This window comes from Pteropus medius, unplaced genomic scaffold (genome assembly GCF_902729225.1).
Source record: "Pteropus medius unplaced genomic scaffold, Ma_sr-lr_union100, whole genome shotgun sequence".
Taxonomy (NCBI): Eukaryota; Metazoa; Chordata; class Mammalia; order Chiroptera; family Pteropodidae; genus Pteropus; species Pteropus medius.
In genome coordinates, this window is record NW_024343732.1 from 1,419,034 (window position 1) to 1,486,951 (window position 67,918).

A 67,918-nucleotide genomic window follows, 5' to 3' on the forward strand; every position below is an offset into this window, starting at 1 on the left:
CGAATAAGGAAGCTGATGTAGCCCAGAGGTTGGCAGGCCTTTTCTGTAAAGGTTGGGTAGTAAATATTTTGTTCTTTGTAGGCCCCTGCGGTCTGTTGCAACTTTAAATTCTACCACTGTCACGCATAGCAGCTCTAGACAATATGTAAATGAATTTACGTTTCTGGGTTCCAATAAAATGCTATTTATGGATGCTGAATTTGAACTTCATAGAATTTTCATGTGTCATGAAACATTAGTCTTTTGACTTTTTTCAACCATGCAAAAATGTGGGAACCATTCTTAGCTTGTGGTGAGCCAGATTTGGCCTGTGAGCTGTGGTTTGCAGACTCTTGTTCTAGCCTATTGGATGAGAGTTCACATGGAGAACCAGCCAACATACAGCCCCATCTTCCACACATGTCATCCTCCTGCTCAGCCACCCACAGAATGTCACAGAGTGAACGAGTCAGGTGAGATCAGCAGAGAGACTGATTACCCAGGCAACCCATGGGATCCTGAGAAATAGTTGATCACTGCTGTATGAAGCAACTGAGTTTGGAGTAATTTGTTATGCAGAGTAGCTAACCAGAACACCTGGTCTAGAGAATTTTTCAGAGTCTAGGAAAATATGAAAGACTCTAAAAAGAACTTAGTATTGGCTTTAAACAATGAAAAGAAAACCGCAAATTCCTCATTCCCAAGAGTATAATTCATGTTGCCAAGGCTTCATGAACAGGTCCATTTCGGATGAGTCCCTGTTTCACTCCATTTAGAAATAATTTCACGGTCAGATTTTTCTCACTTTGCTGGAATCCTGGGAAGTCCAGGTTGTTATGAAGTCAAGAAGTCACTGAGAGTAAAATCATCTCAATGGTGGAGGACCTATTCTACGATATTGATGAAGTGTCATGTAATTTTATCTCACTTTACAGGTGAAGCACAGAGCCTTGGAGAAGCTGACTCACCTGGCCAAATCACCTAGTGAATGATGTGTGTCGGGCTGTAGAGTCAATTCCAACCTGACTGAGGCTGTTATTTACCCCAGAACCTCCAAACTGCAGCACCCTTGCCATTTGGGGCCAGAACATTCTTTGTGTGTGAGCTGTCCTGTACATTGTAGGATGTTTAGCATCACTCCTGGCCTCAACCTATTAGATGCTAGTAGCATACTCTCCCTTTCTCCAGTTGTGACAATTAAAATGTCTACAAATGTTGTCAAGTGTCTGCAGGGGGCAGTTGAGAACCATTGCTCTAACCCTTTATCCATCTGTAGAGGGTTGAATGGTGGCCCCCAAAGAAATATGACCAAGTCCTAACCCACAGAACCTGTGACTGTGACCTTATTTGGAAAAAGGGCCTTTGAAGATGTAATTAAATTAAGGATCTCAAGATGGGATCATCTCGGATTATCTAGATAGGCACTAAATTCAGTGACAACATGTTAAGGTTGGAAAATTTTCAAGTGAGCCAACTAGCTAAGTCAGCTACAGGGAAGAAATATCTTTAGATACCAGAAGTTGTCTTACTTGTCTGCTTCTGTAATCCATTTACTTGTTAATGAAGGGTGCTGTTCTGAGCAAAGATATGCTAAAAGCCAACTTCCACTTCTGTAATCTGCTTGCTGGTTCAGGAGACCACCAGGATATGGCCTTAAGCTTTATCAGCTGCCTCCTCTGAAAGCTAGGGGCTGATCTTCTCTAGCCCTGCGTGGTAGAGAGTCAGTCGCCGGCCGGCTAATAAAGGCTCATAATTAATCTCAATTGGCTCCGTGGGTCTCAGAATCGTTCGCGCCATAACAAACAGAAGAGAAGACAGGCACGAAGGGAGAAGGCCAAGTGAAGACAGAGGCAGGAAGGATCCTCTCCTAGAACTTCCAGAGGGAGTGCCGCTGTTGACACTTTGATTTTGGACTTCCAGCCTCCAGAACTGTGAGAGGAGAAATTCGTGTTGGTTTAAGCCACCCAGTTTGTGGTACTTTGTTATGGCAGCCCCAGGAAGCTCACACCCCTACTGTGGTGGGCATTTGACTATGGCAGAGAAATTGCTCATTCTCACATGATGCTCATGTTCTACTTATAGTGAAATTTCCATGCTACGATCTTTTGGTATTTTATTTCAATGTATGTTTAATTTCTCTCCTTCTGGAAAGTTTGAGGAATTCTCTTTGCTGAGGCCTACTGGCCTCTGGGGTCATACCAGGGAAGGAGATGCCCATCAGGCTGTGGCCCACACTTACTGTGCACCTGGCCCCTTTATTCTCCAGATGAGAAGCCCCTTGTCTGTCAGCCTTTGTGCAGTGGGTGAGCAATAAATATTTGATACACAGCGCCCTGAGAGGTGGGTGTTATCACCCAGAGGGCAGGCAAGGTAGAGGGGACAGGTGACTCGCCCAACGCCACCCAGCTGGAGTGGGGCGGAACCTGGTTTATCTCTGAAGCCTGTGTTCTGTCCCCTTGTCCAGGTCTCAGTTTCCCCCTCTGTGAAGTAAGTATAGTGTCGTTCCTTAATTGTTCATCTGGAATCCCTGGGGACAGTTGTGTATGAAAATCTGTAAAGGGAAACCTCACTAAAATGGAGTAGGGAGATTACTCAGCCATTAACAAAAACAAAAGCCTACCATTTGCAATGACATGGATGGAGCTAGAGGTTATTATGCTGAGTGAAATAAGTCAGACAGAGAAAGATAAATACCATATGATTTCACTTATGTGCAGAATCTAAGGAACAAAAAGAACAAACTAATCAAAAACAGATTCACAAATATAGAGGACAATCTGGTGATGGACAGAGGGGAGGGGAGTTGAGGGGCTGGGAGAATGTGGTGAAGGGTTAAAGAAGCACAGATTAGTAGTTGATAGATGATCACGGGGCTGGGGAGCACAACATAGAGAATTCAGTTGGTATTAATGTAAGGGCTAGGTGCAGAGCCAGAGGAGAGAAAGAGTAATTAGGGGGATCGTTTTGTAAACTACTTAAATGTCTAACCAATGTACTGTATGAAACTAATAATTAAAAAAAAGACACAGAGAAAATAATAAGTGTTGGCAAAAATGTGGAAAATTTGTCTTCCTGAACTCCTTGCTACAAGGCTGTGGGTCAGAATTCTATTTTTATATATGGTCTGATGACTTTATGTATATCAGTTTCTCACAATGTGTGCATGTTTGTATGTGTACTGTTATAAACACTGAGATGAAAAAAAATGGAGTGGAGAGGAGTGGGGAAGCCATAAGGGGCGCTCTCACACAACTCAATGTCAATTACAGGTGTTAATGTTAATTACAGACCCCCAACAGGAAAAGATGAACATTGCATTTCTCACAAGAAATCCACAGTAACCCAGGGAATGAGAAACTGTCATCTCCCTGAATTCTCACTTTTCTCCAGTGGACTTTCAAAACAACCCTTCATAACGTCCTTTTTCTTCATAAAATGAAGTTCCTTTTCTTTGTTTATGGGACCTGCCTATGGCTTTTGCTAAAACTTGCTTGTCCCACATTGCAATTCTTTGCTGTTGCCAAATAAACCAATTTTCACTAGTAAAATAGCTGTTTTATTTTTAAAGTCGACATGTGTTTTGTAATAGGGAATGTTTCGAATCTCAAGAAGTAACTGAGGACAAAAGCTGCCATGTGTTGTGTGATGGCCTTGGGGGTGTGGGGGTAGCCCTTATATAAAGGGATAAATAAAGGATAAACAGGGATAAAAAGGGACAAATGCTCACTGGAAACAGCCTGGGTCAGCGCAAGGTACGTGGTCCGTTCACTGGAGTTCTGACACCACCTTAAGTAAAAGCTGGGTTTCCAGAGCCTTTTGGATTTTGGAATCTCGTATGGAGGACTCACATCTCCAGTGGGGAGAGTTGGAAGAGATTGTAGTGTACTATTCAGTTGAGCTCAGTGAACTTAATGAGATAAGGGAAAGGAGGAGAGAGAAGAAAGGGGGAGGGGAGGAAGAAACAGGAAGAGGGAGAGGTGGATGGAGAAGGAGAGAGGGAGGAAGTAGAGGAAGAGGGGAAAATCAGTGCAAGAGGGAGGAGGGGGAGGAGTAGTTTAGGGAATCAGGAAAGGGGAGGAGGAGGGAGGGCAAGCTCTCAGACACACATTTGTGAATGAATGATTTTCAATTCAGAGCTGGAGTGACAGCTCCAGTCCTCAGTTTTTTTTACCTGTAAAATGGGGGTAATAGTGCTACTTGGCAGGATGAGTCCAGCTATAGTTATTAGTCATTGCTGACTCCACTGACTTGTGGCCAAGAAAGTGTGGGCCAGTGGCTGGTTCTAGGCCTGTCCTGCAGATCTGCCTCCTCAGCCCAGAGAGTCGGCCCACCCTGGGCGGCCAACAGGAACCAATGACAGCGTGGGGGGGTGAGCGCCTGCCCAGCTCTGTTCTCCAAATGGCGCTGGAAGCAGGCCCAGGACGCCTCCCAAGGAGAGAACAGGGAAGGTCGGCCAAACAAGGCAGAAAACAAGCTGGGGTGGGGTGGGTAGCGGGGCAGAGGAGGAGGCCCTTGGAAAGAGATATCCAAGGTAGAGGCCCTCAAGGGCATTGCACAGGCACGGCAGGGCCCAGGAGTCTGCAGAAACAGAAATCTTGGAGGGCCCACCTGTTGGGTCTAGATTTGAGGTTTTCTGGCTTGGCCTGGTCATCCCCGCCTTTTGGGAGCTCTGGGAGCCTGTGAGGGAGCGGCCAAGACTGAGAGTCTGTGAGCTCCAGGTCAGTCAGGGAACAGGATGGTGGGCAGCCAGGTCAGCACTGGCCTCATCTGTTTGGTGGGGCCGGGGGCCTTTGGGTCTCTGAGTGAACATTTAGTAACTTAGGGTGCAAATAAAGGACTCTGGTGTGGATTTTGTTTTCCCTAGGCTCCTAGGATGTTACTTTGAGACTTAAATTACAAGATTTTGGGATATTGTTTGGGGTTAGATGGGTCCTTGAAATATATCTTTCAGACTAAGGTTAGCTTTGGATTTAGACACTTCTGGGACCCTAGGCTGTGAGTTTGGGACTCCCCAGGTCCCTGGAATGTGTTTAAGATCGAAGAGACTTTGAGGCTTGGATTTCGGACAAGCTGGGGAAAGAATCCATTACTGGAAGGCCCCTGATCGTGAACTGGGATTTCCCAGTGTCCCAGGGTAGGAATCCTGGATGCCATCTAGGGCTGGGCCGCGAGCGCCTGTGAGCCACACCTCTCGGCTGCGAGACGCATGTGTTTTCTAAACGCACAGCTTGGGGCTGGAGAAGCTTCGTAGTCATGGAGACAGCGGCTGTCTTCGCCGAGCCATTCTAGCTTTCAGGTCTCGGTAGCCGTTGTCTCTCTGGCCCAGGGGCCCTCTCTGTGGTCGTGGCCTCCAGTAGGGGGCTGGCCTCGACTATGTGGTTGAGGGGTTCGGAGCCATACCTGTCGGAAGAGGGTCTTGGGGCGGGCCTGAGCGGGAAGGTGGGGCGGGGCCTACGGCGCTAGGTGGGCAGGAGTAAGGCCGAGAGTGTGGTGACCCGGCCAAAGCTTGGGGGCAGTCCCAGCGGCCTAGGACGGAACCTGGGACTGGGAAGGCTGTCTAGGCCTAGGATTAGGGGCGGAGTCTGGTTCAGAGTGGGAGGGGCGTGTGCTTATGGGCGTGGCCAGAAGCCTAACCAGAGGGCGGGGTCCAATGAATGGAGGGGTGGTAGAGACGGAACCTGCAGGAAAACCCAGGACTTATGGTTGGACAGGATTGGGGACAGGCGGATCCTTGGGGACAGCGGCTAGGTCATGGCATGGAGGCGGGGCCTAGTCGAGTGACTGGAAAGGTTCTGGATCTGTGGTGGGGACAAGTTGGATGGCCCAGATTTGAGGGCCAAGTCATGAAGGTGAAGCTTGGGTCCGGAGTCCCACAGCTGTCAAAGCTTGACAGTGACTGACAGGGTGGAAGAGCTTTGTTTGGGGGCGTGGCCGCAAATGATTGGCAGAGAAGCGTGAGCCCGACTAGGATCAAAGAAGCTTGTGTCCAGCACGAGATGGGGCGGAGCCCTGGTCCAGGGGCGGAGTCCAGCCAGGACGTGGCCAATCTCAGGCATGGGGCGGGTTCTGGTTAGGAGCAGGTGGGCCTGAGGAAGGGGAGGGGCCGGCTCCAATCGGGCGGCCTGGGTTAGCCCTTGAGGGCGGAAATTACCCTGGGGGCGGGGCCGGGACCTGGGGGCGGAGTCGGTTTGGCCGTGGGGCGGAGCCCGAGCGACCCGCCGGCTCAGCTGTTTACCTCCCCAGTATGCGGGCTCCCGGTGCGGGCTCGGCTTCCCTGGCCTCGCTGGTGCTGCTGTGGCTGCTGGGGCTGCCGTGGACTTGGAGCGCAGCGGTGGCGCTCGGAGTGTACGTAGGCAGCGGTGGCTGGCGTTTCCTGCGCATCGTTTGCAAGACCGCGAGACGCGACCTCTTGTGAGTGCAACCCTGGCCTTGTCCGCGGCGGTGCGCCCTGGGAGCGAACTGAAGGAGTTTGCAAGAGCGGCATGGGGGCCCTGGGGGCCTAAGGGGAGGGTTTGGAGACTGGGGGCGTGGCTACGGACTGGGCCCGCGCCTGAAAGTGACCCGTTGGGGGGATTCCGAGAGAACCTGCAGGAGACGTCCTGAAAGTCTCTGGAGGGAGATAAGTAGGTTTCAGGGTTCTTGAAGTTGTGGCAACAGGGGGCTGGAAGGCAACTTGGGGGTGTGTGGGGAGCTGATAGGAGTTTCAGAGAATGGACTGATTGTGAGGCCGTGGGTGTTTGGAGGTATGTGTGGAGACTTGGTCATGTAGGAGGCCTCTGTGGGCTCTTCAGGGACTCGAAGACTTCACGGGGTCAACCCAGTGGTCTCTGGGGGCTGCCCAGACACTTTTGGTCTATTTAGGGCATTTGGGGAGATGAAAGGGCTTCTTGGGTGTCTGTAAAGGACTTTTAAGGTTTTTGAAGTTTGTGTGCCTCCTCTGGGCCATTTACATGTTTCTCTGTGGCCAGGCACTCTTTGAGAGTTTGGGGTCTATGCGGAACTTGGAGGTCGTTCAGGGTCTTGGAGAAGTTGCTATGTACTCCAAGACTCGTTTGGTGGTCTCTGGAGACTGGGATCTATGGGAAGGGGATTCTGGCGTTGTGTTCAAGCATCCTTGGAAGTTCTCTGGGGTGTCTCTGACGTGCTTGCTCAAAGAAGCTGTTGGGGATCCTCCTGGGGTGAAATAGGTGTTTCTGGAGGCCCCCATAGGAGCAAATCTCAGTAGCAGTCCCCATGTGAGGGGAGTATGTGAGCACCTGTTGTGGGTCTGCCAGGCTTGGTGCCTTTGCAGACCCCCTCTCCTCTTAGGGACAGAGAGGGACTAAGCCATTGTAAGCGGGGAAAAACAGGTTCTGTGAGTGTCAGAGATGGGGCGAATCTAGAAAAAGTTCCACTGCAAATTGACTGGTTCTGAACCTTTCAGAACCCGTCCTTTTCTCTCCGTGCTCTGGCCCATGTCCCTGCAGATTTAACTGTCTCTTCTGCTCACAGATCTTCCATGACTCTCATCTTCTGCAGGAGAAAGACTCAACCTCCAGCTGGGCACTTGAGGTCTTGCTGCCCTATCTCCTGCCCTCTCACCACTCCCCATAGATTCACCCGGTCCCCAGATCACCTTGCCTTGTCAGACTCAGACTGCTCCATCTTCTTGGAACACACTGGGCCTCCTGTCTGGTGCCACTTTATGATGTTGCCTCCTTTGCTGAATTTTCCTGCTTGGCACCCTTGCATGGATCCCTGATGCCTTAGAATCTAGACCACGCAAGGTTCCCGATCACGTCCCTAGCCTCCTCACTTTTGTCACTCTTCCAGCTACAATGGCCTCCTTGCTATTTCTAAATATGCTCAGCCTTGTTCTAGCCCCAGGGCCATTGCACTTGCTGTTCCCTCTGCCTGGATCATTCTTCCCCTGTTCTTCATTTTCATCATGCCATGGCTTAAATGTCACATTCTGAGAGCCCTTCCCTGACACTGTGTCTCTGTAGACCTCCCAATCCCAACCTTGTTGTTCTTAGGCAGAATGGCTAACATTTACAGAGTGCTTCCCCCATGCCAGGTGCTGCGCTAAGCATGACTTCTTCAAGCTCTCCCAATAACCCCATGAGGTGGGTACTCTCTTCTCATCTTACAGATGAGCAAACTGAGGTACAGTGTGGTTTTGTCACTTGCCCAAGGTCACACAAGTAGTGGGGACAAGATTTGCACCCAGGCAGTGCAGCTCCAAAGCTTGACTTGAAACACTAGTAACTATCTAATGTGACTGCTTTCTTGCCTTTTAATTCTTGAGTCTCTCTCCCCCTACTAGACTGTGGGCCCTATGGGGGCTCAGACGGAGACTGTGTTGTTCTTTGTGGCGCTGTGGCCCTGGCTTCCACTCAGGTTCACACACAACAGGAGCATGGCTGGCAGGCCCTCCCTACCTCCTTGGGCTTGCCCAGGCCCCAGGTTTGCCCCATGGAGTCTGGGGTATCCATGCCTGGCCCTGTCTGCCCTGGCAACAGGGCAGGAGTGGGGTCTGCTCCGAATCTTTGACACAGGGCTTGACACACCTTCCTGTAGGAGGCAGCCTTGCAGATGGCCCTACCTTCTGGTCTTCACCTGATCACCTCTTTTTGAGTGTGGACTAGACCTAGTAACTCACTTCTAATGAATAAAACACAGCAGAAGTGATGGGATATTACTTATGAGATTAGGTAATAAAAAGGGTTGAGGCTCCTATCTTGGGTGTCCTCTCTTGGGTCACTTCTGGGAGAAGCTGGCTGCCACCATGTGAGGTAGCTCTGAGAGAGGCCCACTTGGAAGTGAATTCTCTCCCAGTGAAACCTTGAAATGACTACAGCCTCAACTGACATTTTGATTGTAGCCTCAAAAGAGACCCTGAGCCAAAACCATCCCACTAAGCTGCTCCCAGATTCCTGACCCACAGGAACTGTGAGATAATAAGTGTTCTTTACAGTGGTAGTTTGGGTGGTAATTTGTTATATGGCAATAGCTAACTAATGCAGCTTGTATAGCCCTCTCCGTGTGCCAGGCCTTGTTCTAATGTAATGCTCTCCCAGCTCTATGAGGAAGGAATGTTTATGAACCCCATTTTACAGGTTGGTGAACCAAGGCACAGAGAGGTGAGGTCATTTGCCTGGGAACACACAGCTAGGGCTTCAGAGTTTGTGTTCTTAGCTGCTGTGCTGTGCTGGGGTGGTGGTGGGGGCTGCCTTTGGACCCTGTGTTCAGATGTTCAGAAAATATTTAAGCACCTTGCTCCAGGTCTCCCAATTCATCCTGTAATCGTAGTATGAAATTTGACCACATTTAACCTTGTTGGTTTCTTCTTGCCCTGAGTGAAAATAGGAGGAGACAGAGTGACTAGAAGAGGCCTTGGGAAAGGCCCAGAAATAGAGAGTAGCCTCTTTGTCCCCAGGGTGGGGATGGCTTGGGCTGCTGCCCGGGCATGTGGCTGGAGCTGAGTACTTGTGTCCACTGCCTGCCTGTGTGGGTGTGCTTCCTCTGATTTCCAGCCTCACTGATGGCCCTCTCCCCATGGCTGTCACACTAGTACCCCCTCATGGGCTTCTTGGGCTGCTCTATCGAGGAAGCTCTAAGAGGAGAGCTGGGCCCACAGTAGGCACTCAGATGCATTAGTGCTGATTGCCATCAGCCAGCAATGGGTGCCTTGGTGGCTAGGTAAGCTGGTGATTAGGAGTTTGGTAGCCAGAGACGGTGTGTCTAGCTGTGGACCTTGGTTCTCCTTCATCTGTAAAGACAATCCTTGTATAACGCCTCTCCTTTAAGAAGCATGAATTGAGCATCTGCTGTGTGCACTGTGGGCACTTGGCCTACCTTTGTGACCAGCCTGAGGAGGAGCAGAAGAACCCTGCTAAGAGGCCTGGTTCTGGGTTGTTCTGTCCCCAACTCTCTGTGTGACTTTGTGTGTGTTAATTTACTTCTCTGAGCTCCCAACTCATCCATCATCTGACAAATGGGGATCTTAGGACCCTACTTTGGAGGTTAGCCCTAAGGTTAGCACAGTGCCTAGCACATAGTAGGTGCTCAATAAATACAGAGGCTGCTCATCTTAGCTACTTTATTTACTAGTTGAATGAATGAGCCGTGGGGATCTGACCAGGGAGGTGGATGTATAAACAGCTAGCTTTTAATATTTTACGTCTTTACTTATTTTTTGTAGTAGTTAGTACATAATGCATGGTACAAAATTCAAATGTTCTAGAGGGGTGTGCTGTCAAAGTTGTCCCCTCTCTTAGCTGCCCCCAGCTCTGCAGTTTCCCTCCTCAGAGTCTCTTTCACAAGATATGGTTATGGAAATCTATACAGACCTCATTTTGTTCTCTGTGCCCACAAATGTGCACATTCTTCATCTTATTCCTCACCTGGTGCTTTCTTCTTTCCACTTTCACTTGTAATGTTTACTTTTTTATGAGTCACACAAGCTTTGAGATGAAAGACTCTAAGCCCTCTACCTCAAGCAACAAATGCCTGCCCCACCCTCCACCCGCTTCCCTTCCCTGCTGGGAATGACTCTCACCTCTAGTGTGAGTCTGACTCAGTCTGGTCCCATTTGGGGGAATCTATGCTGTGATGGGCCACCCCTGGAAGGCTTCCTGGGTGAGGTAGCGAGGATGCTGGGAGGAACCCAGTGAAAGGGTAGGCATATGCATCTGTGCATAGCTTAGTGTGCTGGTGGGTAGCATGCGTTTGGGTGCTGGGTTCAGTAGAGTCACCAGGACCACATAACCCTGGTCCTTTACAGGAACAGCTGGAGGGACTCCCAGGGGCCCCCAGGGTAAGCAGTGTGACCCAAGCAGGAAGTCTCATAAATGAACCTTTGTTTTTAAAAACTGCAGATACTGGCAGGCCTGTACATCCTCTCCTCTGACAGACCCACCTACCCACTGAGCACCTTGTCTCCCTCCACCTTCCTCTCACCCAATTCTGGCCATACTGACCTCTGCTCTGGTTCTCAAATGTGCCTCATTTCCACCCCAGGGTCTGTGCACTGGCTGGCTGTACCCCCATCTTTACTCATGGCTATTTCTTTTTGTTTTGCCAGGCACTGCTCAGATGTCACCTGCCTGCCTCTTTCTAGGGCCACTCCCACCCCTGCCCCTGTCCACATCACTCTGACTGCATCACCTATCAGGGTCTTGTCACCAGTCAACGCTCTCCTCGTGCTCATTCATGTATAAGGAGGTGGTCTCTCCTGGGAGAACTGTGAGCCCCTGAGGGTCAGATCTGTTCGTCTCTGAGCTGAAAACTGCCTAGCACACAATAGGTGTTGGTACATATCAGCCGCCTGCGTAAATGGAGGAGGGAGAGTGAATGAATGAATGTCAGTGCTGAGGTCCACTGTGGACATGTTGAGTCCAGAGATGTAAGGAAGCCATCGCACCCATTGCAGGCATGGGGGAGGCAGCTGGGTACAAAAAATGGATTTGATAATGAATTTGACACTGAAGCTAGTGGGACACATTGACCAGATGAGGCCTAAGCGGGGGCAGAGTCTAGACCACACCTGTATTGGTCAGGGGAGAGCAAGCTGCTGTAACAAAGCAGCCCCCACTGTCAGTGGCTTAACTCGAGCTCAAGGTTGCCTCTCAGAGCCAGAGAATCTGGGAGGTGCCACATAAAGCCAGGGTAACCATTTGTTTCTTGAGCTGTTGTACCAAGAAATTCTAGATTTCTTGGTTCTCTGATCTAAAGCAATTTTTCTTTACTTAACAACAAACGGTTCATTTCTCACTCATCTGACAGCCTGGTATCTGTGGGCTGCTCAACTCCGCATGGTCACTGAGAGACCCGGCTAGATCTGTTGGGGGTCCTGTTCTCTGCGGCTTCTGATCACCTCATATCCACTAGCAAGTGGGGAAGGAAGAGTGAGACACACCCACCTCAAATGCTCATTGAGTTGCATCCCCTCTATCTTGCCAGGAGGTCTTCTGACCCCACCTGGGATAGAAACCATCTGGGCTTAGTGCCTTTGAGTGTCATGGGGGTGAAGCAGCTGCCCAGCTCAGGGTTGGACCCTGGGACCTGTTTGGTGCAGGTGGAGCACGAGGAGTCCCAGCTGGAGGTGGTAGGGGTTTATCTTGGGGTACTTGGGATGTCCCAGGGGAGAGAAATGAAGACAGGACTAGGCTCTGGCTCCCTCAGAGTCACTGAGCAAGCTGGGTGGAAGAGGACAGGGTGACTCTGATTTGCACTGCATGGCCCGGCCAGCTTTGAGAATCCATCTCCTCCTGGGCTGGTTGGTAAATGGCCCTTGGTCTCCCAAGAGACGCAGCAACCAAAGGGTCCTCCTTGAACCCTCTTTGAACCCTTGGGGGTACAGGGACCTTTTTCTCCACTTTCTCCATATGGGGATACTGAGGCTTTGGGGAGGGGTCTCCAGGGGCCCTGCTGGGCACCCAGTGATGCCGTTCCCTCCATCCCCCTTCCCAGTGGCCTCTCCGTGCTGATCCGTGTGCGCCTGGAGCTGTGGCGGCACCAGCGCGCCCACCACACCATCCCGCAGATCTTCCAGGTGGTGGCGCAGCAGCAGCCTGCCCGCCTGGCCCTGGTGGATGCAGGCAGCGGCGTGTGCTGGACCTTCGCGAAGCTAGATGCCTACTCCAATGCTGTGGCCAACGTCTTCCACCAGCTGGGCCTTGTGTCAGGCGACGTGGTGGCCATTTTCCTGGAGGGCCGGCCCGAGTTCGTGGGGCTGTGGCTGGGCCTGGCCAAGATGGGCGTGGAGGCTGCTCTGCTCAATGTCAACCTGCGGCATGAGCCCTTGGCCTTCTGCCTGGGCACCTCAGGCGCCAAGGCCCTCATCTTCGGAGGGGAGCTAGCAGCGGGTGAGGCTGGGTGCGGGCATCATCTCGGGCAGGGTCCTAGGGCTGCCCGGGGCAGTCAGACCGTGCATCCCAGGCCTTGGGAAGGGCCTACCCATCCTTGATCGTGACACATCTGTTTGGGGCTGCAGCGGTGGCTGAGGTGAGTGGACAGCTGGGGAAGAGTCTGCTCAAGTTCTGCTCTGGAGATTTGAGTTCTGAGGGCGTCTGGCCAGATACCCAGCTCCTGGACCCCATGCTGAAGGAGGCGTCCACAGCTCCCCTAGCCCAGTCCCCTGGCAAGGGCATGGACGGTGAGTCCAGGGTGGGGCCCCCCTCATCCCACCCATCCAGCACCCAGTCCCCAACACTTGCATCTCCTGCAGATCGTCTCTTCTACATCTACACATCGGGGACCACAGGGATGCCCAAGGCCGCTATTATCGTGCACAGCAGGTGAGGGGCCCGTGGGCATTGCCCCTAGCCTGGTGAGTGCCTCCAGGCCATCTCTGTAGTCTGACCCCCTAACCCCAGCTCCTGTTGGGATCTAAGGGCATCCTGATCCCAATTCCATAAAACTCACAGCCCATCTCAGGGCGTAGTGCTGCCCTATGCCTGCTGCTCCGGGGCTCCTCATTGCCTCACCTCTTCCCCCATCCAGCTCTGCAGGGCCTTTCCCTTCAATTTGTTCACTTTTATCTCCAGACCCCCACTCTACTTGGACTTGCCCCAGCCCCTCCTCGGCCTTCTGTTGCCCCGACTGCTGCCCCTGATGGCCCTGCTCCCCTCAGCAGCCACAGTGGGGTGTAAAATCCTAAATCAGACCTCCCCTGTGCCAAACCTCCCTTTATCTGCCTTGGTCCTCAGAATAAAGCCCCTACTCATTTTGTGTGGCTCTGCCACTTCTCTGATGTTGTTTTCTTTCTCTCCATTCCTTGCTCACTCCCTCCCTGGCCCCCCACTGGCCAGGCTTCTTCTGGCCTCAGGGCCTTTGCTTCCGCTATGCCCACCACCTGGGCATCCTTCCCTAGTTCGCCTCCTCAGCTCCTTCTCACCAGGTCTCCGCTGTCACCTCCCTAGCTGTGTCACTTTCAGCCCCTCTTTGTCTCTTCACTCTATTATATCCCTCAGGGCACCTAGCACCATGGACAGTTTTTCTTTATTTGCTGCATGTGCCTCTCCAGCCAGCCCTCTGAGAGCTGGGCTGGCTCTTCCTGAGTCCCTGCCGTATCCCCAGTTTCCAGCACATTCACCCACTCTCATCCCCTGGGGAATGTAGTTCCAGCCCCTGCACTCCCTGCCCCCGCAGGTACTACCGCATCGCAGCCTTTGGCCACCATGCCTACAGCATGCAGGCGGCAGATGTGCTCTACGACTGCCTGCCCCTGTACCACACAGCAGGTACCATGGGGCAGCTTGGGCAGGGGTGGGGCAGGGGACTGGGGACCCCTCACCAAGCTTGTCTTCTGCAGGGAATGTCTTGGGTGTGGGGCAGTGTCTTCTCTACGGAATGACCGTTGTCCTCCGCAAGAAGTTCTCAGCCAGCCGCTTCTGGGATGACTGCGTCAAGTACAACTGCACGGTCAGGCCCTGCCCCCTCCTGTGGACCCACCATTATGGCTCTGCCTGCTACCCCACCCCCTCTCCAGGGCCTCTGGATGGGGACAGAAGGGTGGCCAGTGTTTCTTGAGCACGTGCTCTATATCTAGCCCAGGCCTAAACCTTGCACGTGTAAACTCACTGGATCCCCATAATCACTTGGGAGTGGGCAAAGGCATCATGCCCATTTTGTAGATGAGGAAACTAAGGCTTATAATGCAGCTGGGATTGGGCCCAGGTTGCCTGAGTTCCCTAAAGCACTGCCTCTCTGTGCCATGGGCCCTGGTGGGGGGTGTCTTCCCTGCAGGTGGCTGCATGGAAATGAGACTGGCAGGTACAGTCACCACCCTAAGCTGTTTAAGGCCACAGAGTGTGAGGGCCTCCAGGTCAGGTGAGCATGAAGCAGAGGAAGAGGGCATTGCTGTCCTGGAGAGCAGGCTGGCTCAGACACGTCCCTTCTTCTCTTTTTCCCTCCCTGGTGAGAAGAACCCAGGCCAAGGATTTTAGCACTGTTGTGGGGGTGGAAATACAGGTGCCAGCCCCTTCCCATAGGAGGAAGGAGGGTACAAGGGGAGAGAATGGGGGGACTGGTAAATTGGCAGATGCCATCCTACCTTGGACAGGTGGGGCACAGAGAGGTTCAGCTGCTTGCCCAGGTCACACAGCTGAGCAGGGTGGGGGCTCTGGGCAGGGCCTCCTGCAATGACTGTGCTCTCCTCTGCTTTTGACAATTTATATTCTGCTGGTTGGCGGGGGGGGGCGGGGGCTTGGGGTAATCGCTAATCTGTATCTTGAAATGCACAGGCTGTTTTTTTTTTTTAACTTAATTATTGAGAGTTGCAAATACATAGAAATGTGGACAGAAAAATATTGGGGATTTCTGAGCACATGTCACTGGCTCCAGGGGCCATCAACCATTCTGTCCTGACCCCTCCTCCCCCACCCACATCCTTCCTTCTGCATCGTTGTGAAGCCACCCAGACAGCAGCATGCTTTCTGCATAAGATATTTCAGTAAAAGCTCTGAAAGATGAGGACTGTTTTTTTGTTCTTTAATTAAGGTGAAATTCATGTAAGTAAAATTAGCCACTTTAAAGTGAACAATAGTTCAGTGACATCCAGCACGCTCAGTGTTGTGCAGCCATCACCTCTATCTAGTTCCAGAACATTTCCATCACCCAAAAGGAAACCCCGTCCCCACCAGCAGTCACTTCCCATACCCCTCCCCAACCCTTGGCAACCACTAATCTTCCTGTCTCTATGGATTTTCCTGTTCTAGACATTTCCTGTAAATGGAATCATATATTGTGTGGCTGTTTCTGTCTGGTTTGGACTGTTTTTAAAACAAAAGATTTGAAAGCAGGATCTCAAAGAGATATTTGTACACCCATGTTCATAGCATTATTCACAACAGCTAAAACATGGAAGCAACCCAAATGTCTGTTGACAGATGGAGAAGCAAAATGTGGTCCATTCGTACAGTGAAATATTATTCAGCCATAAAAGGAAGGAAATTATGACATATTCTACAGTGTGGGTGAACCTTGAGGACATTATGCTAAGTGAATAAGCCAGACACAAAGGAACAAATACTATGTGATTCCACTTATATGAGGTCCCTAGAGTAGTCAGATTCACAGAAACACAAAGTAGATGGTGGGTGCTGGGGACTGGGGGAGGGGGATGAGGAGTTTGTGTTTAACGGAGACATTTTCCGTTTGGGAAGATGAGAGTTCTGGAGATGAATGGTGGGATGGTTTTTCAACAATGCGACTGTACTTAATGCCACTGAATTATTCACTTAAAATGGTTAAGATGTGCCTTTGTCTCTCCACACCCACTCCGTGCGTATACTCAGTATACAAAGTCACCCTAATGGGATTCATAGCTGGGGCTCTCAGCTCCTGTCCAAGTGCTCCCTACAGGGGTTGTGAATGAGCAGATAACTCCGAATGAGCAGGTGACTCCGTGGGCAACTGGGGCTCTTCCGCTGTGACTTCAGGGAGGAAACGAAGATCACGCACCTGACAGCGGTCCCACCCCAGATCTCAGCTGACTGTGTTCTGGGGGGACAGCATGGGATAGTGTAGAGCACATGGGCTCTGGGCTAGGTTTGTCTTCTGGGGTGTCAGCGCTGCTGCTCACCTTCTTGCCTGGTGTGGGGTGCACGAAGTGTCCCTAGGAAGCGGCATGGGGATAGAGGGACTGCAGAGGGGCAGGTGGGGGGACCCAGATGCATCCACTTGAATAGAAGGCGCATCCCAGGGCCCTTGCTAGGACTGAGCTGTTTCCCCAGAGTTATCATCCTTAGGGCCCAGGGTCAGGGGAGTGCCCTGGGGTATTGAGCTCCCCTCTGGCCCTCGCTCCCACCCATGACTCGCTCCCCATTGGCCAGGTGGTCCAGTACATTGGAGAGATCTGCCGCTACCTGCTGAAGCAGCCGGTGAGCGAGGCGGAGAAGCGGCACCGAGTACGCCTCGCGGTGGGCAACGGGCTGCGGCCCGCAATTTGGAAGGAGTTCACCCAGCGCTTCCGAGTTCGCCAGATCAGCGAGTTCTACGGTGCCACTGAGTGCAATTGCAGCATCGCCAACATGGATGGGAAGGTGGGCGCAGTGGGGTGCGGGGCGCAAGTCAGGGTACAGGGATCACGGTGGCCCGGGTGCCATGGCAGAGGCATAAGGCGGGGGAGGGGGAGCTCCTGGGCCCCTCTCTTCCAGCACGCACAGCCAGTCATGTGACTGTTGCCCCTGAGTTCAAGTCTTTGGCGTGGCTGTGTGCCCCTGGCAAGTGCCTCAGCCTTTCTGAGCCTGTTTCCACCTGGAGAGGTGGCAAGGAAAGCAGGGCTCGGGCACCCAGGATGGAGGTGGGGTGCTGATCCCCTCCTACTGGGCAAGTCTTGGGCCTCAGTTTCCTCTTCTGTTAAAGGGGTTAATAGCTCATTGGGTATGTTCTACTTATCCAACACCAGGAGCTCAGCACAGCAGCCCCCACTGGCAGCTCTCTACAAACACGAGCTGTGCCAGTACCCCGATCTGGCTCCAGGGTCACTCCAGGTACCCACTTCCTACCAATCTAGAGGATTTTATGGACCAGGAAGTGGTGGTGGGCCAGCAGATTTCCCACCGTGACTGTAGGGGAGGCTGAAAAGGTGGGAAGAGGGGCATGAGTCCTTGGGGAGACACTACTTAATACCCCCCCCCTTTTCATATCACCCAAGGTCATGAGCTGAAGTGACACTGGGGGTTCTATTCCAGACTTTGGGGCAGGAGAGGCAAGGTGTTGGGGAGAGGACACTGTGCCACCCTGGGGCTCCTTGCAAACTCAATTTGCCTTATTTCAGGTTGGCTCCTGTGGCTTCATCAGCCGCATCCTGCCACATGTGTACCCAATCCGGCTGGTGAAGGTCAATGAGGACACCTTGGAACTACTGCGGGATGCCCAGGGTCTCTGTATCCCATGCCAGGCCGGTGAGTGGGGGGCCCCAGCTAGTTCCCTGGGAGCTGGGGTCCCCACCCCCTGCCCACGTAGTGAAGTCTGAGTGGGGTCTCCATCCTAGGGGAGCCTGGCCTCCTTGTGGGCCAGATCAACCAGCAGGACCCACTGCGTCGCTTCGATGGCTACATCAGTGAGAGCGCCACCAGCAAGAAGATTGCCCACAGTGTTTTCCACAAGGGCGATAGCGCCTACCTCTCAGGTGCGCACACCGTGGGGTCTGGCTGTGGGGATGGCAGCTGCCCTCTTACCTGCCCCTCTCCCCTCTGCCAGGTGACATGCTGGTGATGGATGAGCTGGGCTACATGTACTTCCGGGACCGCGGTGGGGACACCTTCCGCTGGCGTGGGGAGAACGTCTCCACCACTGAGGTGGAGGGTGTGCTGAGCCGCCTGCTGGGCCAGACAGATGTAGCCGTGTATGGGGTGGCCGTGCCAGGCAAGCTGGGGCTTCAGGGGGTGGTCCTAGGGTTTGGTAGCCTCAGAGGGGCCTAGCTCGGAAGAGCTTGGAGGTACAGGTGCCCTTGGGCAGTGCACAACTTGGACAACTGCACACGACAACTTGGGTGGGAGCCACTGGATCTGGAATCACCTCTCCTGTGCGATTTAAGCCTCAGTTTCCTCATCTAGAAAAATGGGATCATGAGAGCTACTCTGGCTCAGGGTTGCAGGAGTGTAGCAGGATTTAATCAGATATGTGCTGCTTTGGTGAGTGTAGCCCAGGTGGAAGGGATCAGAGGCCAGAGGCCAATGTTTGAGGGTGTATCTGGTCCCATGGTGGGGTGAGGGATGGTGTTCTAACCGAGCCTCTGTCTCTAGGAGTAGAAGGCAAAGCAGGCATGGCAGCCATTGCCGACCCCCACGGTCAGCTGAGCCCCAGTGCGCTGTACCAGGAGCTGCAGAAGGTGCTGGCACCCTATGCCTGGCCCATCTTCCTGCGCCTCCTGCCCCAGGTGGATATCACAGGTGCGCCCCTTTCCCTCTTTTGGTCTGCCCAACTGCCTGTTGGTTTAGCAACCATTTACTTACTTATCCTGGTTTAGGCCCCTGGGCCAAATCTGACATAACAGTACACAGCCAGCCTGGCACTGTGGGCTTGTGTAGGACCCTTCTCTTGTTTTATTTACATAGTTAATTATTTCCATTCCTCACTCCCATCCCTGTTAGGCATCCTGCAGTGTTGTGTGTTTGTTTCTTCATTTTCTGCATTTTTCTGATGATTAGGAAATTTGAGCAAATCATTTCACATCTCTGATCTTTCATCCATCTTTGTATTGCCTCTCACTTTTTCATTTTGATTTGTGGGAGTTCCTTGTAATGGTCTGGATGTTAATTCCTTAGCCATTTCAGACATTGTAAGTCTCTTCTATTTGAGAGTCTGTTAAATTTGTCTATGGTGGCCTTTGTTGAAAAGAAACCCTTAATTTTGACACATACTTATCCTTTAAAAAAAAAATCTTATGATTTGTGCTTCTGAAGTTTTGTTTTTAAAAAAAACCTTCCCGACTCTAGAGCACAAGGTATTCTCCCTCGCCTTTTAATTCTAACTCCAACCTTTATCCTTCACAAAACTCTTCTTTAATCGTCTACTGCAGGGAGTACAAACTTTTTCTTAAAGCCTGGATAATAAATATTTTCAGTTTTGTGGGCCAGTCTCTGCCCAAAAAGTTCAGCTCTGCCTTGTAGTGCAAAAGCAGCCTAGACTGTGTGTAAACGAATGGCCCTGGCTTTGTGCCAATAAAACTTTATTTACAAAACAAGGTGAAGAGCCAGATTTGGTCTCTAGGCTCTAAGTTGCTGACCTTTCACCTATTTTGTGACGGACCCCACCCTGCCTTGGTCTCCTGGGGGTTGGACAGGTGACTAGGCAGGGAAGACATAGTTTCAGGCTATAATGGGGGTGGTCAGAGCGGCTTCCCTGGAGGACAGGCATGAAGCTGGGATTTGAAGGACCAGGGGGAATTCGGAAGGCAAAATGAGAAAGAATGTTCCTGACCAAGGGGATAACCTATGCAGAAGCCTGGAGACTCAGGAGAGAATGGCGAGTTAGAGGCTCTTAGAAGCTCCCTGCTGAGTACCCCTCACCTCTCCCTGCACCCCCATAGGCACCTTCAAGATCCAGAAGACGCGGCTGCAACGTGAAGGCTTTGACCCACACCAGATCTCGGACCGGCTCTTCTTCCTGGACCTGAAGCAGGGACACTACCTTCCCCTGGACCAGGATGTCTACACCCGCATCTGCTCGGGTGCCTTTGCCCTCTGACACTCTTCCTCTGCTGTCGAGATTCTAACCAGGCCTGGCAAGCTAGGTGGGCTGGAGCCAGACAGCTCTGCCCTGTCCTGGGGTCGAGAAACTGGACCCCGGAAAGAAACTGTCTCTCCCCTTTCCTCACTCTCCTCAGCCTGGTTCCCTACTCTCTCCCCTTGCCCTGCCTGTCTTCTGATCCTGTGTCTGTGTGTGTGTCTCTTCTCCCTGCTTCCTGGCTTTAGCCTCCCTGCTGCCCTCATCTGCCCTCATCTTTTCCCTCTTTCCCTCCATCTCTCCCCTTGCCACTCCTGTTCTCCTTCCAAGTGCAGAGCAGACGTCTCCTAGGAGGTGCAGCCTGCAGGGGGCCTCCATCTGTCATCCCTGTTGGGTCTTAGGCCCAGGGGGGGGCCTTCCCACCTTCCTTTCAGCTGTGCCTTAAGGGGCCCCACCCATTCCAGGCCTCCTGAGGCTGCTGGTTTCCAGGATGCTATAGCCCTGTGTTATCTCCAGACTGGCCCCCAGCTCTTCCTGCCAAATGGAGGAGCCAGGGGTGGTCTGTCCGCCACACCCTGGTGCAGGGTTCATTGGCAAGGGACCTCTAGGTTAGCTGGAAACTGCTCCTAGGCTGGGCCAGCCAGTTGCCTTTTGCACTTCCCATCCCTGGTGGATCTTCCCTGCCCTGCCTGCTTTTCCTGGAAGCTTCCAGAATTGATGGTGACCACGTGGATGCTGCCCCTGTCTGGATGTCCCTGTTCAGGCATCTCCACGGAGCTCTTGCTGGAGGGGCCCTGAAGACTACCCTGGGTGCTGCTTGGCCCACCACTCAGACGCTCACCCTGGCAGAGGCCTCTTGGGTGTCCTCACCCAACGTGGCTGCCACGGAACCCGTGGGACCTGCGGGAGTAGCCGCAGTGAAATAGGGGGTGGTCTGACATGGTCTTAAGGGTTCCAACCATTGCTAGTTACAGCCTGGACCCTGTGTTGGTGGTAACATCCAGATAACATGGCTGAGATGGCTTGGACATCCCCATTGCCCTTGTTGGTGGCTCATCCTAGACTCTTGTTGTTGAGGCTGGCCATCCTGACTGCCTGTCTGCCGGTCCCTCCAGCAGCATTGTTCAGCACCTAGAACAGAGCGGCCAGCAGCAAGTGACCCTGCATTGTTTTATACTGGTCTTTCCAAGCAACAAGGTTTTGTTTCCTAATTGAGTTTAAGAAATAAACCTGCAGAGCGTCCAGTGCCTGATGGGAGCCCAGTTATTGTCTCCATGTGGCACAGAACCCTTCCTGAGTCTCAGAAGAATCACTGGTTAACATACTCGCCAGAAACAAGGCAAATTCTGCCTTTTCTTGTTGCCCCCTGTTGCCTATTCCCTCAGCTGCAAGGCCTCTGGGGACATGGGAACTCAGGTTAGCTTCTTGCCACCTCCCTGCAGCCTGTGGGGCTTCACAAAGCCTTGCACCAGCCTCAGTGATCCCTGTAGAGTGACGGGTAATCTGCCTGTGGGTTCCGACAGCTGCACAGGATGGCCCAGAATAGAGGGTGTGCCCTGGTACGTCTGGCTGCCCCAGGAAGGGTGCCCTTCTGTGTATGGGGCTAGCACGTGTGGCCATAGTTCTGGGTGAGGGCCACTGGGTCTGTGAGGGTTGGCTCTCTGGGCTGGGATTTGAACCTAGGACATCCAACTCTTGAGTCTAAACTCTCAACTTCCACCTTCTGCCATTCTCCTCCAGTATAACAATGTCTGTCTCATCTTATCTCCACTTCAGGGGACAGAGGAAGACACGTTTGTGAAGAAGGAGCACTGCCTGGGAGGGGGGCTGAGGGGGCGCCCCTGGGGGCAGATGTGGGGATGGACCCTCACCTAGGCTGGGTGAGGGCTAGATGAACCATCCATGTGTGGGGCAGGTCCTTGGACACACCTATAGTCTGCAAGGAGAGGGAGGCAGAGTATAAAGCCCTTGAGATGCCCAGTGAGGGTGGGAGAAAGTCTGCTGCTGGTGGGGATGGCGCACCCCTGGTGAACTGACAAGTGCGTGCATTCTGGATAACATCCCTTCAGATGTCACAATCACTTGCTTAAGTGTCATTGTGGTCCCTGTAGTACACTGAGGAAACAGGCATAGGGAGGGGAATGAAGTCATTTCCTGTTGAGAAAGTGGTCTGGCACCTTGAAGAGTTCCCAAAGCCTGTGGCTCTAGCCCCAAAAGCCTAAAAAGTTCCCTCCAAGATGGGGAGAAAGTAATCTTGATGACTCTTAGGATCAAGCTGTATTTTTTTAATAGACTTTATTAGAGCCGTTTTTGGTTTACAGAAAAATGAACAGAAAGCACAGAGTTCTCATCTATCCTCTCACCATTAACATCTTGCATTAGCCCTACATTTGTTACAATTGATAAGCCAATATTGATAGATCATTATTCACTTAAGTCAGCAGTTTAGGGTTCACTGTGTTGTAAGTCATATGGTTTCAACAAATGCATGACATGCATCCACTGTTACAGTAGAAATAGTTTCTCCCCAAATTTTCTGTGCTCATCTCTTAATCCCTCCCACTCCAGGTAACCCCCTACCTTCTTCCTGTCTCCATAGGTTTGCCTTTCTAGAATGTCACGCACTTGGAATTACAGAACGTGTAGCCTTGTCAGACTCACTTCTTTCACTTAGCAAAATGCATTTAACGTTCCTCCTTGGCTTAAGAGCTATTTATGCTAAATAACAAGCACCAATCTGGAAGCTCCTCTAGGAACCAGCCAGGCTGGAGGCCTCTACGTTTTTAGAAGGAATTCTACAAGTATGTTTTCAGCCCTTACTGTGTGCCAGACATAGCTCAGGGGGCTTTCCAGGCATCAGTGAACAAAACAAACCCTGCCCTCATGTTTTAATGAAAGAACTAGCAACAAGATAAATGTTAGAAAGTTCAGGAACTTCCAAGTCCACCAAAATGCGCCCTCCGTCAGGAAATCTCTCATCTCCTTCCACCTCACCCCACGTCCCCCACTTGAGGTACCCTAGCTCTGGGCTCCCCTCTCTGGCTTCGCCCTGGCACCACGAGGTTCAGAGTAACTGCGCCCGCTCCGTCAGCCCCAGCCCAAGAAAAAACTCAGATCCAGCATGCAGAGTGATTGAGTCGGATCCCACCGCCCCGCCCTGCCCCGGCTTCACTCTTGGGATTGCGCATGTGCCATAGGCGGCCGCCCGGGAGTACTGAGCACTGAGCGGCCAGGCTGACCTGCACGCAGGCGCATTGGAGGCCGCCGGGAGCGCTTCCGCCTCCCCGCCGTCGCCATGGCCGCGCCGGCTCCGGGCTTCATCTCGGTCTTCTCGAGCCCGCAGGAGCTAGGCGCATCGCTGGCGCAACTGGTGGCGCAGCGGGCCGCGTGCTGCCTGGCGGGGGCCCGCGCCCGCTTCGCGCTTGGCCTGTCGGGAGGCAGCCTTGTCTCGATGCTGGCCCGCGAGCTGCCCGCCGCCGCCGCTCCCGCCGGGCCTGCCAGTCTCACGCGCTGGACGCTGGGCTTCTGCGATGAGCGCCTGGTTCCCTTCGAGCACGCCGACAGCACGTACGGCCTCTACCGGGTGAGAGCTACGGGGGCCGCCGGGGCTCACGCGGAGAAGACTGCGTCCGGCGCCTGAGCGCGGCTACGGGGGCCGCCAAGGGTCACACCGTGCCCTCTGTCTATCTGGACGGGAGCTGGGAATGATCCGCGAGTGCCCTGAGCTCCCACCTGGATCGCACCTGCACTGCTATCTGGGTGGGCTGGTAGGGGCTTCGAAGCCCCTCTTTACGTTTCATCAGGCAGCCAGGCAAAGGGAAAGACCCGGGCAAAGGCACGGAGTGGGGAAGAGTGGAACATGCCAGAGACCTAGGGAATTCAGGCGCCGCAGCCTCGGAGCGTGCCAGCGCAGAGTTAGGGAAGGTTCAGGCCAGAGGGGTCTGGCATAGAGCCTGGACCTATTTCCCCATCTACAAGCTGGATAAGTTTCTTGATGGCCTCCACGCAGCTTGTGCCCCGATGACCTCCGAGGCTGGTTGTCTTTGGTCCCGGGCCCCAGCGCCTAGAGAATCAGAGAACACTCTCCGTTTTACAAGCAGGGAAATTGAGGCCAGGAGGAGCCGTGGTCTGTCCTGGGGCCGCTGCATCTGTGTTCACTCCTTCTGCCCTAGAGGAGGAAAACTCGCTCAGGGAAGTGTGGGAGGAGCGGGTTTAGCCAGGAACCTCAGGTCACTCAGGTTCTGGGTGTGTTGCATAGAAGCTAGAGCTGGTGATTTATTTATTTTTTTTTAATAAGCAGGAAGGTTTAACGAATACCAAGTGCTTGATCCACATCATCACATGAAACCCACAGTAGCCTATGAGGCAGAGGCTGTTAGTACTTCCATTTCATAGATGGAGAAACTGAGGTCAGAAGAGCAGCACTTAGCTGTCTGAGTTACCTTTTGACAGTGGGGAAGCCTGGATTTGAACATGCCCCTCCTGACACAAGTGTATAGCTTATGTATAGGCTGGGACGGGCAGGTCAGCAGGACCTGATGGAGAGAAGAGCGGGGCTGGGTTTTATCTCAAGGGCCAAGGAACTATGGAGGCTTTGAAACAGGACTGTGCTATGGCCAGACAGGTACAGGCCAGGGCCAGGAAGCCCCCAGTCGAGATGGACTTGAAAGACCCCCGGCAGATTGATAGTGGGATTCACGAGGATCCCAACTCACATGGGAAGTGGGTATAATGAAAGTCATGTCCTGACCTAGAGGATCCAGGTGGTCACATGCAAACCCCACACCACTGTGACCCATGTATTACTGTCGATGACACTGTCCCTCCATATGCCACAGACTCAACTGCTCTCCAAGCTGCCCATCCCTGACAGCCAGGTGATCACCATTAATCCCCAGCTGCCTGTGGAGGAGGCAGCCGAGGACTATGCCAAGAAACTGAGACAGGTGAGTTCTTTGGAGCAGCCACAGGAGACCTCATCAATGAGATGGCCACTCTCAGGATGACAGAGCAGCCTCGTGGGTGGCACTGCATGATCGTCACTGGCAGAAACTCCCCTGGGGTCAGTCAGCAGACCCAGCCCCACCCTGGACAGACCCCCTCTGAGAGGCCACAGCCCCACCCTGGGGTCCCTGAGGGTGGCCTTACCTCTCACACTCTGGTAATGGGCCTGGGTCCTCACATCTTGGAGACAGTTGTGTCCCTAGACCCTCAGCCAGTCGGGCAGGTGAAATGTGGAACCTTGTGGATTAGTCCCTTCTATGCATGTGAGGCTAAGCATTGCTATTTGTGTTACAGCTGCTTATGATTCTTTTGACAACTGACTCTGTGTCCTTTGAGCCCCTCCCTCACAACCTCTCTCAACTATCTTCTTCCCTCGCCTAGGCCTTCCAAGGGGACTCCATTCCAGTTTTCGACCTGCTGATCCTGGGGGTGGGCCCTGATGGGCACACCTGCTCACTCTTCCCAGACCATCCCCTCCTGCAGGTGCGTGCACCCCACAGGCCCAGCTTGCACCTGAGCCCCAGGCTCTGCCATCTGGAACTCCCGGAGGGAGACCAGGAGGTGCCTACAACAGAGTTTGAGTCAGCTTCTGCCAACAGGCATGCCCACTGGTTTTAACTCTTGTGAACCTTAGTTTACCCATCTTAAAACGGGAATCTTAAGTATCAGGGGATTAGTAGGGTGGGATGGATGTTAGATGGACCGTGCCTGACATGTGTGAGTACTCAAGAAGTCAAAGTGATGTTGTCATTCTGCCTCCACCCTGTGCCTCCCTACCCCAGGAGCGGGAGAAGATTGTGGCCCCCATTAGTGACTCCCCGAAGCCACCGCCACAGCGTGTTACCTTCACACTTCCTGTGCTGAATGCGGCCCGAACTGTCATCTTTGTGGCGACTGGAGAAGGCAAGGCAGCTGTTCTGAAGGTAACACCAAGGGTCCCATTCCCAGGAAGGTCACAGGCATGTGGGCCCAGGGATAGAATTTGACTCAGGTGCTATTGGATCCCAAGATACTTCAGTAATTTTGGGGTTGAAGGGGAGATGGAAACTTTAATTACAGGCTGGTTAGGAATGAACCATTATGATAGGAAATTGATAAGATGAGGCCAAAGCTGTACTCAGAGGTAAATTTATAGCATTAAAAATGCATTTAAAAATTATTAAATAGAAAACTATTAAAATAAATGTAGCACTTTAGAATTAGGAAAAATGAACAATAACATAAATCTAAGAAAAGTCAGCAGGTGGAAAAAATTAAATCAAAATCAGAAATTAGTGAATTAGTTAATATTTTTAAAAGCTTAATGGTAAACAGATCCAAAAGATAGACAAACAACTGTCAAAGCTAATTAAGAAGGAAAAATATCATATGTAGGAATAAGACAGGAATAAGAAAAGAGGTATAGTTATACATAATGTTTTAGGAAAATATAAGATATTAAAAATAAACTAAATGGGAAAATATTTTAATTGCCATCATGGAAAAGATCAACAACTGTAGGAGAAACTGGAAATATTTTTAAAGATAAATAACAGTTCTCCCCCAAATCATTGGATGCAGATGTCCTCACAGGGGTGGCTTAGTTTTGGGGTTTGGGATGTAGACTCTTAAGAGTCCAGCAGACCCATGTCCCTGCCAGTGATGCCCAGCATGGCCTCACATGGCCAACCGCCAGCCTCAACTTTCCCATCTACGTGGTGGGTCTGGAGGGGTCCGCTCCCTGTGGACTCCTTGAGAGAGGCCACCCAGAGCCTCAGTTTCCCTGACTGTAAAATGAGGTGAGAACAGAGGTGACCTCACAGGGCCATGGTCAGAAGTCAGTGACTTCTGACACAGAGTGGGGCAGGCTCAGGTGGCAGAAAGCAGTGTTTATAATACCCACTCATCACGAAGTCACATCAGGGAGTCGACACACCACAGCCTGTGCAGTCAAATCCCCAGCTAAGAAGGGTTTTTACCTTTTTAAATGGTTGGGGAAAAGAATCAAAAGAAGAATATTCCTGGATATGTGAAAATTAGATGGAATTTAGATTTCATTGTCCACCAATAAACATTTGTTGGAACACACGCGCCTGTATATCGATATGAGCTGAAATAGTGACTCTCCGGTCTTTGCAGAAAAGGTGTGCTGACCCCCATGTTATACAGTCCAGATGATAGAGGGGAAGGGACCTGTCCCTGTTGACTGAAGCCAGGGCAGCTGGAAGGGTGACATCACATCTCGAAAGTGGGAAAGTTTAGTCCATGGTGGGCCTGGGAGCTCTGAGGGCTGCTGGGGTGCTGTGGGCCTCACACACCTGTCCTCTCCACGCAGCGCATTTTGGAGGGCAAGGAGGAAAACCCGCTCCCTGCTGCCCTAGTCCAGCCCCACACTGGGAAACTCTGCTGGTTCCTGGATGAGGCAGCAGCCCGGCTCCTGACTGTGCCCTTCGAGAAGCATTCCACTTTGTAGCTGGTCCTGAGGAATGCCACAGCTGGGACCATATACAGCCTGAGGGAGCTGGGACCTTCCAGGCTGCGCCCCTCCATCGCCACGCTCCGGGCTTCATTTTAGAAAAGCCACGTGGTGCTGACAGGGTCCAGTTACCAGCCCTGCCCGGGGGCTCAGGCCACTGGCCCTGGTTCTGGGCGACCCGATATTAAAAGGACCATTTGCTTCAAGTCTTCACTGTCTTGTGGTTCTTGGTGGGCAGCGGGATCAGGGGTGCCTAGGCCGACCCGAAACCCTGTCCCAGCAGGTGGAGGACAAGGATGGGGACTCTCAATGAAGAAACTCATCTAGAAGTATGACAGAATTTATCATCTCACAGCCCTGTAGGCCAGAAGTCTGAAGTCAAGGTGGTTGCGGCGTTGGTTCCTTTAGGAGGTTCTGAGGGAGAGTCTGTCCCAGGCCTCTCTCCTGGCTTCTGGGGGCTACCAGCAACCCTTGGCTTGTCAGCGTGACTCCAGTCTCTGCCTCTGTCATCACATGGCCTTCTCATGTGTCTCTCTGTGTCCTCTTCTGCTAAGGACACCTGTCATTGAAAATAGGTAGGACCACCCTAAGTCTAAAATAAACTCAGCTCAACATCCTTAGCTAATGATATCTGCAAAGACTCCTTATTCCAAATAAGGCCACATTCTGAGGTTCCAGGGGTAAGGAGGTGGACAAATCCTGTGTGTGTGTATGTGTGTGTCCCAGTTCAGTGGCATTAAGTACATTCACATTGTTGTACAAACGTCACCACCATCCATCTCTAGCACTGTTGATCTTTTCAAACTGAGACTCTGTCCCCATTAAACACTAACTTCCCATTTCCTCCTCTACCAGCTTCTGGCACCCACCATTCTACTTTCTGTCTCTATAGATTTGACTGTTATGGGGACCTCATATAAGTGGGCTCATACAGTATTTGTCCTTTTGTGTCTGACTTCTTTCACTCAACATAATATCCTCAAGGTTAATCCATGTTGTCACATGTTATAATTTCCTTCCTTCTTAAAGCTGAATAATACTCCGCTATGTGGATGGACCACATTTCGCTTCTCCATTCATCTTTTTGATGGACACATGGGTTGCTTCCATGGTTTAGCTCTTGTGAATGATGCTGCTATGAACATTAATATACAAATAGCTCTTTGAGACTCTGCTTTCAGTTCTTTTGGGGATATACCCAGAGGTAGAATTGCAGGGTTATATGGTAATTCTATTTTTAATTTTTTGAGGAACCTCCATACTGTTTTCCACAGTGGCTGCACCATTTTGTTTTCCTACCAACAGTGCATGAGGGTTCCAATTTCTCCATATCATTACCAGCACTTCATTTTTTTTCTAATAGTGGCCTGTGGACATACCTTTTTTGGGGGACACAATTCAACCCACTATACATTTGTTCTGGCCAAGTTCCCACTGACACTTAAGGCCCATCACAACCGCTGCACCCTGCCCTGCTGCAGGCCTACTCGAAGCCTGGAATGTGCCAGGGAACCTCTGCAGTCTCAGCTCTGCCTGGGCCCACTGTCAGCTTCTCAGGCTCCAGGGACTTCAGTGGAGGAGGCTGGTGACCATAGTGTGGGAGCTTTGCTGAGCATGGGGGTCGAGGTGGGAGTTGTGGTGGGGTGGGGATGGGGGCTTTGCAGGGGCACTGAAGGGGGCATGGGAATTGAACCTTGAAGCTGAAACCACAGGAAGTGAAATTTCCTTCAACGTCTTGTCAAGATTAGTCACTCAGATGTGAGAGTGAGGAAGTGAGCTGAGGCCTTAGGGGAAACAGGTTGAGAAAAGCAGAGGAAGGAGTTGGAAGGAAGGCAGCCAAGCTGTGGGCTTGGGCAGGTGCAGGTGGCTGTGACCCCTAGAGCAGAGGACAGGGCAGGGGCGCCCAGAAGCAGAGGGAAAATCACGAGGCAGGCATGGGGACCCCACTGGGGGGCCCTGCCTGGGGCATGTCACCTCCTGCCCCCCTCTCACTATAGCTGTAGCTGTCCCTATGCCAGATCTGCCTGTGGCTCCCTTTCACTTCTAGTGAAACTCACCCTTTTTACTGGCTCATAAGCCTCTGTGTGGCCCCTGCAACCCCCACACTCCTCTCCTAACATCTGCCTCTCACTCACCCTCTAGCCCAGCGGTCCCCAACCTTTTGGCACCAGGGACCAGTGCGCCTATGAGAATCTAAAGCCTGATGATCTGAGGCAGAGTTGAGGGGGTGATGCTAGCGCTGGGGAGCGGCTGCAAATACAGATGAAGCTTCACTCATCGTCCGCCATTTACCTTCTGCCATGTAGCCTGGTTCCTAGCAGGCCACGGACTGGTACTGGTCTGTGGCCCAGGGGTTGGGGACCCCTGCTCTAGCCCACACACCTTGTGCTGGTCTCACCTTAGGGCCTTGGTATGTGCTGTGCCAGCTGTTGGTTCTCTGTCCTCCTGCTTTTTGCGTGTTGTGGGCCCTTGCTTCCTTCAGGTCTTGGTGCAGTGTCTCCTCCCTGACTCCTCCCAATCCTAGCATTTTCTACCCCTCCTGTTCCCTATTTTTCCCTTACCCTTATCATTGTCTGACAGTTTTGTTGGTGTGCCTACCAATGGTCCATGGGGGCAGCTTCGGTTTCTGAGTGGGACTGGAGAGGGTCATTGAGTGATGAGGCTGGGGCCTCCATGGGGCTAGTTATTTCCTTGGAGGGCACTGGGGAATTTCAGGAGGTGTTAGAGGTCAGGGCTGAGAATTTTGGGTGTGCTGGTGGTGGGGAGCTAGGGCCTAGGAGAAGGGGCATCTTCGAGAGTCACTTAAAGAGTGACATGGAGATTAGGTGATTGCTTGAAGAGGGTGTTAGGGGTGAGGAAGGAACGAGAGCCCCCCTCAAGTCTCTATGCTCCCCACTGGGCCCCCATTCCATCTCCTCATCTGGGACCCCAGCACTCGCTCCCCCAACCCCAGCATTGACCCCATGAATTAGGGGTATCTGTCCAACTCTGTCACCCCAGCTTGGGGGCTTCCGGGGGCTGAATCCCCCCAGCATTGGCCAGCATGGGGGTACACAGTGGGGGTAGATGCCCATCCCCCTTCCCTGCCCCCACACACCAATAACTGGTCACCTGGTCCTGCCAGATGTCTGCCCTGCAGCCCTCCTCCAAAGCCGGCTAATATGTTGTCTCTTGCCCCGGGGCTGCCCCAGCAGCCCCTACAGAAACTAGTAGTTCTGGGGACCTTGGCCCCAGGGGAGTTTAGAGGACGCAGGTGTAGGGTGGGGCAGGGCAGTGGGCTGGCATCTTCCCCACACACTGGTGCTAAGCTCTACCTCCTGACCCGAGGTGCTGGTCTCTGCAGCATCCAGGAATCTGTGGGGAGGGTAGGGGTATCTGCTTCACTCTAGAGGAGCCGGGACACAGCAGCAGAATGGGCGGGAGGTCCTCGAGCCCCCTGGACAAGAGGCAGCAGCAGCACCTGAGGGGTGAGCAGGTGTGGGGAGGGGTGGGCATGGGGAGGGGGGCTTCAGGGTTGTCAGATAAACAGGATGCCTTATTAATGTGAATTCCAGATAAGCAATGAATAGATTCTTTAGTATAAATATGTCCCAAATTTTGCATGAGGGCATACTTATGCTAAAATATTATTCCTTATTTACCTGAAATTCAAATTTAACTGGTGTCATGTACTTTTATTTGGTAAATCTGGTAACCCACTCAGGGCATGGGTTGGGGTGGGGGTATGGAGCCAGGTGGGAGGTGCCCCGAGTCCAGCAAGATCTTGTGGGATGATCCTTCAAGGTGGGCAAGGACCAATAGACCCCTCTATGTGGTTTTCTGGGACAGAGTGATAGTTCCTGATTTGAGACAAAGAATGGCCAGTGCCTTCCTTACTCTGTATATAGGGTTGAGTACTTACTGTGTGTTGGACACTGGGGATATGATAGGTTCATGATCTACACAAAGAAGGAAGGTCAAGTTATTAGATGAATGGATTCAATAAGCTACTTTATGAATGTCGGGATTTTTTTCCGGTAGTGACTTATTAAACAAGGCAAGGATTTATTTATCTCTCCTATAGAGGGGTACAGTGGCAGGCAGACTGATAAAAGTTAGATAATCCAATTCCTTCTATCTCATGGCTCTACCATGCATGTCTTCTGTGCCTGAGGTCGCCTCATGGCTCGTAAAGGCTGCTGAAGCTCCAGCTGTTGGGTCCGCATTCTCGGCAGTGAGATAGACTGTATATTTCACATACAGTTAAGTGCATGCATCTTAGGGGAACAACCTGAAGAACTTTAACACTTGTGTGATCACAAGTGTTAGGTCAGGATACAGAACACTTCTATCACCCCAGAAAGTTGTCTTGTGCTGGAGTGAGGCTTTCAAAAGATTATGATAATCTCCATAAGTAAGGGGCATGAGGAAACTTTCGGATGCAATGGAATTGTTCATTATCTTGATCATGGTGGTGGTTTCTCCGATGTGGACCTGTGTGAAAGCTCGTTAAATTCTACACTTTATACAATTAAAGTTTGTTGTGCATCAGTTATAAATTAAGCTAGAGTCCCTTAACTTCTCCCCCGCCCCCACCCTGCTTTCATGTGGATGGAAATAGACAGCGGAGGATTAAGAGTAAACGGAATTCGGAGCACATCTTGTGGGGCAGCTTTTGGGTTTGGGGTGAGGGTAGAAGCCTAGGAGTTGCTTCCCTCCTGTTTTGTCCTCCCCTGGCAGATGGCCTGATTCAGCCACCTCACTGTCCCCTTGTACCTGCAGGCCAGGTAGATGCCCTACTGAGGAACTTCCTGCCCAAATACCGTGTGCAGCTGGCAGCTTCGGTCCTGCGGCAGATTTCCAGGGAGCTGGGCCCCCAGGAGCCGGCTGGATGCCAACTGCTGCACAGCAAAGTGGGTACCACAAATGGAGGAGGCAGCTGAGTGAACAAGGCTTCAGAGGCCATTGTCCTTGCTGGTGTCATGAACTGGGGTGACTATAACATCACTGGGCATTTACTACATGGCATGTCCTAGGCTAGATGCTGGGGACAGCAGAGACTGAGATAGATCCCACTCTGCCATCCAGGGCTCATGTCTGATTGGGAAAAATGACCCCAAACAAGTTAACATATCATGACATGGGATAACTTCTGATAGGTACTAGGAAGACAACAGGAAGGGTGCCATTGGGGGTGGGCTGTTGGGGTGCAGGGGACCCCTCTGAGCTGAGATGTAAAGGATGAGGAGTCAGATTTGGAGCCCAGAATGTGCAGAGAGCACAGCCAGTGCAAAAGCCTTGAGGTTGGAAGTCTTGCCCTGTCCGAGTGCCACGCTCAAGGGCACAGCACAGCCACTGGACACCACCAAGTTTTTGCATGTGTGGTGTCCTCTGCCTGGTGTGCTCTCCTTGTTCCTTCTTGTACTTTGGCTGCCTTTCTTTCGAGAAAACTTCCTTAATTACCATTATTCCTACCTGAGTCAGGAGCCTCCTCTGGGACCCCCATCCTATTGCTTCTCCAACACAGCCCTGGGTCACACATTTGTCACCTCCATGGATCTGTCTGCTCTTTGAGGGTAGGGGCCAAACATTGCCTCACACCTGGGCTCTTCATGCCCATATGGTGCCTGCACATAGTAGGAAGAGTTTGTGGATGGAACAGAGGAGCCTAGAGCTACCCAGCCCCAGCTCCACATGTCTGCTGAGCTGGCAATGACACCCGGGGCCTCCATGTATCCAGCACAACTTACGCAGTTCTCACCAGCCTGGGAGATGGGTCTTTGACTAGCAAGGAAACTGAAGCACAGAAAGACAAAGCTACCTGCCTGGGGTCACACTGCCAGCAAGATGCAGAGGGGTGATTTGATCCCCAAGCCCATAATCCTTACTAACACTTGGTCCCCTGCCCCATCTGGGCTCTGAGATTCTCCACCTCTCCCAGATGCCTCTTCTCCCAGCTGTGCCTGCCCTGCAGTAGAAGCTCCCTGGTGCTATGGACACAGAACCCCATCTTACCCAGGACTCTCCCTGTCCTACTTGTGGCATCCTGGGGCCCTGGAGTCACCCCCACCTGCACCTTTCACCACCTGCTGGTTCCAGCCACCTGGGCCAGGGCACAGCTGACGTTGGGTTTCAGGCAGCATGGAGGGACTTCCCCTCACTTCAGTTTAAACATTTTATATAATACTTATTTTATATATTTATATTTTATATATAATTTCTATAATAACATTTTAAGAATACTTTTATGAAAATTCTCAGACTTAAGAAAAGGTATGGAAAATTATTAACAAATACCTGAGTTCCCACCATCCCACCAAAGAATCAAAATATCTCAAATACAGTTAATTGATTCATTGACTATTTATCACATGCCAACAGAGCATCAAACACTGCCCTAGGACCCAATGATGACACAAAACACAATTCAGGTGGCCAAGCAATGAGAAGAGTGGCAAAAAAAAAAAAATAAAACAAATATTCTCCCTGCCTGAGGGCTTGGTTGGTGGACAGAGGACTGGCTGTTTCTCACACAATTAAACTATACCCACTCCATGACCCAGCAACCCAATTTGTATTGGTTAGCTAATGCTGTGTGATGATATATTACAAATTAGTAGCTTAAACCAACACACATGTATTATCTCACAGTTGCTGTGGGTCAGAAATCTAGCTGCAGCTTCTCTGAGTCCTTTTTTTCAGGATCTCTCATGGGCTGAGACGTTGGCCAGGGTAGGGGTCTCATCTGAGGCTCAAGTGGGGGAAGTGTACGCTTCTGCATGAAGTGGGGATGACAAGAGATTCTGCCTTCCAGGGCTGTGGGGAAAATTACATCAGTTTGTATTAGGAATGGCCACAAACGAGTGCATGTTTTAAGTGTGCTTGATAAAGGAGTGCCACATAGCAGTGCCTAAGCACCCTGTACTTAGTGGCACCTGGAATGCAATGGGAGCTGTCCAGGCGGTCTGGACACTGGGACACTAGCCCATGCCCTTGACATCCAAGGGCCCCTTTTCCCACAGAAGCTGCCCCGAGTCCGAGAGCACCGAGGGCCCCTGACCCAGCTTTGGGGCCAACCACCCCAGTGGCAGCCAATCTTCTGTGTCCTGCGTGGGGACGGCCGCCTTGAGTGGTTCAGCCACAGAGAGGTGCGTAGCCTGTGTCCCTTGGGCTTCCAGATTCTCCATCCCGCCCTTCCCAGTGTGGGTTTAGGGTCCCTCCTAGCATAGCCCCCCTCCTTTCTTCAGTCATCTAGCCTGAATCAAGGGTCCCTGTGTGCTCAATCTGGGGATGCGGGGAAGGCCAGCTCCTGCTGTGCCAGGTGAGTAAACTGAGGCCTAGGGCATAGGGAAGGGATCACTCATGGTTGTCAGCAGAGCCAAGGTTGAAACTAATCTAGGCCTTTTCATGTCACGCTCATGCCCTGCTTCCCGGCTGGGGGATTCGGGCAGGTCACTTGTTGCCCTGGGGTGCAGTTTCTACCTTTGTGAAATGGGGCGATGATGGTCTACGAGACAAAGGGCTGTGCGGATTTGATGAGATAATCCTCACACAACGCTGGGGACCGGCCCAGAATATAGTGGAGAATGGGTGCTCAACTACGGGGGAAGGAGAAGGAAGGGGTGGAGGAAGGGAGGGGAGGTGGAGGATTTCCCCAGCTAACCTGAAGCTTTCCCTTGACCCTACACAGGGACATGGAAGTGACAGTTTAGACCTGTCCCAAGCTAGTGTTTTTGGACACCTTTTGTAGGAATATGAAAATGGGGGCCGTCCCCTGGGATCCGCAGCCCTGACGGGGTACACTGTCCTGACTTCCCAGCGTGAATATCTTCACCTGTTGGATGCTCTCTGCCCAGATTCCCCAGGTAAGGGCTCCTGGGGACCCCAAAAGCAGGTTTCTCTACTTCAGTGCTATTGACACTGGGGTCTGATCATTCTTTGCAGTAGGGGTGGCCCTGTGCACTGTAAGGTATTGAACAGCATCCTAGGTCTCTACTCACTAGATGCCAGTAGCAGCCCCTACCTCAAGAGTGACAACCAAATATGTCTCCAGACATTGCCAAGTATCCCCTGGGGGGAGGGGTCGGAATTGTTTCTGGGTGAGCACCTTAGCTCTAGAAAGAAAAACACCCACTCTCATCAGAGTGAAAGAGGTAGGTCACCAGACCAGAATCAAAGTAAAGGGTAAAAATAATAAAACCTAGTGTGTCAGCAAGCATGTGGGGAGATGGGCACTGGTGGGTGGGGAAATCACACAGACTTGTCACCAGGTGTATTGTTCAGTCCAGCGTGTCCAGAAGGGTTCTCCCTTCCTCCCTTCTTCTATTCCTCTTTCTCTTGCTCCTCCCCTACTCTCTCCTCCTCCTTCTCTCTCTCCCTCCCTTCCTCCTCCCCTCCTCCTCTTCTCCTTTCTTTCTCTCCTCCCCCCTCTTCCACCTTCTCTCTCTTTTTGTAATTCCCTCCTTCCTCACCTCCATTACCCCTTTTCCTCCTTCCCCTCCTCCTTCTCTTCCTCTTTTCTCTCTCACCTTTTCTCCCTCCTTCCCTTCCAAGATACTGTGCAGGAACAGGGTAAGAAACAGCATACCCGGGCTGGATGCATGTGATGAGAGCCTGTGTTATCTTATTGAGTTTGCCCAGCAGGCAGCCCTATCACTAACTACTCCATTTCACAGATGGCAGACATTGACGCTGAGGACTGTCACACAGTTAGTAAGGGGCAGAGCCAGAATTTCATCCTTCGCTTCACTGTGGAACTATCTTGCTACCAAATGATGCAAGTGCAGCAACAGGACAGTCTGCAGCAATGTTGTGGATGTTGCAAACATTGGAATCCACCCACATACCCATCATCCTTTGGGGCTGATTAAATAAATTATGACCCAGCCTTAGAAAGGAAAGCTGTGCAGCCATTGAAGCTGTCCCACACGTATGCAAGAGGAAAAAGGCCACTTATAGACCAGAAAGCTCCATCTTGTTACAAAAATGCACCCCATGCACCTTTGTGTAGATTTTAAAACCTGGAGTAATGTCCCCCAAACTGTTAACAGCAATTATTATCCCTGGTGGCTGTGGTTGAAGGGCTGGGGTGACCAGGAAATGCCTTCTGGATTATTCCATTTTACCTCACTCTGTATGTATCACTCTGGAAATCAAAACAAAATGCTGAGGATTTAGGAGACCCTAAATAAATTAACCAAAACTAAATTCACTAATTGTGTCCTCCCAACTGTTCTAGATCATTGGTATCACTTTTAAGCCCATTTTAAAGGGAGGAAAACTGAGGATCAGAGAGATGAAAAACTGTATCCTACGCATAGAAAATGGTTTGGTGAGGTTCAAACCTGGGCCTGGTTGGTTCCAGCACCCCTCTGGAAGCAGGGCCCAGATCACATGACAACTAGGATAGGCTGTTGGTGGGTGCTCAGGCCACTGTGTTGAGAAGGATACAGAGGCTGGGAAACAGTGCTAAGTTGGATTGCTCATGTCTGCCCTGGGTGTGCTCCCCCACCCCCACCCTGGAATAAGGATACTGTAGCTGTAACCGTGTATTGAACAACTGCCTATACCAGGGGCTTCTCTAAGTATTTCATGGTTATTGTCTACTAGTGAATGTATGATTGTAAAGCAAATGAATGAATGAAGACGTGACCTCCTCTGTTTGCTTTCAGGAGGCCATATACAAGAGGAGCCTGACCCTCTCCTGGAAACGCCAATGAATTTCCCCCTGTTCCTGCAACACCCATTCCGCAGGCATCTCTGTTTCTCAGCAGCTACAGGGGAGGCGCAGCGTGCCTGGAGGCTAGCACTGCAGGGCGGTATTCGGCTTCGTGGCACAGGTGGGTCCTTGGGAAGGTCAGGCAGTAGTGGGGCTCTGCCCCTGCTGGCTGTAGAACCCTCTCCAAGGCTTAATTTCCTTATTTGTAAGATGGATTGTGGGAGAGACAGGGGATAGGGCTGTGATGGGGACACAGCCTTGTGCGATCTTAGCCTGGGGGATCAGAGAGGGCTTCTCAGAGGAGGGTATGTCGAAGCTGGGGTCTGAAAAACATGAGGGGCCAGCCAGGTGAAGGACAACAGGACCAACACATACAGCTGGGCAGGTTGTTGACTGAACAAACAATACCTAACTGGAGAGGCAGTGGGACTCCAGTTCAACCTGGTCTGTGACTGCTCACAGGGGATGCCTGTTCCTACATTGTATAAAAGGCTCCTTATGGGCTGATGATGATCTTGGGGGAGCATCTCTCCTGTAGAGGGCATTTCTTGTCTGAGTCTGGAGGTGGGTGAGACCTGGGTGTTCAGGACCTGGCGAGGAGGGGGAGGGCTTCCTCTTGGGGTGATGGGGAGTCAGGCAGGTGTGAGAGAAGAGGAGGGGTGGGCGGGCACTGAGGAGCTGCCCCCTAGTCCTGCAGCGAAGTCAGGCCCCTGCCGCCCGTGCCTTCCTGGACGCCGTACGGCTCTACCGGCAGCACCAAGGTCACTTTGGCCATGACGACGTGACGCTGGGCTCGGACGCCGAGGTCAGTGCTGCGCAGGGCCGCACCGGGATCCCCAGGAACCCTCTCGGCCTCCAGCCACACCCACAGTCCCCTCTCCTACAGGTTCTGACCACCGTGCTGGTGCGGGAGTTGCTGCCGGCGCTGCGAGCCAAGACCTTGCCCAGCTTGCGGGGCGCTGGCCGAGCCCGGGCCTGGGCTTGGATCGAAGTACGCATGGGGTCGCGGAGGTGGGGCAAGGACTCGCGGGGGCCCAAGGTAGGGGTGGGGGCTGGACCTGGGTGCCCAGCCTTGCCCCGCCAGTGACTGTCGCCTAAACTCTCTCCCGGTCTCTCTGCGCCTGTCTCTTTCGGTCCTCCCACCCTTCCCTATCTACTCTTCCTGCGCTCCTGGCCGGTGGCCTTCCCTTGATTGGTCTGGGCAGCTCCTGGATGCCATTCACGTCGCCGTCCTGGCCCAGGCCTCCACGGGGCTCCGCGCCTTCCAGCCTGAAAAGGACGAGTTGCTCGCAGCCCTGGAGAGGACGATCCGCCCGGACGTGGACCAGATGCTGCAGCTGCGGGAGCGCGTGGCAGGGAGGCTGCGGGGTGAGGCGCGCCGAGCCTTGGTGGGGCGTGGCCTAGCTGGGGCGTGGCCTGACTGGCGGGGGCAGGAACCCGAGAGGAAGAAGAGGAACAAAGTGGGTGTAAGGGGTGTGGGCCTGGCTAAGGCGGCGCCAGTCAGCGGGGCGCCAGAAGCCTGAGGAAGATGAGGAACAGGGTGGGTGTAAAGGGCAGGGTCTAGAATCTCCTACCAGAAGATCCAGCAGGGGCAGGATCGGAAAATAAAAGGGCGTGGCATAAAGGGCGGTGTGTAATGGGCGTGGGCGTGGCCTCGGGGGGCCTGAGACAAGGGGTGGGTGGGGTCAAGAAGGGCGGGGCCGGGAAGAGGCGTCCTGCCAGGCATGGAGCGGGTGAAATCCAGTCCCGAGAGCTGGGGAGGCATTGGCAGTGGCTTTTCTGATCCTGGTTGTCCAGTCAGATGGCGGAGGTGGCTCCCACTCCACTCAGTTACAAAGAGAACCAGGGTGAAATATGGACTACTTGGTGTGCCTACTTGGTGTGCCTCCATTTCTCATCTATAAAATGGGGTAGAGAGGGTGCTCAAAGGAGTCTGTGTTGCCGTCCACCTCACCTTGCTGAACTCAGGGTCTCCCCACCACCCAATCTTTGGAGGAGACCCAGGCCAGTGTCTTCTACTCGTAGCCGAAGTCCAAGGCCCCCTGGAGTCGTGCCTGCACAGAAAGGTGGATGCGCAGCTGCCCCAGGTCACACGGACGCTGCTGAACACTGTGGAAGCCGCGCTCGCGGAGGTGCAGACCCTCATTGTCCAGGGCATGGACCGCCTGTTTTGCCACCTGCGTGGGAGCCCCTCAGGAGCGCGGTTGCGGAAAGAGGTGAGCTCTAGTGGGTGGGGGGTTCATCAGACCCATGGGCAGTGTGTTAACTTCATAAAAGAGTTGCATGAACCTTGCATCTTGCTTGACAAACTCTCTTTTGAAAAACCTCTGAATTTTTTTCTGGAATGCTTTTTACTTATTGGGAACCACCATGCTATGGTCAGGGAGGCACAGTGGGAAGGAAAGAGTAAGATGACAAGAGTAGCACTTTAGTAACATCAGTCTGGAGTCAGTCTGGAGTCTCCTTCCTCCCAAACTCTTCCTCCTCCCATTCCTTTAGCCAGAGCCTATCTTGTCTCCTGAGCCAGAGAATTGTTCTCCATGCAGGACAGCACAAAACTTCTGATATTAAGCCTCCATTTCATAATCTCCGCCAGGAACTTTCCCTGACCCTTCTCTGCATCCGCCTGTGCTTCCCTCCTCATGGAGGCATTTACAAACCACTGTGGCTGATTAGTCTGTCACCCCAAATTTTCTGTGAGCCCCTTGAGGGCACGGATGGTGGTAGATTACTCTATTTTTGTAGCCCCAGGGCCCAGCACAGAGAGGTCATCAGGCGGTGATCATAGGCCTGAGCGTGCCCATTTCCCCTCAATCATGCCAGCACTGACTATTATTATATTTTCCAGGTTTTGCCATTTTATGTCTGTTACACCATACCTGACTGTTACTTTGTTGTGTCTTTTTTTTTTGTGTGTGTGTGTGTGTGATGATCAATGTGGGGCCTGTTTCCATTTGTGTTTCTCTGATGAATTGTCTGTGAGGTCCTCGACCCTGCTTTTTTATCAGCTGATGGTGTTATTCTTGCCCGATTGCCTTTGGAGCACAGGTTTACTCCTTTGGGGAGATGCCGTGGGACCCAGAGCTGATGCAGACCTGCTACCGAGAGGCCAGACGGAGCCAGAGGCACCTGGAGCAGCTGGCAGCACCCTTTGGCTTCCTCGGAGGACGAAGTCTGGTGTTTGGGGCCCAGGATCTCGCACAGCAGGTGAGGGTGAATGGGAGGCTGGGAGGAAGGAGGCAAGAATAGCAGCCTCCACTGAGCAGGTGTCAGCTGTGTGCTGAGGAGATCATGATGACCGAGACAGACCGGGCCTTCCTTCACTGGACTTTCAGTGTCATGCAGACATGAGCCCATGACCAGGCAGTGACCACATGTGGTGGACAGGGCTGTGGTGGGTATGCACAAGGTGCTATGGGATTCCCCATGAGGTGTCTCTGATCCATCTCCAGGATTGGGAGAACTTCTGGAGAGGAATTCCAAGCTGGGGCAGCAGTGGGAGAAATGAGGGGTGGGGCATGTCCTGGGAGGAGGGAACAATGTGTATAAGTGCTGGCAAGTAAGAGAGCTTGTCTGCCTTTGGGGAAAATGAAACAATTTAAAAACATTGGGTTGTTGGTTTCCAGTGAGGGCAGAAAGGTGGGAGATATGCCAGTGAGGTGGGTGAGCAGAAGAGTCAGAGCTCTATGTGTTTAAGAAGCCAGGCTCTGTCCCAAGGGCAATGGGGAGCCACAGCAGATGTGTAAGCAGGGGAGGGGCATGACCAAATTCAAGCTTAGGAGCCCTGCCTGCCTTGGGGAGCAGGGGCTGTTGGGGGTAGTAGTAGAGGGGGCCTGAACCAGGACTTGTGCTGTTGGTGGAGAGAAACAGGGTGTATTTTGGCAGCCAAGGGGATGGGACCTGCTAATAGACATGTTGAATGTAGGAGATAGGGACCGAGAAGATCCGTGCTCCCTGGCACAGTTATTCAGTTTGTACACTGCACAAGAGCACGCTGCTGAGGAGGCTGAACTCTGGCCAGCTCTCTGCTCCCCAGGCTGGGTATCCTGGCACCATCTTCCAGAGCGGAGGGCGATTTCTGCCCGTTTGCACATAAGTCTCCACTCACTGGATAACCCCAAAGTCCAGAGAAGAAGGAGTGCTATTTCTTGAGACAAGAATGAAATTGAGGAGCAGTGGCTGGTAGGGACAGGTTGGATGCTGAGAAGGGGTTAGTTGGACAAGAAAGAGCCTGATAAGGCCACAGCATGGATTCTCAGGGGTCATCCTAGTTCCTCCTCCTGCAGCTCATGGCGGATGCTGTGGCTACCTTCCTGCAGCTGGCTGACCAGTGTCTGACCATGGCCCTGGACTGTGACCAGGCTGCCCAGCAGCTGGAGAAGGTCAGGGGGCGTGTGCTAAAGGTGAGATCCATGGGGAGGACATGGGCATGGGCCTGGTGCTCAGATGGCTGCTGGACTTGTCACTGTATGTGTCGTGCAGAAGTTCCAGTCAGACAGTGGCTCGGCGCAGAGGAGGTTCATTCGTGAGTGGCAGCTCCGCATCTTTTTACCCTTTGTGCTGAGCCAACTGGAGCCAAGCTGCAAAGCGGTGAGCGAATGTGGGACAGGCAGGCAGGTCCTTTAGGGTGACCAAGTGTCTTTGTCTTCTGTAAAGTGAGCAGAGTGCTCTCTCCTTCATAGAACCACTGTGACAATTAGAGACTTTTGTTCCTTGAGCTCTGGGGCTCCTCTGGGCTCCCACAATTGCCCTCTGCTTCTCCCAAGACAATGCTCAGTGTTTGCCACTTGAGCACTGGGGTGGGGGCCCAAGCATCACATATTAGCAGGTGACACAGTCTTCAGAGAAGGGAGGAGGCAGAGAAGGAGTGCGGGTCTGTGTGGGGTGCCTGGTGGTCATGAAGGCCCTCCTTGAGAAGATGACACTTGAGAAGCATCGAGCTGAAGGCATGAGCCATGTCCCAGGGAAGGACATTCCAGGCAGAGAGCACAGCAAATGCAAAGGCCCTGTGGTAGGCCTGTGCCTGGTATTTTGGCGAAACAGTGAGGAGGCCAGTGTAGCTGGAGATCACTGAGTTGAGGGGTGGAAAAGTGATTAGGGGGAAGGTCACAGGGGCCTGGCCACATAGGGTTTAGGGGCACCAGTAGGAATTGGCCTTAGGTGCTGTGGGTGGTCCTAGCTGTGGGTGGTCCTAGCAGAGACACCGTACTATGCCTGTGGTAGTGGAATGTGCTTTGTTTCATCAATCTGCACAGCAACCCAAGGGAAAATGGGTCAAGGAGTCCATTTTAAAGATGAGGAAAGTGAGGCCCAGGGCACCCCACCTCAGGTTCAAGGCTGGAGCTGGGACCCATGATGCAGCCCACCCCTCCAGCCTAGCACCTTACCCACCTCCATTCCAGGAGCTGTCTGAGTTCGAAGGGGATGTCCTTGCTGTGGGCAGCCCAGCCCTGACCATCGAGGGCATCTATGAGGATGTTGTCCGGGGGGTCCTGCTGCAGAGGATTGATGGAGGTGAGCCCTACTCGCTATGGCTGGTGATACCCTGGTGACCCCTGGCTGTGTCCCCTACCAGGGTCCCCATTGCCTCCCTTCCTGTGAACACTAGCTCTTTGAGGGTCTGGACTGGGACAGAGGGCATCTGGGATGGATGAGCCTAGAGGGGCAGCTCCCTGAAGGAGGAGACATTGGAGCAAGGCTCTGAGGGGTGTATAGGAGTTCTCAGGATGAGCGGAAGGAGGCAAAACTAAAAAATTGCAGATAGACATTCACATTTAGACATTCAGCAGTCACTGCCTCTGTTTCTGTTTCTGTAGGTTGACATTTAGGACCTAAGGGTTCTTGGACTTGGAGTAGGTTTCTCAGGATCTCCTGCCCTGGGAAAAGGCTCCAAAACTGTCTTTTCTCCTTCCCACTTTGTTCGCTCATGACTCAATGTCTGCGACTGCTGAGATGTGTGCATTAACTGGGGGCTGAGCAGTATGCGATGGTGATTCAGGGAATGTTACAGTATCCACGTGGCTGGTGCAGAGGGAGGAAAGGGGAACAGAAGGAGAGGAGGCTGGAGGCTGCTGAGGCAGATGTGCAGGGCCTTGAATGACAGATGGAGGAGTTTAGACTTTTTGGGCAGGCAATAGGGAGTCATGGAGGGTGTGCGAGCAGAGGGCAATAGTGGCCAGACTGAAAGAGAGGAGGCAGAAGGCATGGTCCTGAGGACAAAGGATGAGCCTGAGCAGGGGCAGCCACCAAGAGGACAGAGCTCAGTCATGAGGACAAGGCAAGAGCAGAGGTGCCAGAGTAGCTGGCCTGGGGTGTCACAGAGTGCACAGGAGGGACCACAACCTGGGGATAGAGTGTAGAGAAAGGAGATGCATCCTAGAGAACATGTATTGAAGGATACAAAGAGAGAAGGGACACAGAGAGCAGTTTGAGAGGTGACAGCAGGGTTCTGAGAGCCCAGAAGCAAGGGCGAGGATGTGTGCTTGGTCTGTGGGTGGCCAAACAAAAGAACTGAGTTCCCTTCGAATAGTGGACACTTTAAATGGAAAAAGGCTGTTCTCTGATTAGGGGGAAAAAAAAATCCAGAAACAGGTAACCCCAGTGTTTCTGTTCCTAGAAGTTTTCCATGTCCTTAGGGGGTCTGATCTTCAATTGATTTGTGACATCTGCTTGGAGCACTATATTGGGAGGTGGAGCTGGTAGCATCTGGCTGGGTGAAGACTTTGGGGACTGGCTTGCAATGTCTGCCACAGGCACAGGCATGGAGTGAGGCTTACGTGAGCCACTTGTTTAGGGTTCCTGGTTGAGGTGTTTCCTCCATCCTTTGCCCTCTTGTGGCCTCTTTGGGAGAATGCATGGAGGTCCACTGATGCTCGGGCTTCTCCAGGTGGTGGATGCAGGGGTTTATTTGTTGTTTTAGAATTGAAAAAGGCCCTCGGTGACAGTGATGTGTCCTGCTCTCTGGATGGCTGCTCAGAAGCCCCATGGGACCAGATGTGAGCAGGTGAGGACCTCACAGGTTCTTAGGCCATGCCAATGAATTGCTGGGGCATAGGGGAGCCTACATAGGATGTATGGGATGGTTGAGAGTATAGGTTCCTGGATGGAGCAGAATCAACCTGCCTTCTAATGTGGCTGGGCTGGCCAAGCTCATGGCGAACAAGGGTAGTGGGGAGCCATGGAGTGTGTCGGAGCCACCACAGAGAGACCCTCTAAGCCTAGGCTCTGGCATGCACATGAATTTGTGTCTCATCTCTTCTGGCCCAAACCCAGTGGGGCCTCTCCCAGCATCTACTGGAAGGAGAGATTACGGTGATGGGGACCTTGGGTTCACCATGAGCAAGTGTTCTGCAAGAGGAAGCAGAGATTCTTGAGTGGCTCACAGCTCAACCCCCTTGGGAACTGCTGCTATGAGAACCTTGACAACCCACTCACCTAAATTGCTCCCACATTCTTCATGCACAAAAAGTCTGAGATAATAGACATGTGTCGTTTTTAGCTGCTAACCTTTGGGATCATTTGTTATGCAGCTATAGCTAACTAATATACTCTCCAGCAGATATGGGGCAGAATCCCATAGTCAATTGCTGCAGATAAATTGAAGAATATTCACACTTACTAGGAATATTGTGAGATTTGCAATTGACAATGAGAGATTATGGGCAGGCCCCTTAATCTGTTTAACTGGGATCTGAGCAATGATGGGTGTTTTGCTCCCAGTCTTACCCTCTAACAGGTAATGCCACAGAGGATGACCTTGTATGTGCTTTTCAGGGAAGTGCAGGTCTCTGTGGGTTAATCCCCCAATGTGAAATCTCAGGGTTTAGAGCATGTATGCTTGTCATTCCAGTAGTGATCTTCAGAAATCTCTCCACCAGCCTGGTCTCACTTGGTACCCCTCACCTCTGTGCAGGTGGCCCATTTTCCCACAGGCTGCACAGGTTGTCAGCTGACTGGGAATTTCTCATATCTTCTGGGTGGAAAATGGTGTCTTGGCCTGATTTTAATGAGCACCTTTTCTTGGAAATGAAGATGAGCATATTTTCATGGGTTTAAGAGCTGTTTTTAACTCTGAAGCTTTGTTCCTCTCCTTGGCTCACTTATGTTCTGGGTACTTATAAATTTCTATTACGTTTTTATTGCTTATCTCTCATTTATTGGCATTTGTTATGTGCCAGGCATTTGATGTGTTAGATATATTGGCATCCTTATGACACTTTCTATTTTACAGATGAGGAAATTGAGGCTTAGAGAGACTTGCTTCAGGCTGCCAGGCTCCTGCATTGAGGTCCTGCCACTCTGCCCACTGCTGTCTCCAGGGACATTACGAAGCTTAATCTTTGCCCACATACATCTTCATTACCAATGGATAAACATCTACCAGTGGACTTTCTGAGCCATACACATCATTTCAAGGCTTTTATAACCCCCTCACCTCCACTTCACTCCTTTCCAGGAACACTGTACCTTTTTTCACTCCCACCAGTAGTATTTGTGCATATTCTTCATATCCTTTCCAAACACTAGGAATTTTCATAAAAGAAAAGTCAATTTGATAGACATACACACATTTCATTATTTTTATTTTGGCCATTTATATGTTTGTGGGTTTTTTTTTTTTAACTGAATTGCCCAGTCATGATTTTACCTACATTTTACTTCAGGAGATTTTATCTTTATCTTATTAATTTCTAATAACTGTTCATATACTAAGGATATTAATACTTTGTTATCCAGGTTAGGTATTTTTTTTTTCCGTTTGCTGCAGGCCTTTTGGGTTTGCTTACTCCAAATCTTAACTTAGTATCAGGTTTCTCAGCTGAGAGAAACTTGACTTCCCTCTGCTTGCCAAAGTCATCTGTGCTTTTAAGGTTGGCAGCTTCTCCACATCACAAGCCTCCCAGCTGCTTCCGGACCAGGTTCCGGAGGGATTTCCCCAACGCTCTTCTTGGTTCAGCCTTCAGAAGGGACCTGCACACTCCACGGAGATGGTTTCCTCCCATTTTTGTCCTGGGAGTTTTCAGCCTCCCGCAAGAGAGGCTGATTTTCCCCCTCCAACTCCATCTTTTGAAATGTATTTGCATTTCATAGCTCACTCTAGCTGGCTTCTTTTGCCCCTGGATAGAGACATTATTCTGGAAATATTGCAGCAACAAGAATTGTCATTCTGCCTACTTTGAGAAAACCACTGCTTGCCCCAGGGTCTAAATCCTTCTAGTCTTTTCTCAGTGTATCAAGGGACAGGATGTGCTTGTCACCCTGTTTTTCTTCATTAGTATGAAAGATTTTTTCTTGCCAGAGGGTAAATTTGTTTTTCCTTTTTTTTACGGAAAATATCAAGCACACCCCAAAAGCAGAGACCTCCTGTGCCCCTATTGACATTGACCAAGTTTGGCCCCATTCCTTTTCCTCCACTCCGAATTAGTCATGTAACCAGTAAAGATTGGGCTGCATTTCTGAAATATTCAGCCAAAAACTTAACTTATGCAGATAATTACTGTAGAAAAAAAAATCGGAAAATAGAAGCCAAGGAGACAAAAGTAATTGGAGGAATGGGATGGACAAGAGGAAAAGCATGGAGACAAGGAGTATCAATTACCCCCATACACATGCTGGGAGATTTGGGGCTTTTCTGGTCAAGCTCATTGCCTCATCTTGCTTTGTCCCTTGATGGACGGCCAGGACACATAACCTGTGCCCTGGATTTTACTTAACAATATTTACACCCTGCTATGCACTTAATAAATATACATCTGAGCATCATTCTTAAAACATCATTTTTAAGAATGATCCCAACATGATCAATTAGAAAATACATTTGAGTATTAGAAAACAATCCTCTGGTAGCATTTCTATGGAAAGGCTCATCCTGCCTCTATAGTGTGTGCTCAGCACATTCAATCATCACCTGGCTCTATGCTCAAGCTAACCATGTGGGCTCACTATGATCCCATAATATAGATGGACATAATGAGACTCACACAGCCAGCCCACGTGGAGGATGTATTGGAAGCCAGGTCTGGGGACACCAGGGCAGAGGAGCTTAATACCCAACATCTCTTAAGGACATCCCAGCAACACTGGGGACCCAGGATGGTAAAACCCACGTTGCAGCCAGAGAAACAGCCTCAGATCTTTCGGGTCCCAAACCAGGTCCTAACTATCCAGGTCCGCCTGGTGGCACAGTCCGGGCTTAAATGGAAATTGGACGGCGCATCAGGTGAGGGTCGCAGCAGGAGCAGTGGCCCAGAGGCAGGGAGGATTCTGAGCTCTGTGCCTTTAAGGCGGGAGCAAGGCTGGGCATCCCAAGCCCGTTTGCAGTCTAACGTCACTCGGGTAGGGCGGTGGCTGCGGAGAGTAAGCAGCGCTCTGTCTTTAAGGCTGCTCGGGGGCGGGGCTTGGGAGGCGGGTCCTTATGGCTGATTCGCGCCGGCGCTGATCTCTATAAGGCGCGCGGCAGGGGCGAGGCCCCGACTGCCCCTTTAAGGCGCGGCCCACGTCCGCCGGCAGAAAAGCAACTTAAAGGCGACGCGTGGCGCGATGGCGGCTGCCACACGCGCGTGCCGGCGGCGCGGGCGGCCGCTCCCATCCCTGCCGCCGCTGCTGCTGTTGCTGGCGCTGCCGCCTCCAGGTGGCCCGCCGGGCGCCGCCGCCTACTTCCCGGAGGAGCGCTGGAGCCCAGAGTCACCGCTGCAGGAGCCGCGCGTGCTCATCGCGTTGCTGGCGCGCAACGCGGCCCACGCGCTGCCGGCCACTCTGGGCGCGCTGGAGCGGTTGCGACACCCGCGGGAGCGCACCGCGCTGTGGTGAGCACAACGCCACTTGCGGTGTCCGGCCTGCTGCCCCGTCGGCAGGTCCACACCGCGCTCTGCCTGCTGTCCTGGTACCGGGCGGGCAGGCCAGACCCACGCGCGTCCTCTGCTTCTTGTACACCATTGGGCAGGCCAGACCCACAAGTGCTCTGTGCCTGCCTCCCCTGGGCCAGGATAGGCGGGACCCTTTCTCTGCCTGCCGGCCTTTTTAGGATGGGTCAGGCCACAGTCCTGCCTGCTGGCCCCCCATTAGGGCAGATCCAGGACCACACCCAGTGCAGGCCTTTCTGCTTGGGACAGACCTCCTAACCCCCTTTGGAGCACACACAGGTTCCAAAGAAAGGGCGCCTGAAGCCCCCATCGGGGCATTGCCTTGGCCCACATTGCACTTCTACTAACTCAATATCTTTTCACTCTTGCTGCTGCATTGCTCCTTAACCCAGCCTGAATCAGGCCTTCTGGCTGGAGTGGGTGGGTAGGGTAAAGAGAGAGTTAACTGGATCCTTTCTGGAAGGGGAATAGGGGAGAGCCATGATGAACAAGTCTGGTGACTTCCTGCCTGCTACCTCAGTGTCCTCATCTGGAAAAAGGGACTGTTAATACAACTCTGGTTGGGTTTGTCTCTGAAGATTAACCAGTTAATGGGTATGAAGCCCTTGTGCCTGGCATCATGGCTTGGCGTGATCAGTGACCAGAGCCATGGTTATTACTGTCATCATTGCTGTCCTTATCAACTTAGTTTACTAAGGGAGAATCACTCTGGGCTACATGGTCAAACTAGACTCCCAAGTGTCTCTCTTCCCTCCATCCCAGATCCCTCAGCTCAGATAATCCAAGTGTACAGTTGGTGCTTAAGATGTATTTTTTGAACAAATGAATAACCACAATCCACTCAGAGGTGGTGTCGCTCATAAGAGAGAATCAAGGAAGGTGGGGCAGGACTGTATGATGTATTTGTATTTTTATTAAATTTAGTACCAGACATTCTTATAAGATCCTAGATGCTCAATAGTACTAACAGTGTTTCACGTGTCTTTCTAAAATTAGCTTGTTTAATACCCTCTGCAGCCTAGTGAAGTATCTTCATCTGGTGTTACAAACTAGGAAATTGAAGTACAGAGGAGAAGTGCCTTGCCCAGGACTATGTAGGTGATGACAGGCAGGCTGAGCTGTGGTGCAGAGCCCAGGTGTTACGCTGCTGCCCTGTCCTGCTTCTGTCTCCCCAACCTCTTCTTCTTCTGCCCCCAGGGTAGCCACGGACCACAACTCAGACAACACGTCGACAGTGCTGCGGGAATGGCTGGTTGCCGTGAAGAATTTGTACCACTCTGTAGAGTGGCGGCCAGCAGAGGAGCCCAGGTGATTGCCAAGTCCTGCCCCAAGCCCTCCCAGTCTGACCCTGCTGGACTCCTGCTCACACACCATCCATGACTCCCCATCGTCCTCGGACAGAACCTTAGCCATTCAGTCCCTGACCCTCCTGGCAGCCTTAAACACCACCGCTAGCAGCTCTGACTACTCTGACCCACCCTCAGCTTCACAATTGGCCCTAATCTCCCTGTCAGACCTTTGCCCCAGCTGTTCTCTTCGCCTAGAATTCTCTTAACCCCCTTGCCTTTTGGGTGACACCCACTGCTTTGTTCCCAGTCTCACCATCAGCCCAGCACCACCTCACAGTTCAGACCTTGGTTCCTGTCACTCAGGGTTTATTTCTGTACCCACCTACCGCTCAGATAAGATTCTGATTCTGGGAGGAGAGGTTCTAAGTTTCTTCTGCTCCGTGTTCTCTGCCAGTGGCTCCCCACTCTTCTGAGCTTTCTTCCTTCCGTACAGATTGCCTGGTCTTTCTCCCCTCCAGGTCTTGGTACCTGCCATCTCCCTCCACTTATTTCCTTCCTGCTCACTTTTTCTCAGCCTTCAGATCCAGCTTATCCATCTCCTCCTCTAGGAAGCCCTCTCTGACCACCTAACAGCCTGGGCTCTTTCTGGGCTCAGACAGTGCCTGTGCTGCCCACATCACAACTGCCTCTCTGCAGGTCCTACCCAGATGAGGAGGGCCCCAAACACTGGTCTGACTCTCGCTATGAGCACGTCATGAAGTTGCGCCAGGCAGCCCTGAAATCGGCCCGGGACATGTGGGCCGATTACATCCTGGTAAGTTTCTCAGCCTACGGATCATGAGGTGTCTGGGGTGTCTGAAAGGAAGGCAGGGAAGTGGGTGTGGAGACCATTCTTAACCACATTTTACAGAGGGAGAAACTGAGGCTCGAGAGAGGATGTGAGTTGTCAGAGGTGACCCAGCTGGTTAGTTGGAAGAGCTGGGATTCTTTATGGGGTCTCTGGGTTTCTAACCTTCAGATTGTGTCCACGATTGTCCCCTGTGGTTGGACGCTTCAGTTGTCTCCACTTTTACCACCATCACTAGTGATGCCAGATGTCTACACACCCATGATGATACCCTCTGGAAGGTATCATCAAGAAGCAGGAGATTGGCTCGGGGGCTGGAGGCCCTTGGTGATGCAGAGCTGCTGAGGCCTGATTTTCACTTCCTCCTCTTGGGCTGGCGTTGCTTCTGGGAAGAAGGGGACAGTTGAGTGTTGAACACAATAATGTTGGTAAGTGCCCACTGGTCACGCGCTTTCCTGTCCCTTTGACCTGGGCACATGATCCTCTCCTCTGGTGCAGATGGGAAGGCATTGATGACAGGGCCACCAGGGTGGTTGAACATACTGATGCCAGCCTAACAGCACCTGGGACTGGTTTCGTGTACATGCCAGGCCCTGAGCTGAAATCTGTACCTTCTTTATCAACCAATATACATTTTCGAGTCCCTCCAAGTGCCCTCCTGCTGGGTCCTGGGGCCACAGGATCTGCACAGGCTGAGCCCCACCTTCCTAGTGTCTGGACTTGACCAGAAAACAAACCAAATTGAGTGAGGAGACATCGGAAGGCAGCCAGTGCTGTGACAAAGTTGTAGAAAGGCGATTACTGGTTTGTCAGTGTCCTGGGGCTGCTGAAACAAAGTCCCACATGCTGGGGAGCTTAAAACCATGGAAATATATTGTCTCACAGTCTGGAGGCTGGAAAGTTTGAAATCCAGGTGTCAGCAGTGCTCCCTGCTAAAGCTCTGGGGAAGGATTCTTTTTGCCTCATCCACTTTCTGGTGGCTCTAGCTGTCCTTGGCTTGTGGCAAAGACATCATCCCAATCTCTGCCTCTGTGGTCACATGGATGTCTCTCCTATGTCTCTTCTCTTCCTCTGAGATCACAAGTCTTTGCATTTAGGGCCTACTTGTAATCCAGTATGACCCCACCTTAACTTATGTCTTAATTATACCTACAAAGACCATATTTCCAAATAAGTTCACTGTCACAGTACCAGGGGTTAGGACTTCAACATATCTCTTTTGAGGACTACCAACTCACAAAAGATGGCATAATAACCAGGGCAATGACAAGTGAGCAGGGTCAGGGGGCCTTCGTTAGGAAGGGACCCTAGTAGAGACCTGAAGGAGCCAAGGAGCCAGCCTTGGGGGAAGCTGGGGGACAATGTCTGAGTCCGAGAGAAGAGAGCAGGCAGCAAGTTTGGGGTGTTCAAGGACCATGAGGGGGCCAGTGTGACTGCAGTGGTGTGATTGAAGGGGTGATGGAAGGGATGATACTTAAGTGGTGGGTGGGAGCCTGTCTATGCAGGCTGAGAAAGAGATTTGAATTTTATTCTGATGGTAATGGGAAGCCATGAGGGTATGTGAGCAGGGAAGGGCTGTGTTCTGGTTTAATGATTTTCAGAAGCCCCTATGTCTGCCATGGGAGCTGGGCCAATGGGGACAGAAGTGGGGACAGCAGGAGGCTGGGGTGGAGGCCTATATGGGAGAGGGCTGTGGAGAAAGGCAGGTGGTTTCAGGCATGCTGAAGCCTAGGTGACAGGTTCTTGCTTGGCGACTGGGTGTGAGGGTACCGGGCCCCTGGCCTAAGCCCTTTGGAAAGGACAAAGCCATACCCTGGGAGGAAGAAGGCTCCCTCTGTGGGCCTTGTAGGTTGATGCCTCATTAGACCGATTAGATATATGGGAAAATGGAGGCTTAGAGTGGAAGGTTTCAACCTGTTAGGTGGGTCTGGGAAACAGTGAGGCACAGAAATGGGACTGGCCCCTCCTGGAACCATCCCACATAGGGCCACCTCATCTGTTTTGCTTTCATGGTTTTAGGTTGGCTGGTTTTCACTTTTTTTTTTTCCCTTGGTAAACCTGGGTAGAACTCAAGGCGTTGGCTCAAAACTCAAAGCAACTTTTGACACATCATATTAATTTTGAAATTGCGGACTTTGGAAATCCATATTGGAATGTCAAATCGTTTGTCTAACATTTTTAAATTATTATTAAAAGGGCCTCTTGTTTCTTCTTTTTACAAACACTATGCGTGTTACAAACTTAGAAAATATACAAGAAAAAATAAGAAGCCTAAGGAAAAAAAAAAACTGTAATTTTACCCCTCAGAGAGACTCACTTTCTGGCTTTTTTGTATGTTTTTTAATTGAGGTGCAATCTATATAACATAAAATTAACTTTTTTAAAGTGTACAATTCAGTGGTTTTTAGCACATTCACAATATTGTACAACCATCACCTCTACCTAATTCCAGAACATTCCATTACCCCAAAAGGAGACCCTGTCCCCATTAGCAATCACTCCCCATCCCCTTACCCCAGCCCCTGGCAGCTACTATCTGTTTTCTGTCTCTGTGGATTTGCCTGTTCTAGACAATTTGTATCAATGGAATTTTGTATCAATGGAATTACACAACACATGGCCTTTTCTGTCTGGCTTCTTTGACTTAGTGTGATGTTTTCAAGGTTTATCCATGTTGTAGCATGTGTCAGTGCTTCAATCTTCTTTATGGCTGAGTAATATTCCATTGTGTGGATGAAGCACATTGTGTTTATTCATCCGTTGTTAGACATTTGGGTTGTTTCCACCTTTTAGTTATTGTGACTAGTGCTGCTATGAACATGCGTGAACCGTGGCTTGAGTCCCTGTTTTCATTTATTTTGGTTATATACCAGGAGTAGAAGTGCTGGGTCACACGATAACGCCATTTAATCTTTTGAGGACCTTTCAGACTGTTCTGGCTGTTTTTACTGATATATTCAGAGGTCACAAATTTAAATGTCTTCAAGGGACTGTAACACAACTGCGTGGCTTGTCCCAAGGGTCAGCCACCTACCGTCTCTAGCTGAGGGCTGCCATGTCAGGATGCCATTCCCATAGTTCAGGAGAAGCCTGGAATTCTAATTTTTGCTGTTGTTTATGGCAAGTGATTCAAACACTCTAAAAGTCCTGTGTGGGTAACAGAAAGCATATCTGTGAACCAGATGCATTTTTAGAAAACCCACCTCCAAATAGTTCTGTAATATACCGCGACCTTTGTGTTTTCACATCCAAGTAGACAGATGCATCCTTACCTGATCATTTTCTGTGGTGTGATTTTCACTTGTGGTGGGACAGGGCTAGAATTTCTCTAGCCGATTTGTTGAAGTCTTCCTTCAAACACTCTAGACTCCTAGATCATTCCCATTTTGTGTGACAAACATCACTGTAGTGACCATCCTGGTGTGGCCTTTCCGGAAGGTGTTGGTGACACGAGGCTTTGGGGGGACCAGCAGGAACCACCCCCCCCTGCCCCCCCGCCTACCATGGTGATCCTCTTCATGGTTTGATGAATTTCCTTCCAGGCTTTTTTCTTTGCTGCAGCAAGCAAGTTACCATCATTTTACCCCAACATTCAAGGTGTTAAAGAAAAAAAGTTTCTATTTTTATGAACTTTTTATTGGTATCTAACTGACAAAGAAAACGGTATGTTCCTCCCGGCCACTCCCCACAGAATGCCGGGTCACTTCCAGAGTCACATGTGCTATTCCAGGTTCTCCAGATCCCAAGGACTCTGCCTCTGCTCAACTGTTCTGAACTGTGGCCCAGCCCGGGTCACTCTGGTGGCCCACACTGATGCCATGTTGGGTGTTTTGCAGTTCGTGGACGCAGACAACCTGATTCTGAACCCGGACACACTGACCCTACTCATCTCTGAGAACAAGACGGTGGTGGCACCCATGTTGGATTCCCGGGCTGCGTACTCCAACTTCTGGTGTGGGATGACTTCTCAGGTCAGGGGGCTGCTGGGGTAGGGTGGGTGCCTGGGGGTGGTGGGGCTGGGCTGAGCAAGTGGGGGCCTAACTTACCATCACATCACCTCATGGTGAGCATTTCACAACACCATCATGATAATCCTTAAACAGCCCCCGAGGGAGAGTCCGTGATTGTGTCTTCTCCCCTGTTCTTCCCAGTTACTGAGGTAGATACAGAAACACAGAGAGAGGAAGTGACTTGCCTAAGTTCACACAGCTAGGAAGTGGTTGTGCCAAGATGGGACTTCAGGCACAGCTTGATCCCGGTGTTCAAACAACAGTCCTGTCTTACTCTATCCCTTGGGTGGCTTCATTTTTCAAACTCCTGGGGAATGATCCCAGTAACATCCAGCCAAAGTCCTCTCTGACTGGACCTTGTCCAGTATTTTCTGTTACCGCTGAACCTATTACTGAAGCCAAGAACATGTCAGGTTCTCACTGGCCAGGCTTGAGCCACACATCCCACCCCAGGTTGAGGCTGGGGTTGCAGCCAAAGCTAGGGAGAGAAAAGGGGTGGGTGCTGGAGTAGGTGCCATGCCAGGGTCAGGGGGGCTGGGTGGCTGGAGCCAGGAGGCCGACCCATCCTGTCTCTTGTCTTTTTGTTTTTAACTGACATGCAAATCATAAAACATAAAATTCACCATTTTAAAGTGAAGAATTCACTGGTTTCTATTTTTAAAAATTTATCATAGGAATCTAAATGTTACACGTTAATTCTAATTTGTAAAGGTTACGAGGAAGAGAGAGGCCAACTCCAGATTGTTCCAGAAGCTTTTAAAACTTTCTTCTAAATTGAATTGATGTTCAATTTCTATGTAAATCAAAGGATATCAAATATCCAGTTTCTTTTTCAACTTTTTAATTTCCTCCTTCAAATGCTTCATTTTTGATCTGCAGTGAAGGGCCAAGTGTGCAAGTAGACAACCATTTCTTTTTTATCTGCCAGTGTCCCATCACCTGGGGTGCTAGGGGTGGAGACTGTTACTGACCATACCTAGAGCCCTGTGCTCAGGGAATGCCCACTGCAGCCAGGAGCTGGCACCCAGGTCTTGCTCTCCAGGTGTTCCATGCCTCACATCGCTCGGGCCTTCAACCTCACCTTAAAGGACCCCCATGCAGAACTCTGCCCCCTCCCCACAGGGCTACTACAAGCGCACGCCTGCCTACATCCCCATCCGAAAGCGGGACCGCCGAGGCTGCTTCGCGGTTCCCATGGTGCACTCGACCTTCCTGATTGACCTGCGGAAGTCGGCATCCAGGAACTTGGCATTCTACCCTCCACACCCCGACTACACCTGGTCGTTCGATGATATCATCGTTTTTGCCTTCTCCTGCAAGCAGGCAGGTGAGCCCTTAGGGGTTTGCTGTCCCAGGGATGTCATCTGGCTGGTTCTTTGGGATTTGTGCTAAGCAAGTCCAAACAGCCCAAAGGAGGTTTACAGAACCAAAACTTCAGGATGCAGGGGTGGCTTCAGGTATAGCTGAATCTGGATATTCAAATGATGTCTCCAGGACCCATTCTTTTTCCAGCCCTGGTTTTGCTAGATGTCTTCACCCCCAGGTCTTTAGGACCTATTTATGGAAAGTTATTTCTAATTCAGTATTTTCCTATATCCTCCCAATTTTCTGTAGTTGAATATAATTGATCCCTAATTGTATAATTGGGGGAAAAAATGTTTTAAAGGGAAAGGGAATATAGCCATATGCTGACCTGTCATTTACTTTAAACCAGGGGTTGGCAAACTGTGGCAGTCAGGCCAAATCTGGCCCACCATCTGTTTCTGTACGGCTGCAAGCTAAGAATGGTTTTCATATTTTTAACTGTTTGGGAAAAAAATGAAAAGAATAATATTTTGCGACATCTGAAAATTCTCTAAAATTCAAATTTCAGTGCCTGTAAATTATAGAAAATTTCATCACTGTGCAGCCACGCCCATTAATTTAAGTGTCCCCTGTGGCTGTTTTCATGTTCCAAGGGCAGAACTTAGTTGTTGAGACAGAAACCATTGGGCCAGCAGCCTGAAATATTTATACCATCTGTCTCAGTACAGAAAAAGCCAGTTAAAATGAAAATAATTTTATTGAATTTTCCACTTTAAAAAAAAGATACACACTCATAAAAATTTTAATTATCCAAGAAAGAACAAATACAGAGGTAATGTTACTAACGTCTTGTCCAGCTGTATTCCATTTTGGGGCAGAAATGTGTATCTTTACTGTTCCCCCGCTGTTTTACGGCTTGCTTTGTCATGGAATCCTGCAGGCAGTGCAAGGTGCATGTTAATAGTTCTGGAGTTTGTCACTATCTCGTCTGCCAGTAGGAAGCCCTGTTCTGGTTCCAAGTTCCAGATGGAGATCTGAGAGGTCTCTGCTGGTTGCTGGGAATAGTGGGACTCACTTATGTTCTGGTCTCGTGCTGGGCTGTGAGACTGGTGCTGTGGTTGGAGGCAGCCTCTGCCACCTTGTTGCTTCATTTTCAAGTTTGATTGTTGTTTCCTCGGCCCAGAGGTCCAGATGTATGTCTGCAACAAGGAGGTGTATGGCTTCCTGCCGGTGCCATTGCGAACTCACAGCACCCTCCAGGATGAGGCCGAGAGTTTCATGCACGTGCAACTGGAAGTCATGGGTGAGTCTGCTCATGATGCCCTTTCTCCGCCATCTCACATCCATCCCATGAACACTGATTGAGCTCCCACTGAGTGCAAGGCCCTTTGCCGGGCACCAGTGGACAGTTGTCCCTGCTCTCAGGCAGCGCTGGCTTGCAAGCAGCTGTGCATAGCAGTGAGCGTGGGCTTCGTGGAGGAGGTGGCATTAAGATGCAGGTTGAGTAGGAGTTAGCCAGAGTGGATTGTGGCCAAGGGGAGAAGCACATGCAGAGACTAGGAGGTTACAGTGGGTGTGAGCTCAGGGAACAGGCAACATCAGCGGGGCAGAAGTAGGACAGGTGAACTGGGCAGGGCTGGAAGGCAGAGGGCTGTGGCAGCAGCCTCAGACACCGAAATTCTCCCCAGGGGCAGTTGGGAGCCATAGAAGGTGTGGGAGCACAGAGGGCATCAGGTTTTCACTGACAAACTTTCATGTGCGTGGTAGTGTCTGGGACACAGCCATTTTGGGCCATTTTCAAATATCACACCTACTATTTATTTAATTTTTATCTTAAGAAGACACTTTTTAAAAATTTCAGTACATTATTTTAAAAAGGAAACTACACATTTTTACAATTGCAAGCTCATGTTTTTCTAATAGTTAAACAAATAAAACCGTAATTATTAAATTAGCAGCCCCTGAGACAGGACAAGGGCACAGGGCTGAGCTGCCGTGGAGGCTGTTTGAGGAGGGGGCTCCTCTGGGCTCCTCTGGTCTCGGGGGTGTGTGTGGTGGGAGGGTGTCTGCTTTCATAGGGGCCTTGCTCTGCACTGGTCACACACATCCCTGGGAAGGCCTAGGAGGCAGCACAGCCATCCCCATCACTGCACACATGGGGAGGGGCCAGGCCCCTGCAGTTTGGCTCAGTTTCTCCTATTTTGGAAGGTTCTCAGATAGAGGGAGGAGTCTCGCCCTGGTGGCTGGAGATAGAATGGCACCCTGCCCTCTTGGGGAGATTTTGGTCTTTTGAGGTGACACCTGGAGGATGCAAGTTCACCAGGGTAGAGACCCTAAAACACCTGAGTGTCTGTCACATGCAGATGCTCAGGCCCAGCCCAGGAACCCTACTGGGCTACAGTCAGGAGAGGTAGGTCTCTGTTTGTCACTAACTGCTGTCAGTGACTGAACCCTGAGAAGCATCTCTGTGGCTGCCATAGTTTTTCTAATTTAAAATTTCAAATGTATTTCTGTTGTTTCTGGTAAGGAAATCGTTTATGCTACTGTTAGAAACTCAACAACAGATGTGAATATCTGCTTGTTTCCTGAGGGCCAGAACACATCTGTGTGTGGGTACTTGGACCCAGGCTATGCATGTGATTTTTTTTATGTGTTCAAAGAACTTTCTTACGATGAAATTTCAAACTCGCAGAAAAGCTCAGGGTGATGAGATCCTACCTCCCCACGGGCAGGTACAGTCGCCATCCACACCCCCATTTGGGGATGGGCACAGAGGCTCAGAAAGAGAAGGGGCACCTGGAATTTGAGCCCATGTCCTCAGATCCCAGAGTCTTGTCCTTGGTCTCAACTCACACAAGAAGTGTGGGGCAGCTAGTTGCTGAAAAGCTCTGGGTGGGAGGAAGCCCCAGGATGCGGTGGCCTTAGGGGAGGCCCAGGCTATGAGATGGGAGGTGCCTGGTTGGCACTGGGCCTTGCCTAGGCCTCTCCCAGACAGAGGGACCTGTGTCTGTCCCTTGAGCTCACATAGGGCCTTTGTTCTTGGCAGTGCAGACACCACACTTCCTGTCATGGTGGGCTTTTCTGGGCTAGCCTGGTGGGTGGTCAGGGACCTCCCTAGGCTCATGTCCACCTGGGGTCTGATCCTCCTGCAGGAAACTGTCAGGGATGTGCCAAGATGGTCCCAGGGATGTGGTCCGAGCATTGTTCACAACAGATAAAAAGGAAACAGTCATGACCACTCTGAAATTCTGGGAAAACCTTGGCTTATAGATGCGTCACTCAGTCACATGGCCATCTTCTCCCTGTGTGTCTTTCTTCTGCATGTATGTCTGTGTCCAAATTTTCCACTTTTATAAGGACCCAAATCACAGTGATTAAGGCCCACGCTCATTCTGTCTTGATCACCTCTATAAAGACCCTATTTCCAAACAAGGTCACATTCTGAGGTTCCAGGGGTTCAGATACCAACGTATCTTTTGTTGGGAGGACACCATGCAACCTGTAACGTGTGTGATTTCATGGCATCTTTTAATGAAACCTCTGAGGGGTCATTAGCCTATTTTATAGATGAGGAATTTGAGGCTCAGATAGGTCAAGGTTACACAGCTTACCATCAATCCTTTGTTCATTCTGTGAATAATTATTGAGTGCCTGCTGTGTGCTGAGCCCTGTTTTGGGTGCTGGGGACCCAGTGTGAGTGGACGGCTCTGGTGATCATCCCATAGGGCTCGGAGGAGACAGGGGGTTAGGATAGCAGGATGGGGAGTTGATGGTGGAAGCCCGGGCACTTTGGGGGCCAGGAGTAGGTACCTGACTCAGTCTGGAGGAGTTGGGAGACTCACCTTTCCTCAAAAAGACATCTTAGCTAAGAACTGGTGGTGGGGGGAGAAGGAAGGATGTTTTAGGTACCAACCCAGCATGTGCAAAGGTCCTGAGGTTGGAATGGGTGAGTTTGGCATGCTAACAGCCAGAGTGAGTAGAGGGTGGGAGAGGAGACAAGTCAGGCAAGGTCTCCAACACCAGGCTGCGGAGCTCAGGGAGACACGGAGCCATGGAGGGGCTGGGAAGGAGGCAGAGGAAAGGCTGGAGTGCCCAGCCACGTTACCCCAGCAACGCCTCGGCTTCTCTCTGCCCCGCAGTGAAGCACCCACCAGCAGAGCCCTCCCGGTTTGTCTCCGTGCCCACCAAGACAGCCGACAAGATGGGCTTTGATGAGGTGGGTCAGGCCTTCTGGAGTGGGGGGAGGGGAGCACAGGGTGAGGGGCTGGGGGCCGGAGAGACTGATGGGAGCTCTGTGCCGCAGGTCTTTATGATCAACCTGAAGCGACGGCAGGACCGGCGGGAGCGCATGCTGCAGGCGCTGCAGGCGCAGGAGATCGAGTGCCTACTGGTGGAGGCCGTGGACGGCAAGTGAGTCCAGCTCGGGAGGGCGGGTCCGCACGGGGATGTAGACCGTGCTGGTGGCGGCCATGGTGGACTGGAAGTGAGTTCAACTCTAGGAGAGCAGAGCCACACTCGGATGTAGACTACTCCCTGCAGGCCTGGCCAGGGGTCCAGGAGGGGCACCAATGATGGAAGGAGATAGCTGCTCCGCGGGAGGCGGCACTAATGGCAGAATGGCAGGCAGAGTAGGTCTTCCACTGACCCCCTCCTGTCCCCTCTTCCAGGGCCATGAACACCAGCCAGGTGGAGGAACTGGGCATCCAAATGCTGCCCGGCTACCGGGACCCCTACCACGGGCGACCCCTCACCAAAGGCGAGTTGGGCTGCTTCCTCAGCCACTATAACATCTGGAAGGAGGTGGGTCCCATGGGACTGAGCGTCTGGCGGGCCAGTGGGGCAGGGCCCTCCTCAGCTTTCCCATGGCTCAGGGAGGGCACCTCCTGCACCCTAGGCAGCCTCCAAAGCTACAGCAGGACCCAGCGCCTTTCCTTAGTGAATGTCCTTCCATTGTGTGGATGTGAAAGCAGACTGGGGATGGGGAGGGGTGAGCCCACTTCCAAAACAAGTGGAGTCCAAGGCCAAGGGACCCCCCCCAAGCGAGGCCTCTTTGTCCCTGGCTGCTTTCAAATATCGAGCCTAGATTCTGGTCTCGACACTTACTAATAGAAATTACAGCCATGGTGACATTAACTAGTATGGACCCCATGCCAGCCTTATCGGTCACAGTGGGAAAGAGGCTATGATAGGCGAGGATGCCAGGTTGGGATTCGAACCTGGGACTGTGAGGCATGAAGCCAGATGGGGCATTGCACTGCAGGGTGGGAGGGTATTTGCCCCCTCCAGGTATTTGAGGTGCTAGGTGCTCACTCAAGATGCGTTCCTTTCCTGAGATTCATTGTGGATGGCATGAGGCAGAAACTGTGTCCAAGTGGCCCTGGATGCAGGGGACACCCGGGGTCAAGTCCAGCCCTGCCTCTTAGAGAGGTTAGCTCTGTGAACAGGAAGGCGCTTCCAAGTCTAAGCTTCAGTTTCCCCAGATAACAGAGTCACGGCCTCAGGGGGCAGTCATGAAGATTCTCAAGTTCATTCATACAGGGAACATTTGTCAAGCACCTACTGTGCACCCAGCCTGGTGCTGGGGACATGACAGCGACCGGGACAGACCCAGCCGCCTTCAGGGGACTCACAGCTCCAGGAGGTGGGGAGACTGATGATACCACAAAGAAATAAACCAAAGTGAAAGAAGTGAGATGAATCTAGTAAAGGGGCCCAGGGCTGTGAATTGTCCTCAGTTGGCAGCTTTGGGTGGTGGTCAGGGAGAGCCTCCTGGGTGGGTGCCATTGGAGCTGAAGCTCGAAGGGTGAGAGGGAGTCTGCCCGCCGCTGTGTGCAGGAGGGTGCTATGTCAGCACAGGCCCAGGCCCTGGGGTGGGAAGGAGCAGCCGGGCTGAGGAGTCTGTTACCAAGTGTGCGAGGAGGTGGTGGCCTGGTGGGGAGGTCAGTCCACAGAGTGGTGGGGGAGGGGTACGTTTGCTTCTCTCCTGCCGCCCCAGAGCTTTTAAGCAGAGTCAGGCTGGTTTCCCTCAGGTTGTGGACCGGGGACTGCAGAAATCGCTGGTATTCGAGGATGACCTGCGCTTTGAGATTTTCTTTAAGAGGCGCCTGATGAACCTCATGAGGGATGTGGAGAGGGAGGATCTGGACTGGGACCTCATGTAAGTGTGGAGCCTGGGGGTGAGGCCAGCACTGGGGGTGTGGTCTGGGGCATGGCCAGGGCCCAGGGGTAGAGTATAAAGTAGGGGAGAAGCTGAGACCTGGGGGCAGGGCCAGGGCTCAGAAGTATGGTCTAGAGCACATAGGTCTGAGAGCATCTGTAGGTTAATAGACTGGACCAACTCTTGGGAGTATGGCAGGAGAACTTCAGTGTGTGGCCTGTGTGAGGTGGTCCCTGGGCCTGAGAACAGTCAGAATTTGGGGCATGGCCCCAGGCCAGTGGGGTAGGGCCTTGAGAAGATGACCTGGAATGCTAGGACTTGGCCTGGAGAAGGGGCGGTTCTTCAGGGCCTGGAGACCTGAGGGCTTCAGTGCAGGGGGGATTTGCCTGGGAAGCCCATGGGCGTGGCTGAGGTGCTGGGGGCGTGGCCTGGGGTGTGGTCAGGACTTCGTAGCTTAACCAGAAGCTTACATGAGAAGTAGCTAGGGAGTCTGGGTCTTAGACCAGCACTAGGTCAGGTGTGTCCAGCTTATTTCTAGAACAGTCCTTTGGGATCTCATATAGGTGGGTTGGTTCCTCCTTCCCTGCCTCCTTCCTACTCTCTCCCCTTCTAGCGTGCAGGGTTCTGATCCAGGTTCTAGGCCCCAGACTCTGGACCATGCTATTAATAACAGTAACTGCACACTTTACTTCCTGACTGCTCACTGTGTCCTTTCACCTCACCCCACTGCCCCAGAGCCCTCTGATCCCAGAGCAGCTTCCCTCTCAGCCCCTCTTTCCTTGTGCCATAGCCTCAGAGAACGTCCAGAAATTTCATTCTCCCCAGCTTCACATCCTTCCATGGTTTCCTGAAACCCTTAGAAAAAAATACATCCTCCTCCTTGCAGGCCCCCCTGTCCTGTGGTCCTGCCAGTCCAGCTACACAAGCCTCCCTGTGCCTCAAACACACCAAGCCTGCTCCTACCCCAGGGTCTGATGGGCTCGCTAGGTCCTTGCCTTGCTAGATTAGTGTTCTCTGGTGCGCGGAAGGAGGGTGACAGGTCTTGATTCTGCAACCCAGCTATGTGGGCCGGAAGCGGATGCAGGTGGAGCACCCCGAGAAAGCCGTGCCCCGCGTGAGGAACCTGGTGGAGGCTGACTACTCCTACTGGACACTGGCCTACGTGATCTCCCTGCAAGGCGCCCACAAGCTGCTGGCTGCCCGGCCGCTCTCCAAGATGCTGCCTGTTGACGAATTCCTGCCAGTCATGTTCGACAAGCACCCAGTGTGAGAGGGGGTTGTGGTGGGCAGGCTGGCTGGGGTCTCACTGTGTAGCTGTCCTGAAGGTGGGGGTGGGGCTCGGGGACTCCCAGGAAGGTGCCTTTTCCTTTGCCCACTTCCTCTGTGTGTCCCCTCCACTTCTGGTTCCATCTGTACCTGCCCCCCGCTTCTGTCTCAGTCTGTCCGCTCCCACTCCTCCCTGCATCTAACCCTTCCCCTGACCCACTGCTGCCCCTCTCTCCCCTCTCCCTAGGTCCGAATACAAGGCCCACTTTTCCCCCCGCAACCTGCACGCCTTCTCCGTGGAGCCCCTGCTTGTGTACCCCACGCACTACACAGGAGATGATGGGTATGTGAGTGACACAGAGACCTCAGTCGTGTGGAACAATGAGCACGTCAAGACTGACTGGGACCGTGCCAAATCCCAGAAGATGCGGGAACAGCAGGCCCTGAGCCGTGAGGCCAAGAATTCGGATGTGCTCCAGTCCCCACTAGACAGTGCTGCCCGGGACGAACTCTGAGGGGCAGTGGCCAAAACACCAAAGCAGCTTTTGGTGCCCCATACTCTACATGCTCGCCAGGGACAGCAGCGTCCCCTGCAGACCCCAGCAGGCCATGGAGGGCTTTCCACACTGGGTGGTGTCCAGCCAGCTCTTGCTCAGCAATCAGGTGCATGCAGGCAGCATTAATGGAGTGCCTACTGTCTGCCAGGAACAGAGTTTGGCACTGGGAGATGGGGTGGGAACAAGCCATCATTCATCTCTCTGTGTGCCTGACATTTTTTAAGCATTGACAGTGTACCAGCTTTGTGTGCGATGGCGGTGAATGAGGCATAATTATTCCCTCAGTCAGTGATTGGTTCAGTCAGGCATTTATTAATTCCTCCACCAAGAACCAGGCACTAGTCATACACATTCATTTTTTAAATTCAAGTATTTATTGAATGCCTACTGTATGTTGGGCGCCATTTCAGGCTCTAGTAATATTGAGATAAACAAGATACTTTCATTTTCTCAAACATATCAAGCACCTACTGTGTGCCTGTTACACAAAAGTTCTTATTGACTCTGCATTTATTGAATGCCTATTGTGTGCTGGGAGCTGAGCTCGGTGCTGGGGATGGAGATAAACAAGGTGCTTTTCATCCTAACTGGTTTCTTCCCACACATCTGAAGAGTACCTACTGTGTGCCGGGCATTAGTGATACAAAACAGCATGACAGTTGTTCAGTCAGCATTTGATTACCTACATGTGTGCTGGGCCACAGAGATGAACAAAATGAGTCCTTTTATTTCTTCCTGCAGTAGGTATTTATTGAGTGCCTACTGTGTACCAGACCTCACGGACTTCCAGTAGGGTTAGAGAATGGCTGAGTCTGAGTCCTCCTCGTCCATCCCCCAGTCACTCGAGCTGAATGCAGACAACGTCCCCCCATCACCCAGTAGGGAGGGTGGCTCTTCTCTCACCAGGGGCAGCTGTGGGTCCCAGTGACCCCATGGCAGCATGTAGGCTCCCTGGACCCAGCCCCCCTGGAGGGGGCGGGGACAAAGATGGGACTGGGTCTCCCCTGCTACCCCTGGTCCTGTTTGCTTGACCACCTTGGCCTGCTTCTCAGGTGTGATCTCTGCTCAGTGGGGTCCTCTATCCAAGCCTTTGGTGGGCTTCATGTGTTTGGGACCTTGGCGGGCTCAGCAGCACTGGAGTGCTGCCTGCAGTCCAGGCAGGATGTTCCACAGCTCAGAATGGAGGACTCGCTGTGCCTTCAGCCAAAAATGAATGTCAGAGCCGGCTAGTGGTGCTTCACTCTTAGGGATGGATAACTGCTCCCCGGGTCAGGTCCTGGATAACTTGCCTATTTTTTTATTAAATGTTCCTGGTTGATTTTCACATAAGTCTGTGTTCTTGACCCCATGCTCTGCTCACCGCCAACACACCACTCTCAGTTCCCAGCCCTGCTGCTGGCCAAGGTGCGGGAGGAAACCAGGTGCTGGAGAGAAGCTGAGCAGGGAGTGAGGGGCAGTGAGGGGCAGTGAGGGCCTGTCCCATAAAACATCCCTGAATTAGCCCAGGGACAGATGGCCAAGCTCGCCTATCCTGTGTGGTCAACTGCAGGATTGTTTCAGGTGACAGAATACGGAGAGGGGCGGTCATGGTTTGGAGTTCCTAGTAAACAGATCCCAAGACAAGGATTTGGTTGGTGAAGAGGTCACCCCAGGAAGCGCTGATGGGGGTGGGGACATGAGACAAGAAGGGAAGGAGCCCTGCAAGAGGCACCAACAAACAGTTGACTCCCTGGGTACCTGGGGACCTCAGGGAGACAGCCTCAAGCAGACACCTCAGTGGTCCTACCCCAGGAGTCGGGGAGGTGGGGCACTGATCCACACCCAACCAGATTTGGATTTTCTGTGTCAAATAATTAAGGGCTCTCAAGACTCTTAAGCCGTTAGGGTGTGTAGTCATATACCCAAGGCTTTTACAAAACACTGATGGTATAGGATCCTTGTGGAAAAATTAGGACATACAGCTAAGCAAACTGAAAAAGCCAAATTAAGCTATACATCCTCAAAATCCTACACATTTTGGTGAACAATCTTAATAGTCTTACTCGCTTACATGGAGCAAATCTATACATGTTTTTAAAAAGAGGATTATGTTACATAAACTCTGTTGCAACCTGCTTTCTTTTCCCCCAGGCCACACATTTTTATAACATGGGATCAATTATTTTTAAATTTAGCAACATTGTGGACATTCTAATCTGTGCAGATGTCTACTGATTCTTTTCAGGTTGTAACATACAATATTCTGTGATGGGGTGGACCACAGTTTATCGGACCATTCTGATTGAAGAACACAGCTTGTAATGAACAGCATAATATCATACATCTTTGCTGCTGAAATTTTTATTTCAGTTGGGTAAGTTGGTACAGGTGGAATTGCTGAGTTAGCAGGAATGTGCACTTGGAGTTTCAGTAGAGGCCGTCATCGTTACTTGTTAACTCCTCATTATTCATCCAAGGCAGATGGTCCGAATTTAGTAACCAGTCCCCCTTACGTGACATTGGAGTCGCTTATCGTGTGTTCATTACATGTGATGTTTCTAAATCTTATTTTAACCCAGTGGATCTCGACTGGGGGTGATTCGGTCCCTCGGAGATATTAGGTAATGTCCAGAGACAATCTTGGTGGTCATGACTTGGGGCAGGTGCTATTGGCTTTGGGACAGAAGCTAGGGATGCAGCTAAACATCCTACAGGGCACGAGCGGCCCCATGACAAAGAATGATTAGGCCCCCAAAGTCCACTGTGCTATGGCTGAGAATCCCTGCACCCAATTCCATTCAGCCTCTTGGGGATATGAGTCTCTGGAAGGGTCTTCGTGACATCAAGTGGTTTCCTTTGCTAAAAAAGTACCACTGATTAAAACATAGATTCTCAAGCTCTGCCTCCACACTGAAGGGATTAGAAGCTTATTGATACCTGGGAAACGGAATTTCATTTCGAATGTCCCCACCACGTCCAGTTACCTAACTCAAATCCTTTCCTCTCTTAACCTTCAGGAGAGCTGCATCCTTCCTTCTGGAATGTTTCATATATATGAAGATATGTGAAATATATATATGGTTTTAATCTTATTTTTAATTGAAAAATGATTTATGTTCATGGGAAAACCCCTCAGTTGGTCCACTGGCTCATAGTCTTAGTTTGCTATGGCTGCACTAATAAATTTCCGCAAATTTAGTGACTTTAAAACAATACCCATTTATTCTCATGCGGTCCTGGAGGCGGAAGTCTGAAAGCAGTTTCACTGTGCTACAGTCAAGGTGTTGGCAGGGCTGCGTACTCTGGGAGGATCTAGGGGAGCGTCTGCGTTCTTGCCTTCTCCAGTTTCTGAGGGCTGCTGGCATTCCTTGGCTCATGACCCCTTCCTGTGTCTCTAGAACCTCTTGCTTCCGTCATCACATCTACTTCTTCATCGTACCTCCTTTCATCCCTCTTGTAAGGACCCTCGTATTGATTCCATTTAGAGCCCAGTCATATAATCCAGAGTAATCTCCCCATCACCTAAGATCCTTAATTAAGTTCTATCTGCAAAGTTCCTTTTGCCATTTAAAGTAACATCCACAGGTTCTGGACAATAGGAAACGTATATCTTTGAGGCAGGGGACATTATTCAGTCTACCACGTTTATCCTTTAGCATAGCTACAGTTGTGTCTCACTCCATGGATGTATAATTTATTATGTATCATAACAATGTATCAGTCAAGCTTAAGATGAGAAAGAGAAACCTGTTGAGGTCTTTTAACAGGAAAGGGGTTAATATAGGAAATTCATAAGGACTCAACTCTGCCATTGTAACATGAAAGCAGTCACAGACTGAGCTGAACGAATGAATGAGCGTGGTTGTGTGCCAATAAAGCTCTGTTTATAAAAACTAACAGTGGGCCACAGTGGCCCAGGGGATGTAGTTTGCCAACTACTGGTACAAAGGAGTAGGACCTGGGCTGGTCCCTCAGGGATGATTCTGCACAACTGGTTTGCCAAGGGATCTGAGGCTTCTCACAATCACAGAAAGTGGGGGACTCAGGAGGCCCTTGAAATCTCCAACTTTGGGCACATACACTGTAACTGTGATTCAGGAACAGGATGCCAACTTTGCCTCCTCCACAACTGCTTTTCAACACCCGCCAAAGTTGGCTGCTGGCATAGTGAAGAGGAAGCAAAACTAAGACAGCACGAGTTCCTTCTTCCTTCCAAAGTCCCACTGGCGCCTCAACACGTGCCCGGCTACACGGAATTCCGGGAGCATGACAGCAGCTTTATAGCCTCTGCCCAGAAAGGGGTCGGGTTGGGGCGGGGGCTGTTGTCTACCCACAACTTCCTTCTTGTTTATTA

The 67,918-nt window shown here is 51.6% G+C and overlaps 4 protein-coding genes across 7 annotated transcripts; all 4 read left to right on the forward strand.

The window, feature by feature from the left end:
• The first annotated feature begins 6,167 nt into the window (after nucleotides 1-6,167).
• On the forward strand, nucleotides 6,168-21,388 carry SLC27A1 (solute carrier family 27 member 1). Its single transcript, XM_039867794.1, has 12 exons — nucleotides 6,168-6,390; nucleotides 12,433-12,827; nucleotides 12,956-13,117; nucleotides 13,190-13,259; nucleotides 14,113-14,204; nucleotides 14,276-14,385; nucleotides 16,797-17,006; nucleotides 17,744-17,870; nucleotides 17,960-18,097; nucleotides 18,169-18,333; nucleotides 18,714-18,860; nucleotides 20,000-21,388. Exons 1-12 carry the CDS (start codon nucleotides 6,224-6,226, stop codon nucleotides 20,155-20,157), a joined length of 1,941 nt encoding a protein of 646 aa, XP_039723728.1. The 5' UTR covers nucleotides 6,168-6,223; the 3' UTR covers nucleotides 20,158-21,388.
• A 1,985-nt stretch (nucleotides 21,389-23,373) lies between these two features.
• PGLS (6-phosphogluconolactonase) lies at nucleotides 23,374-27,808 on the forward strand. The gene is made up of 5 exons (XM_039867801.1): nucleotides 23,374-23,719; nucleotides 24,975-25,082; nucleotides 25,522-25,623; nucleotides 25,923-26,063; nucleotides 27,455-27,808. Exons 1-5 carry the CDS (start codon nucleotides 23,432-23,434, stop codon nucleotides 27,590-27,592), a joined length of 777 nt encoding a protein of 258 aa, XP_039723735.1. The 5' UTR covers nucleotides 23,374-23,431; the 3' UTR covers nucleotides 27,593-27,808.
• Nucleotides 27,809-30,304: 2,496 nt separating this feature from the next.
• Nucleotides 30,305-45,884, forward strand: NIBAN3 (niban apoptosis regulator 3). Of its 3 annotated transcripts, none has more exons than XM_039867799.1 (15): nucleotides 30,324-31,062; nucleotides 32,357-32,487; nucleotides 34,597-34,722; nucleotides 35,325-35,439; nucleotides 37,246-37,413; nucleotides 37,982-38,097; nucleotides 38,179-38,283; nucleotides 38,498-38,660; nucleotides 39,318-39,508; nucleotides 40,341-40,499; nucleotides 41,579-41,674; nucleotides 41,775-41,882; nucleotides 42,695-42,806; nucleotides 44,212-44,295; nucleotides 45,523-45,884. In XM_039867799.1, exons 1-14 carry the CDS (start codon nucleotides 31,008-31,010, stop codon nucleotides 44,289-44,291), a joined length of 1,725 nt encoding a protein of 574 aa, XP_039723733.1. In that variant the 5' UTR covers nucleotides 30,324-31,007; the 3' UTR covers nucleotides 44,292-44,295; nucleotides 45,523-45,884. The 3 variants fall into 3 exon arrangements, with proteins under 3 accessions (XP_039723734.1, XP_039723733.1, XP_039723732.1); XM_039867798.1 differs by having other exon boundaries at nucleotides 30,329-31,062; nucleotides 41,579-41,695; XM_039867800.1 differs by lacking the exons at nucleotides 41,579-41,674; nucleotides 41,775-41,882; nucleotides 42,695-42,806; nucleotides 44,212-44,295 and having other exon boundaries at nucleotides 30,305-31,062.
• A 1,834-nt stretch (nucleotides 45,885-47,718) lies between these two features.
• COLGALT1 (collagen beta(1-O)galactosyltransferase 1) lies at nucleotides 47,719-64,909 on the forward strand. Of its 2 annotated transcripts, XM_039867795.1 has the most exons (12): nucleotides 47,719-48,097; nucleotides 49,352-49,462; nucleotides 50,140-50,257; nucleotides 54,127-54,261; nucleotides 55,423-55,627; nucleotides 56,789-56,908; nucleotides 59,745-59,821; nucleotides 59,909-60,015; nucleotides 60,273-60,405; nucleotides 61,635-61,762; nucleotides 62,822-63,028; nucleotides 63,276-64,909. In XM_039867795.1, exons 1-12 carry the CDS (start codon nucleotides 47,832-47,834, stop codon nucleotides 63,541-63,543), a joined length of 1,875 nt encoding a protein of 624 aa, XP_039723729.1. In that variant the 5' UTR covers nucleotides 47,719-47,831; the 3' UTR covers nucleotides 63,544-64,909. The 2 variants fall into 2 exon arrangements, with proteins under 2 accessions (XP_039723729.1, XP_039723730.1); XM_039867796.1 differs by lacking the exons at nucleotides 62,822-63,028; nucleotides 63,276-64,909 and adding an exon at nucleotides 62,649-62,815 and having other exon boundaries at nucleotides 47,751-48,097.
• Nucleotides 64,910-67,918: the final 3,009 nt, after the last annotated feature.

What these genes read in the sequence shown, in the direction of transcription:
- SLC27A1 (XM_039867794.1), top strand. Translation starts at nt 6,224, where the DNA reads ATGCGGGCTCCCGGTGCGGGCTCGGCTTCCCTGGCCTCGCTGGTGCTG. An exon ending in CCCTGGCAAGGGCATGGACG is followed by an intron (nt 13,118 to 13,189) that starts GTGAGTCCAGGG and finishes CATCTCCTGCAG; the next exon opens with ATCGTCTCTTCTACATCTAC. An exon ending in GCCCCAGGTGGATATCACAG is followed by an intron (nt 18,861 to 19,999) that starts GTGCGCCCCTTT and finishes GCACCCCCATAG; the next exon opens with GCACCTTCAAGATCCAGAAG.
- PGLS (XM_039867801.1), top strand. Translation starts at nt 23,432, where the DNA reads ATGGCCGCGCCGGCTCCGGGCTTCATCTCGGTCTTCTCGAGCCCGCAG. An exon ending in GCACGTACGGCCTCTACCGG is followed by an intron (nt 23,720 to 24,974) that starts GTGAGAGCTACG and finishes CATATGCCACAG; the next exon opens with ACTCAACTGCTCTCCAAGCT. An exon ending in ATGCCAAGAAACTGAGACAG is followed by an intron (nt 25,083 to 25,521) that starts GTGAGTTCTTTG and finishes TCCCTCGCCTAG; the next exon opens with GCCTTCCAAGGGGACTCCAT.
- NIBAN3 (XM_039867798.1), top strand. Translation starts at nt 31,008, where the DNA reads ATGGGCGGGAGGTCCTCGAGCCCCCTGGACAAGAGGCAGCAGCAGCAC. An exon ending in CGTGGCAGGGAGGCTGCGGG is followed by an intron (nt 38,661 to 39,317) that starts GTGAGGCGCGCC and finishes TTCTACTCGTAG; the next exon opens with CCGAAGTCCAAGGCCCCCTG. An exon ending in GAGCGCGGTTGCGGAAAGAG is followed by an intron (nt 39,509 to 40,340) that starts GTGAGCTCTAGT and finishes TTTGGAGCACAG; the next exon opens with GTTTACTCCTTTGGGGAGAT.
- COLGALT1 (XM_039867795.1), top strand. Translation starts at nt 47,832, where the DNA reads ATGGCGGCTGCCACACGCGCGTGCCGGCGGCGCGGGCGGCCGCTCCCA. An exon ending in CGGCCAGCAGAGGAGCCCAG is followed by an intron (nt 49,463 to 50,139) that starts GTGATTGCCAAG and finishes GCCTCTCTGCAG; the next exon opens with GTCCTACCCAGATGAGGAGG. An exon ending in GGTGTGGGATGACTTCTCAG is followed by an intron (nt 54,262 to 55,422) that starts GTCAGGGGGCTG and finishes CCCTCCCCACAG; the next exon opens with GGCTACTACAAGCGCACGCC.